Here is a 72,089-nt window from a genome sequence, read left to right on the forward strand (position 1 = left end):
ACGGTTGTATGGCGTGATACTCGCACGCCGATTGTTTTGTTGCTAGCTGTTTACACCAAAATTGGAATAACATGTTTTGAATTTGGTGTAAAAGCATGCGGGTTTTCATTTTTGAGAGTAGGTAGCAAGTTTTGATTTGATGTTCAACGCGAGCAGACGATTCGTTTGTGAACTGCCTGAATTAGATAAATTATAAAAATTCACATTTGGACCTTCCAATAAAAGAAACGATTTGATTTTCCATATTAAAATATGTGTATATATATATATATTCATTTATTAAAAATTAATTAAGATTAGTAAAATTTCGGCGAATAATTAAGAACACAACATGAAAAGTTTGTTAATAAATAAGTTGAAAAAATTAACATAAAATAACTTATAATATTCTATATAGAATAAAGTAATTTGTGATTTGATATAGAGTTAAATATAGAGTTAATTAAATGAAATTTTATTTTAAAAATATGTGAACAAAAGGATTATTATGAACAGGTTTTTCTGTAAATAATTAATAAGATTTAAGACACAACATTTGGCGCAGCCGGTACACGTTTTTGTACTAAAAAGTTACAAAACGTAATATATATGAACTGTAAATAATTTAATGTACTGCAAAAGTTATAAGAACTCATAAAAACATATTTGTTGTTTTTGGACTAAAAAGTTACAAAACGTGGTATATATAAACTGTAAATAATTTAATATACTGCAAAAGTTATAAGAACTCATAAAAACATATTTATTGTTTATAATACTAAATATTAATAGTGACCTAAAAACATTTAAATTGAATATTAATCGTAAACAATTTTTCAAGTACGAAGTACGGATTTATTATTGTACCAAGTACGAACACAATTTATACGTTTAGTGTTGTCACATTAAAGAAAAACGACTGCGCATTTATTTAATAAATAATAAATTGTAATATACAAAATAATCTCCTACCTGAGGAAATGTGTTTTCGTTTATCGGATGGGTGGAAGTAGGAGTGAAGCTAATGACGATGTTATTGCAATAGTAACAACTGCAACGAAACAAATACCAACGACAACAACAGCAAATTTCACCAAATCAACAACAGCCGCGTTGTCGAATAAGCAGAACCAACAACAATGACAGGACGACAATAAAAAGGAAATACTCTTGAATGTGTATGATTTTGTATGAATTTATATTGGAATTTATATTTATATTGAATTTATATTTATTATCAATAGCTTATTATATTTACGAAATATACATATATATATGTATGAAATGTGTGAGGAGTAATAATTATATTCAAACGAGAAATATAAAAGTAACGATATAGATTTACTATTACATTAGTTTAATAATTTATTATTTTATAAAATATATATATATATGGAATATGTGATAAGTAATGATCGGATAGACTACTACAATAATTTAATAGTTAATTGATGCATGAAATTTAAATAATTTTTCTGCTCTTTTTTCTCAATCACTTGTTGGCTGCGAGTGTAACGCCGTATATCATATACAATTTCTTTTTCCTTCCTTCTTTTTTCCTTAACGAATTGTGTAAAGAATATTTTAAATTTACAAATCCGTAAATTCATAGTTCAGAAGAACTCTTGGTTAGGCAAGCTGTATGGAGAATGGGGTGGAACAGGTTAAACAGGAGCTAACCACAGTGAATAGTTTTATAGAAAAGATATTGATGAGAGAGTGGGAGCAATTACGGGGGATAAATAAGGATAAAGAGTTTTTACAATTGACTAGGGATCACGTGCGGGGTTGTAGATTATCAAGAATTGAAGAGGTCGAATTTTTATGGGACCAGATAGAAAGGGTTGGTAGTATCAAGTTCGAGAAGAAGGATAAAATAATAAGCGATCTGCTAGAGTCAAACGGGGGTTGGCATCACAAATGTAATAACTTATCTAGAAGAGTAGAAGACTTAACAGAGTTATTATATGATTCAGAGACGCAAACTGCGTTGCTGGAGGGGGCACTAAAGGACGTAGGGAAAAACGAAGAGGATATTTCAAAAATACTTGCAAGCGATATCGCAGGGGGTGACTCGCCAATCGTGGAACGCGCGTTGAAAAAAAGGGGCTATTCAGAGAAGGAGATACAGAGCTTATATGAGGCAAACGGGAAGGAGAATTGTTTCAGCCGTTGGCGCGAGCAAGTCAAGAAATTGCAACGAAAACTAGAAGTTGATAGTCGTGATAATATTGGGGCTCCATCAATGCAGATGGAGGAAGAGTCAAGGCAAAGTGAGAGTCAAGGCAAAGTCAGAGGTCTACAAGTTCGTGGCGGGTTGCGAGTTGGCTCAGCAGGCACTGCCACACGCAGACTCTCTTAGTCTTATAACCTGCATTAAGCAAAGACTGGTAAGGTCAGCTTACGAAAGTATAGGAGGAAAGAGTTCCATGTCAGTAAATGATTTGTGTATGGCCGTTAAGAAAGCGTACCTAAAGAGACGATGCTTAGAGCAGATTCGTAATGATTTTAATCGATGCGCTCAGCGCGATACAGAATCTGTAACGTCTTTCGGGTCACGGATAGAGTCGTTACTGATCGAAGCAGAAGATATAATAAACGCACAATGGTCCGCGGATAAAACAGTGTCACAGGTGGTCGAATATCGGCGTTTAGCTAACAGATGTTTCATTAAAAGGTTCGTCGGTGCGGAGGATGGCGAGTTATGTCAACTTATAGAGATTGGGGAGTCAGCGGAAGATTTGTTTGGTGATAACGTGGTGATGTAAATGTATCCAGTGAGGACCATAAAGTGGTATTACAGTGTAGTTTTTGCGGAGTAGGAGGGCATAGATGGGCAGATTGCTCCATAGGCGAACACACCGTACTGCACGCTATGTGGGGAGTATGGACATGAACAAGGTCCTAAGTGCAGAGAGAGTGGTGAGAGTAAGTCTAATGGTACAGTTGGGTGAAGCAAGGGTTGTAGTTATTGCAAGAAGTCAGGACACGTTGCAGACGATTGTTTTAATAGGCTCGAAACCTTGTTTTGTCAGGTGTGTAGAGTTAGGGAACACAACATGAATAGGTTTTGTCGCGATAACTCGGATAGGTTCGCAACCCAGACAGGGAGAGACAGTGGAGGCCAAGGCAGATATGTGGCAATGTGTCAGTTTAAGTGTTTTAAATGCAGCCAGGTAGGGCATATGGCTAGAGACTGTGGAGGGGAACCCCAGTTCGGGAAACGCAAACCGGCCCAGTCTAGGCCGATAGACTGGGATACCGGATGCGACCCCTGTAAAATTCGGCCAGACATCGTTTGTGGAAAGGAGAATTTTTTCAAGGAACCAGGAAATAAAGTATGGAGGCACAAAACTAAAGGAGAGACAGCGGTTATAATAGATAAAATAAATTTACACGGGATATCGAGGAGAACATATACGTTACCACTAAAAATTAGAAAGGTCTTCAAATATGTTTGGACGGAAGGTAAACACATGTTAGGGATTTTACTATGTATGACATTTTATACAATTGCTCGGGCTGTAAGGGATATATGGGCAAAGACGTACACATATACAAGAGACGGTGACGAAGCTAATTCACGGAGTAAGAGTGATAAGGGAATTAACTTTAACGCTTACTCAAGGTCTTCGCAGCACTGCGGCGATGCTTATATAGAATTTCCATGTGATGTAGCGAGAGGGAAGAGATTACTCCTATTGGTGGATTCGGGATCGGATACCAGTTTGGTTAAATCCGAAGCTTTGGCGGTAGAGGTAGGAATAGATAGAACACAGCAAAAAGAGCTCGTAGGAGCATTTGGAGGAAGAGTTATGACAGAGGGGACGGTGATCGCTACGAATAATAACGAACCAGGTCTACAGTTAAATCTACATGTCGTACCGGAGGGAAGTGAGATACCGGCAGACGGGTTGCTGGGTAGAGATGAATTGTGGAATCGGTCAATGATTGATGCGCGAGCTAAATCGTTAAGTTTTTTTCATAATCAGACCAGAATAACGACTTTACCGCTTATAAAGAATGGAGCTGAGAGTGGGATTTCTATTGCAGAGGCAGTGACAATCCCTCCCAGGTCCACAATGATAGCGCGAGTCAAAGCAGATATTCCGGACGGAGATATGGTGGTTGACAAAGCGGAAATTCTTCCTCAAGTCTACATTGGAGGTACGTTAACCACCTTCAAGGAGGGGGTTGGTGTGGTACACGTCCTGAACGGGAACGAATACCAGGTGCGATTGGGGTTGGAACATGGTTCGAGGGCCTGGAGACTGGAGGATTGGAGCCTGGTAGATAATGAAGCTACCCTGGTAGGAGAAATACATACTAGTAAGGCTAACCTACGACCCCATCATGGTGAATCAGGGCGACTTCAGCAGATATTTGATGAAATTGGCTTTAGTAGCTATTTTAATCCAGAAGAAAGGGAGTCACTAGAGAGTATAGTCAGGGAATTTCCGGAAGTATTTCAACTGGAGGGCGAAGACCTATCTTATACTACGGTATTGAACCACAAAATACCGATGGGTACTGTAACAATTCCAGTAAATACTAGGCAATACAGGCTTCTCGAGGCCCACAAAAATGAAATAAAGAGACAAGTAGACGAGATGTTGGAAAAGGGAATTGTAGCTCCAAGTATATCACCATGGAACTCGCCCATCCTACTGGTGCCTAAGAAAGGCGACAAGGACGGCAACCAGAAGTGGAGACTGGTCGTTAATTTCCGGAGGATAAATGAGAGAGCCCAAAAGCAGGTGTTCCCTATTCCCAGGATAGACGAAATATTGGATCAGCTTGGAAGTTGCAGGTACTTCAGCACTTTAGACCTGGCTAGCGGATACCATCAAGTATTAGTGGACTCCAGGGACCGGGAGAAAACGGCTTTCAGTACACAGACAGGTCACTATGAATTTGTTCGTATGCCGTTTGGTCTATCGGGGGCCCCGCGACTTTTCAGCGGATAATGAACAGCATCTTGAGAGGCCTCCAAGGTATGGACTGTTTTGTGTATCTAGACGATATCGTTATTCACGGACGGAATTTGGTAGAGCACGAAGAGCGGTTACGGAGGGTATTCGGTGTACTTAAGAAACATAGATTAAAGCTACAAACTGGGAAGTGCCAATTCTTGAGACGGTTTACTTGGTTTACTTGAGTGGTTTACTTGGGACATAAGTGTTCAGAAAAGGGGGTTGAACCTGACCCAGAAAAGGTGAAATGCGTCCAAGATATACCCGCACCAAGAAACGTAAAGGAGTTACAAGCATTCCTTGGTCTAATTAATTATTATAGGAAATTTATACCAAGAGCATCTGAAATATCTCTTCCATTAAATCATTTATTGCGGAAGAATGTCAAATTCCAGTGGTCCGAACAATGTGAAGCCGCGATGAGACAACTTAAGGCTGCGGTAACTAGTCCCCCCGTACTTCGGTTTCCGGATTTCTCCCAACCTTTTAATCTTACAACAGACGCGAGTAACGCTGCGCTAGGTGCGGTATTATCACAAGGGGAATTAGGTAAGGATTTACCGGTGTACTACGCAAGTCGTGCATTGAATCCGGCCGAGAGGAGGTATTCTACCATCGAAAAAGAATACCTAGCGATAGTATGGGCGGCTAGAAATTTTCGCTCGTACCTCTTGGGTAAACATTTTAAGGTTTACACTGATCATAAACCTTTGAGAAGCATGGCTAATTTAAAGGATCAAGGTTCGATATTAGGGAGATTTAGTTTAAAGTTGCTAGAATACGATTTCGAGATTTTTTATAAGCCCGGAAAGACTAATAAAAATGCGGATGCTTTGAGTAGACTTTTAACAGCGGTTATAACAAGGAGTAAAACAAGAGGTGGAACTCGCAAAAAACTCAAATACCATTTCAGTAAAAACCCAAGAGGAAATAGATAATTCGATAACACATACCCATGAAGATTTTGCAGTGTACTTAACAAATAAAAAAGACATTCAAGAAGTTTTGAAAAAATTTCATGATTCACCAATAGGAGGTCATAAAGGGGTAACTAAAACTTATTTCCGAATAAGAAAGCAGTTCAAGTGGGCAGGCATGCAAAAGCAAATAAGAGAATACATATCAGCTTGTCATAAATGTCAAAAGAACAAAAGCTCAAAAGTGGGGAGATTACCACTGATTCTAACTGACACGCCCCACAGACCGTTTGATAAAGTATTCATGGATATAGTAGGTCCATTACCAACTACGGAAAGTGGGAATAAACTCATCTTAACTTCTCAAGATGATTTCTCAAAATATCTAATATGTACTGCATTACCAGATGCAGAAGCCCCAACAGTGGCGAGAAAGTTTTTTAATGAAATTATCGCAAAGTTTAATATTCCAAAAGTTTTAATTACGGATAATGGAACCAATTTTACATCAAAGCTTTTCAAAGAAACATGTAAAATTCTAGGTATTAAAAACTTCAAACTACACCCTACCATCCACAGGCAAACGGAGCTCTAGAACGTAGTCATAGACCTTTAGCAGAGTTCCTGAGGAATTTTGTGAAAGAAGATGGGTCAAATTGGGATGAGTGGTTACATAATGCAATGCATGTACATAATAATACAAGGCATACAACCACTAAGCAAACACCTACTAAAACGCTATTTGGTTTTGAATTCGAGATACCAATAAGTTTAAAGCGAAAGCCAACTCCAGTTTATAATTATGACGATTATTCCAAATTATTAAAATACCAAATACAACGGTCATATGAATTAGTAGGGAAGAACCATAAAATAGCTAAAGAAAAAGCAAAAGAGTACTATGATAAAGGAACTAAAAATAGAATGTTCAAAATAGGGGAAAAGGTGTGGTTGAAAAACCCAAGTAGAAAAAATAAATTTTCACCTATATGGGAAGGTCCTTTCCAAGTTACAGAAATACCTACTCCCGTAAACACGAAAATAATTATAAAGGGTAGAGAAAAGATTTTTCACAATAATCTTTTAAAACTACATAAGACATAGTTAGAACTAGCCCTAAGAATTATAGTATTCGACAATTTTAAAGATATTTTATTTACAGTTATTTTCTTTTTTTTTCACATTTCCACAGAAAAACGTTAAACGCAGTTGGAGGTTTATTAGTAGGGTAATTAATAACTCTTCGGGCCGAAGAGTTTTCCTGGAAAAAGGGAGGGATGTTGTAAATCGTAATTTAAATGTAAATTAAATTCACATTGGTATATTAATATATTATTAATATATTAATGTTATTTTGCAAATTGCAAACCGCCCCTGGGCTGGACGCAACGGTTGTATGGCGTGATACTCGCACGCCGATTGTTTTGTTGCTAGCTGTTTACACCAAAATTGGAATAACATGTTTTGAATTTGGTGTAAAGGCATGCGGGTTTTCATTTTTGAGAGTAGGTAGCAAGTTTTGATTTGATGTTCAACGCGAGCAGTCGATTCGTTTGTGAACTGCCTGAATTAGATAAATTATAAAAATTCACATTTGGACCTTCCAATCAAAGAAACGATTTGATTTTCCATATTGAAATATGTGTATATATATATATATTCATTTATTAAAAATTAATTAAGATTAGTAAAATTTCGGCGAATAATTAAGAACACAACATGAGAAGTTTGTTAATAAATAAGTTTAAAAAATTAACATAAAATAACTTATAATATTCTATATAGAATAAAGTAATTTGTGATTTGATATAGGATTAATAACGTTAAATTTTATTTTAAATAAATGGTTCTACTTTAAATAAATTTATTAAATGAAATTTTATTTTAAAAATATGTAAACAAAAGGATTATTATGAACAGGTTTTTCTGTAAATAATTAATAAGATTTAAGGCACAACAATACGTTTAGGTGGACACCACAGATATATTAAATTAATTACGTTGTAAAATTACAATTCCATTGCATCTTAAACACAAATTGTAATTATTCTTCAGAAAATTAAAAAAAAATGTATTTAAAATCAAAATCAAAAGCAATAACTTTGGAAATGTAATTATTTGTTTATTGATTGTAATATCTACGATCTCAACCTTTTAAATATTCTGACTTGAGTTATTTTATTTTTATACTAATGGCATAATCACAAATTATCCCAAAATTATTACAAAAATCTAATATAAATAATGTTAAAAAATATATAAAAATATTCAGTTTGACAAAGATCATAAAAAAAAAATCTTAATAAATAATTTAAGTATTTCTAACATTCATTCAAAAGTAAATCTTTCTAAAAATGATGAATTTCTCATTTTATACATACAATATAACTCGTGTATGTCATATATTTCACAAGTTAAAAAAAAAAATTATTCTTTGTACGTGTAACATATATAAATACACGTACCAATGTTTAATTTAATTAGATTATGAAAAAATACAACCAACTACAAAAATATTTTTTTTTTTAAAAAAATTTTAGTAAAAAAAAAATTTATTTTATTTCATTCAATCTGCATTTACTTGAAAAAATATATTTCCTTTGTGAATACTTTTCGCTTCGCTATAAACTTAGAGTTGCAAAACTCAGTCACTCACATTTACAATAAAAATAAAAACAAAACAAACTGTTTTTAACGTCAACTGATACAATATACTGACGAGTATGAAAACTCTATATGTTTACATTTACATACCGTCACTGTTCATTGTTGACGTTCACAGCAAAAACTAAATATTCGTAAAAAATCGCAAACTCAGCGAAGAAATAAACAACCATAAACTTTCGTGTGGCTACTGCTACACATTTAGCCCACACAAGAAAAAAAATACAACGAGATAATTCATGTCAATTGACACGAACACCCGCAAACAATATTTCCCTAAATAGAAACACATTTATTTAGCAATATTTTTTTTTTATATTGTGTTTCTATACAATCAAATTATCTTCAAAAAAAATGTATTACTACCAAGAATGTTTTCTAATAAGAATGCAGGAAGAACACAACTCTTTAATTTATACTAATCATAAATTAATAAATAAATTATGAATGAATTTTAAATTAAAAATTTTTAAATGATGCTTACCTGCATCCTACCGGTTGCGCCAATTTGTCGTGGTCGTAAGTGTGTTAAAAGACAACGCATGAAGTTGAGGTTCGGTTATTTTATTTAAATTCAGTTTTATTTCCTAAACCCTAGATGGTGTCGCTGCTTCGCTATGTTAGCTTTTGTTGCATACGTTCCGGTACTTCTGCTGTCGACACCGTTGCTGCTGATGTTGTTGATGTTGCTTCAAACTTAGTAGTTGCTGTTGTTGCAGTTTCAGTCGCAGCTGCGAAAAAATGTACGTTCGAAACTGTTGTTATCTATTAAAGTTGTAATCAAAGTTGTCGCGTGTAATAATTGTTGCTCTCGTGCACAATTAAGTTTTGTTTTGGAGTTGAGATCATCACTTGATTTGTTATTTCTTTGTTTAACCGCCCTCGCAGGAGCTTTTATAAAACTCGTGCACAATTAAGTTTCGGTTTAGGAGTTAAGATCATCACTTGATTGGTTACTTTTTGTTTTCACCGCACTCGCAGGAGCTTTTACTGAACTCATGCACAATTAAGTTTTTGTTTTGGAGTTGAGATCATCACTTAATTTGTTACTTCTAGTTTTCACCGCACTCGCAGGAGCTTTTACTAAACTCATGCACAATTAAGTTTTTGTTTTGGAGTGGAGATCATCACTTGATTTGTTACTTGTCACATACCGTTTTTATGTTACGAAATATGCGAGGGTTACTCACACGCGATGTTCTATTAGACCAACCGACACCAACTAAATCAGGTTCTTTTAAAAAGGTTACATTGAACTTCATCAATTTTTATTATTCGACAGCAATTACCAACATCCTCAACCGCTCGAGCTTTAACAGCAACTGCTAGTCAAAAGTTTCTGTACTTTTGCGTTAGCTTCAAAAGTAGCGTGTTTGCTGGTCACGTTTTGTAGTGTCAGCATATTCCACGCACGCGTTGTGGGATCATTGCCTTCTGCATAGTCCCATGCTACCGCACCGTAACATGAGACTGAAAACAAGGCTGTTCTTATATTTTTATTTAATGACGGTCAAACCATTTCACGCACACCCTATTATATGAGCCCACAGCAATACATACATGCACAGGACTACACGACATTGGTAGTTATTTGTCACTGAGTGGTCAGCGGGCAAGAAACCCGTAGTTAGCAAGCTTGCCTGTAACTAATCCCCTACACCATTTCAAGGTGCCTACCACGTAGGGGTACTGATCCAAGATTTTTTCCATGGCTTTAAGCAGGAAGGACGTTTGGCTAATTGATCTGAAAACCGTAAGTGTATTATCTGCCTTTTTGCCAACTTTTGATATAAAAGCTACCCGTGCCTTTCTCTAACTAAAAGAAATAAAGCCTAATTCAAGGCTTATCGTGAAAATGTTAGTTAAAATCGGTGCTAGTACATCTACCCCTTGCTGTATTGAACATGGTTGAATGTTATCAATCCCAGGGGATTTAAATGAGCTACAGATGGATATTGCCCATTTGGTCTTAGTTGTGAAGATTTTATGAGCCAGAGAAACGTCCTTGATAGTCTGATTATCCCTTTCACGTGTATTTAAACATAATAGTAAATGTGATGTGTTTAAAAAAACCTGAGTTGTGATGTTGTTTTAGTTCGTGTTATTCATTAATGTTGTTTTTAGTGTATATTTATGTAGGCGGAAATTTGGTGTGGATTTCTGTAATTAGTTTCCCTCCTTCTTCGGGAAGTGCATTAGATATGAGCTACTATTTGTCACTATGTTTCTATTTTGTTTCCTTGGGGTCGTGAGATGTGATGTCAATACTTTCTGCCACATTATTCGCTCTTATGATATCATTTAACTTCGTTGACGTGTGATATTTTAATGGCCTATGTTGCTTAAAGACTTAAAGTATTTCACTATATATGGGTCATCAAACTTCCCGTCTAATTTGACGGCGATGTGATCAATGGCCTTGGATAATGCGTGTGTTTCTATTAGGACTTATTCACCCACCTGCGGATTCCAATATCGTCGTCGCAAATTATAGTGTCTAGCTAGTTCAGCCAAAGCACGACACATATTTTGCTTTACCACGTTCAGGATCTTTTGTAATTTTATCGTTTTTTTTTTAGGAATACGTGCTCTAACTCTTGTTCCAGAAGTGACCTTGTCATACTGGTTATTTGGTAATCATGGTTTCCGACCGTAACTTAAAAATGCTGCTGAAAACCTTCTTGATTCTGATATACTTGTATTTACTGCCAGGCTGATTTCTGGTATATACGTATCTCAGTTTCTTTGACCTCTTTCCGTGAGTTGGCTGATCAGTGTTTTTTAAGTAAGCAATCTCGCAATGCTCAGCTTGTGAACAGGGTTTCATTATCGGAAATAAACACCTTTGGGATACCGAAACGTGCCAGAATACGTTTCCGGAATGCTTGTTGGATAGTTATTCCTGTCGCCTTACGTAATGGTATTAGTTCTACCCAGTTCGTGAATTTGTCAACGAATACTAATAATGTGTTACTCCCTTGCTTTAATCTTGCTAATTCATTTCTAATATTTATTTCATTAGCGCTGTCGGACTACAAAGCTTCAGCAAATTCGATTATGTGATCGAACACCGTACGGGTAGTAAAATGAGACACGTGGATGCGCTAAGTCGTGTGGCCTGCTTATTGATGGAAGATGCGTTGCAGCATAGAATCAAAGAGGCGCAACTGTTGGACGAGTGGATCCGTGCAGTTAGAAAAATTATAGAGAAGAGTAATTACGATGACTACTATATTAAATGTGACATATTGTATAAAGATCCGAACAAGATCCGAGCTCATGGTGATCCCAGCTGCTATGGAGCAAGAAATAATAAAAATCGCACATCGCCAGGGACATTTCGCTGCGAAGAAAACGCAAGATGTCATTGAGAAGAGTTTCTATATCAAAAATCTAGGCGCAAAAGTGATGACTGTGGTAAAAAGTTGTGTAGAGTGCATCTTAGCGGAAGCAAAACTGGGTAAAAAGGAAGGATTCTTGAATCCAATTGATAAGTCTGATAGACCGCTAAACACTTTTCATATGGATCATGTCGGACCGATGGAGAGCACCCAAAAGCAGTACAACTACATCCTGGTGATCGTTGATGCATTTTATATGGCTGTACCCGACAAAAAGCACAAGCGCTGATGAGGTCGTTGATAAACTGCGTAAACAAGCAGCAACGTTTGGTAATTATCACTGAATTATCACTGATCGCGTGGCAGCTTTCGTGTCTAAGAAGTTTGAGGAGTATTGTAGAGAAGAACTAATTCAACATTTATTAATTGCAACAGGTGTACCGCGGGGAAATGGGCAAGTTGAGAGAATACATAGAATTGTGGTATCAATGCTGACTAAATACTGCATGGAGAATCCAATGAACTGGATTATGATGGAACATGAGGTTATAGAATTACAAAACGAACGAGATACGGTACGGGAAGAGGCTCGAGAAAATATAAGGAAAATTCAGGTCGAAAATCGCAAAACTTACGACACTAAACGAACGACCGAAACGCAACATTCAGAAAGTGATGTTGTGGCTATTAGGCGTACTCAGTTTGGAGCGGGGCTTAAGTTGAAACCAAAATTCCTCGGGCCGTATAAAATCGTCGAAAGGCTTAATCATGGACGGTATTCAGTGGAAAAAATCGGGGATACTGCTGGGCCACGAAGAACGTATGCAGTAGCCAAGGATATGAAAAAATGACACTCTGCATTCGAGGCGAATACTTCATCAGAATGGCCGAATGTGGCAATTGGCGGCGGGCAGTAAAACGAAAACGAAAAACTGGCAACGCTGCTAGTTTTTTGATTGTAATCAGTTGGAAAGAGCGAGTGATGTTGACGGGCGTAAAATACATTGAAATAATTTTGTTTTGTAGTAAAATATTATTGTAAAAATATTAATAAAATTTGTTTATCATTAAATTAAATAAAGTTTTTCCTACATATATACATATTTTTTTTCCCTAATTCAATACCTACACTTATAAACTATTACCTATTTAATTTTTTTTCCTCTTAATAACTATTTATCTCCATAACTAATTTAATACCTACACTTATAAAACTATTATCTATTTAATTCATATTTCATTGTCTGAACTTTCTTCAATATTTCAAAATAAAAAACAGGAAAGGAAAAAAAAACAAATTTCTATTCAAGCTTCAAAAAAAGTAAATAAAAAAATGAGCAAAACCAACTATTCTCTATTTGGTTTTTCTGAATTTAAAAAGACTCTCATCATATAAGATGGGGAGAGTTCTTTTCCCGATTCTTACAATTACTGCCGCAGCCGTGGAAGGTTCTGTGCAGATTTGGCTAGCACCTTAGCTGCAGATTCGACCCCTGGGCAACCCCTCGGCTTCCATTTCACCTAATATTGCACCTTCCACACCTCAGTCTGCGTCCTTAGCTGTACCAGCCTGGACGGCTATAATTTCATCTAACTCGGGAAACTTCGGTAAGATATCCGGTAATGCCTGGCTATTGCTATTATAGTGTTGGATTTTTCTTTTTTTTTTTTTTATTACCTTGATTTTAAACGATAATGTTAAAAAAATATATATATAAAAAACACAAAAAAAACTAAGCCAATAAAGAAAAAAATAAACTCTCAACAGAAGAATGAAGTACTTAAAATTCAGTTGACGCATAGCTCTGCCTTAGGAGGACAATGTGATCCCAAGACTAATACCACCCCTTTTGACCTTTAAAACGTCATAATGATTTCAGTGATACTAGGAAATTTAACTGCAACTTGAGTAAATACAGAAGAATTGCTCAACGACTTCGTAAAACAAAACCAAAAAAATAAAAAAAAATTAATTTTTATATAATTCAACTAGGTTAACATTTTTTTTTATTATTTTTTTCTTCTTATTATTGATAATAGTTATAGGAATAAAACAATATAAATAATTCCAATATATTTTTTTCTATAAATACAATTAAATATATACAATTAAATACAATTCAATACAATTAAAAAAATATAATAATAAAAAAAATAATAAAAGAAAATTGCAATGTAAATATATATAAGTATATAAATATTTCAACAATATCTTTATTCTATATTTGATGTATGATAATAAAAAAATTACAATATTTTTTTCCTTTTTGGTTTTTTTATATATTTTAACCAAAAGTCATATTTTTACATATTTTCATGACTATAATAATAATACTCAAGTAATGTATATAGGTCAATGTCTATAAGAAACTTTTTGAAATTAACAATAAAAAAATATGAAAGAAAAAAAACAATAAAAAAAAAATGAAAGAAAAAAAAGCAAAAAAAATAAAATTTAAGCAATTCGAACCCAAAGATTAATTAGATACATTGAACACGATTAGTCATCGCTTCTAATTTGACAGGCACGAGTTCTAAGCCTGGCACTTGCAGTCCAAACAAATTATATACGGACTATAAACTAATTAAATAAAATTCGATTATTTCCAAAGACCACTGATGAAGAGTACTTGGCAATACTCGAAACAGCGTTGTATGGTCAGCTAAATTTCAATAAAATTAAAAATAAATTTTTGTGTTTGTCCTTTATTTCTTTCTTTGTTATTCGAAAACCCTTCTAAATTTTAATAAAGCTTCTTTGTCACTATACAAAGTAAGTCTAGCTTTACAGCAACACTAATACTTTATTGTTTATAATTAAGTCAATATTTATTTTCCGTTCTTATAAATGCCTGCATTTATTAAATCTTTACTGACACAAAATAACGGAAAGTTCTTACTTTTTTTTCTTAATTTAAATTTTTGATTTTTTCTTTTTTTTGTATGCTCACTTTTTCTTTTTACATAATTTATTTTTGATTTATATATATATTTTCTTTTTGTTTAAGTGAATTTTTCTCTGATGGCTCATTTGAGCCATTTTTGTCTGTGGTACTTACATAATTTTTGATCTTTAATTTACTTTTGTTTTATTATTATAATTTTTTTTCTTTAACGATTTGGGCTTTCTTCACAAATTTATTTAAAAAAATTTTAAAAGATTTCTTTTATTTTTACTTTCAGTGAATAACTGAATAAGTCACTGAATAAGTCACTTTGAATTAAGCAATTTAAAATCACCCGCCACGCACAACAACCTTTATGCACAAGAAAAAGAGACTGAACCAACCCTCTGCTAGGTCTTTTATAGCCAGTCCGCCTAACTGAAAATCCTTCTATAACGTTCATGGTCCTCTTAATTTTGTATTTACCGCCGAAGGTTCTTTAGAACTTTTCACCACTTTCCTGTTACTAAATTTTTTCTCGCGGATTGTTTTTGCTTGTTTTGGCTGGCGTTGTTTTAGTTTTGATTACCTATCTTGGGGTGAATGAACTATTAAAAAGCTCACTTTACTTTTATTTCCACAAAACTATGACTTGCCTTTTGTATTTATGTTGATTATTCCTATTTGGCAATACCATTTCCTCTCACTAAGTCAAATTTCAGTGAAGCTTTTAGTGGAATTCGCCTCAATTTGCACAGCTCAAAACAAAAAAAAAACAAAAGCTTTACATTTACATTCTTTATTTACTATTTCTTTATTTCCATTGATATGCATATTGAAAATTTAAATTGCAGTGATAAGCAACCAAAACAAAAAAACAAGAAATAAATCAGTAAGAAATAAGATAAATAATAACCAAAAGTGCATATGTTATTTTATATATAAATACCTCATTGCTAAAAGTAGGTATATTTAAAAAAACAAAACAATTCTAAAAGTGATCTGATCTGGTGGAGACTCTATGGACACATTCACATAGGAAAAGCAGAAAGAAAAAAAACACTGACTGTATAAACATATAATTAGGTGTTGCAAGATGTGACTTGGACAGCGTGGGACCTCGCAGGTATTATTTTTCCTTTATTTTTGAACACTTATGATAACAGTTAAATCCTTTTCTTAGGCCTACATAACACAATATTGAATATTTAAACTGTATTCCAGTCCAGCGTGCAATTCGCACCGAAGAACTGTCAGTCGAGTTCAAACATTTCAAAGACAGGTGATCTGTAATAACCGTGAAGCGACACCCCTTCAAGTACAGAAGCATCTTTCAAATGCCCTATATTATAGCTATGCCTTTTCTGTTGGTGAATAGTTACATTATCCGCTGCCGATAATCAACACACTGTCGCCACTTACCGTTTTTCTTCTTCACCAGTACGATAGGAGCACTATACGCGCTCCTCGAGGGTTCGATGTGGTCGTTTTGTAGCAGCTCCACCGGATTTCGTAAATAATATCTTTGTTTAATCGGCTGATTATCGGTCATGGTTATAGAATAGTAAGCTAATGTATTGACTCCCTTCACAATTTTGAACTTAGCTAATTCTTGCTCTGAAAAATCTATTATATCGGCCTCTATTGGAACTGCAGCCAAGTATTTTTTCTCCTCGTTCGTAAGTCCTTTGCTCTGGGTTTGATTCTACTAGGTTCGACACATTCCTCTTCCGGAGGTATACTATGGACAGCTTCGATGAACTTACAATGGTTGGTATCATACAAAGTTTTCCACCTGTACCTCCTGTGATTTGATTTCATGTAGAATGCTGATATTGGTTTACTTTGTCTCGTTGGTCTTAATTTTGGAAGGCGATAACTGAGTTTCCGCACCGTAAGGTAGCATCCGCTGCTTTTAAAAAGTCTACGCCTAGTATAACGACCCAACTGCGACAGTTTTAAAAGAAGTTTTTTCTCGAGAAGTTTAGAGATGCGAGAGAATCTATATGATAAAACTTATAGAATTTTTACGTAATTTATGAATCAATATGTACAATGTTTTCTTTTACTCGGAAAATGTCCATATTTAATGATGACATTAAAAATATTAGTAATAAATTATTATAATTGAAATTTTTTTTATAATTTTTTTGATTGATGTCAAGAAAAAAACAGTGTCTACAGTAAACCACAGTGGGGCTTCAGTGATGGTGTGAGCGTGTATGGCGGCAAGTGGAGTGGGTAAATTGGTGTTTATTGACAATACAACTTGCAAAATGGATTAGCTTAATATTTTAAAAGGAAATTCACCAGGCTAGCGTCGAAGTGTCGGAAAACTGGATCGCTGCTGTGTCTATTTATTTTATGCTGGATTTTCCAGCATAAGGAACTCCTGCTGTACCATACACTAAAACAATTGGACCATCCCCACAATCACCGGATCTTAATCGCATTGAACATTTATGGGAACATCTGGACAGGCAAATTCGCAAAAAAAAAAGCATAACTATCAGACTCTCAGAAATCTGTATTGTAGGATGAATTGCAGAACATTTGACTGAAAGTGACACCAAAATTAGCTGAATGAAAGTGTGAAGTTTTTAGCTTATTATTTATTAAATTCATTACTGTTCACTTTATTTTGACGCAATAAATCTGGAGTTTTTGTTGTATTGCTTTTTTTGAGGTAAATCAAATTAACATTTCTTTCAAGTTTAAAGGTTTAAAAAGGTTTTAAGGTTTAAAAAAAAATTAAAATATTATTGGCAACCACTATTTAAACTATTGGAAGAAAGCAAAAAAAAATTTTGTAAAATACTGTACACTTTATTTTGATGTTGACTGTATGTTTTTCAGGACGTGGAGGCTCTCTAGAGTCAATCTTTTGTTGTGGGTTTTTCCATTTCCATCTCTTATTGTTGTTATCTAGGTCGACTTTATATTTGGTCTGTACTATGTTGTACCAACGCAGTTGTTTCTTTACCTGTCATTATGTCATTCTGATGTTCCTTCGGCGGGCACCAGTTATCCGAAAGGCTCCATTTAAAGACTATTACTGCGTCTTTAAACGGTCGAGTTTTATCACTAGATTAAAAACAGGTTTACCTCGAGGAACATGTGATATAACATGATAGACCATGGTCTTAATGTGGCACAGGTTAAAGGCACTTTATTACTCCCTTTATTAAGAGGTTGAAGTTGTAAATAGAATAAGATTAATTTTTTTTGGTAGTGCCCGATAACATTATTAAATATCATAATGTTGTATGGATACCTTTTTCTATTTTGGACAATATCTGGCCTTAGTGTACTATTTCCAGGTACATTTTAAATATTCTGCGTAAATTTCGTTTTAGACTACTTCATTATCAAAATATCATTCAGACTTATAAATAATTTATTTCATTTAAATCGAAAAAATTATTGGGGAATCTGCTTTCTTACTTTAGAGGTCTTAAGTTAACACCTTTAGTAATTATTGTAAGATCAGCTGATATCAAGATATACCTAGTTTCTGTAAGTATTTTTGGAAACATTATACTGACACATCGGTAGAAAGTACAACACAACCATAGATCATTTATATATCTCGATTTCTTGACATTTTATTACTAATCTCGACTGGCATTAAAGCCAACGTACATACTTTTTCTGAAAGCCACCGACGTCTTTATATTTCTCGAGGTGTAAACGCTTTGTTTTTAGTCTTGATTCCCAATGTTTATTTTTAGCATTGCAATCACCGTTTATAATATCTGACTGAAAGCCATTACTAACTGTTTAGAAACTAATAAATACATAATTTAAATGGAAAATAAGTAAGACCCCTAAAAATATGGTAATTATTTGATTTAATTAAATGGAAATTAATATCAATTGTATTTTAAAAGACACATTCATTAATACATAATATAAATACTTTATTAAATGCCATTGACAAGTATATTTTTAACAAAACAAATTAGTCTGTCCTATGTAGTTTATTATTGAATTTATACTTGTTCAATCAGGTTAGTTTTAATCTTTTCTTTGCAATCGCATCTTCAACAGCTCGTAGTTGTTTCAGGAGTTCTTCACGACGTGATTTTTTCAGTCCCTTCTCTGATGATATTGAATTTGTTGGCGATATTAAAGCTGAAGTTCCAACAGCATTCTGCTTTTTTATTTCAATGGAAATTGGAGACCTTTTTTTTGTGAGAACTGATGTAAAAAAAATTATTTTAATTGTAAATTCAAATTTTTGATGGAAAAGTTTACCTTTTTTAATAGATTTTCTATTTTTAGTTAATTTTTGTTTTATAACTAATCTTTGATCTACTGAGCATGAAGAGCTATCTGAAGATGATGACCCAGATTCTGAATCTGAATCAGAACCACTAGAGTCAGAAGAACCTGTACAAAATTCAAATAAATTATTATAAAGAAATGTTACTGAAGAATAATAAAAACAAACTTACCTGTTCCAGAAGATGTACCAGTATTTTTTCGTTTAGTTTTTGATTTGATATTAACGTATTTTTTTGCAATAGGTGATGATTTTTTTCGCTTGTGTGAGGGACTATGTGCATTTGTTTTTATTAGAGCTGGAGATAATGATATATGATGACCTCGCCTGGCAGTTGGAGAATGTTGTAAGCCTAATATAAAATTCCGATATTAAAAAATATGTACAGTTATATACAATATTTAAAATAAATTTAACCACAGTCAATACACATAAAAATCTTGAATTCACACAACTTTAATTCAGAAGAAATAAATTATTCAGATATTAAAAACAATAATTATGATCAAAAAAAGAAAACAAAATGATCGAAAAGCTACTAAAAGAAATAAAAGTATTAATTATATTGACATTTTTTAAAGTTGTCTTTCAATATTAGAGCAGATACAATGAATTCACACGAGAATTTTGATTGTATTTTTAGCTGTTTAAAATTTTAAACTGATATCTGAAACCAAAAAACACAAATCGATTCACACGACGTACACTGTAATTTAATAATTTGTCAGATTTTTCATATGTCCACACTTTTTAACCAATTTCAAAAAAAAAATGTGATAAATAACAGTTTTTTTCATTTTGTATTCATTTGCTAAAACTATTCACAACAGCATAAGCTAATAACAATACTGTACTAATATGAACAGTCCAACAAGTTAAAATCAACTTGATTTTGTACAAATCACGATTTAATTATATTTAGTTGTTAAAATTGCCATACAAATCTTCTTGATTTCAACTTGTTTTGCTATCGAAATCAATAATAATTTGAAATGACTGGTAAAATTAAAATTAAAACTCTCATGGGAATTCCGTATCATATATATTTTAAGTTGGTGTTAATACAATTTACAAGATCAACTTTAATCTCACTAAATATGATAGTGATGCTTTAGGAATATATCCTTTAGAAAAGTTCGCAATTTATATCACCTTCGCCAGCAATATAATATCCTGTCATATTGCCAGTGCTTACACGGCTAGAAGAACTTGACTACACCGAAACACACTTATACACGACATATGTCAAACGAACACACACCTGTTCCATTGAGGGATATTCAACGACATTTGGCCGCTTGTAACGACGTGTTACAAGCTCTCGCAGGTAGCTCATGGGGCAAACACAAAAAAACTTTGCTGAGCACTTCCAAAGCAATAGGTCGTTCTATTGCGGCCTATGCAGGTCCTTGAGACGCAATGGTTTATTAGTTAGAGAACCGAAAGGAGTAATGTGAGCTTGCTCTGCCGAAGTACATGTTATGTCAGACAATACAAACCAGCCGCTTCGGACCTAGGTAAGGAAGTGTGAATTAGATACACGAGTAAAAGACTGCATTGCTATGGGCGAGCGCTGGTCTGTGCAAATTCTGAGATCATCAAACTGTACGTCCGGCCTCAGGGAGTTACAGTAGGGGTATTATCCCCGAGGGTACACCTGTTCCTGAATATATTCGTCAAACAATAAACACACACAATACAGCAGTAACAAAAACCAAAGCACAAATGTAGATATCAGTGAGGTAGTAAGTCCATTTCAAAAGAGAAGTATGATAAATCCATCACAGCCAATTCAACTACGCAATAGTCGAGCAGAGAGAGAGAGAGATTTAAAAAAAGAACAAATAGGTTCTACAGCGAAAAATCAGACATTGGTTGACATGCTTAAAGAAAATGGTGGAAAGGGGCACTCTATCCATTAACCAAGGAGAGATGCAATTGAAAACATTAAAGTTCTCTACGAACTTTATGCAATCTAAAACGTCAATAAGAAATCACGCATCGTCTCAAACGTCACCATGGCTTAAAGTGACGGAGCAACAAAATAGAAGGCGTAAAATTATAAAGGATGTAACACCAGCTAAAAGGATAAGGGTAAGACTTGATATGGCACCAATAATTAAACGTTGACAAATTAAATTGCCACCAGTGGTCATTACTGTAGCAAAACGAAAAGAGAAAACTTATACTAATACAAAAGAAGAACAATCAACATGGTCAAAAGTGAAACCAAAGGAAAAAAAAATTGAGGCAGACCCACAAAACTCGACCCAAACCAGATGCGCTGATCATACTGCAGCAACAAATATTTTATATGCAGATATACTAAAGAAAATAAAAGCTGACAAAGCAATTAAACCACTTGGTGAAAGCGTTAAGGCGAACGGCAAAAAATTAGTTAATGCTGGAAGTCAAACGTACACCTGAGAATGCTGTCCAGTTTCAATCCGTAACAGAAGGTGTGCTACAGTAAACAGCTAAACTGGCAACGAAAACACATACGATCACAATACAAATTCTCATCGAAGATCTCATCGAGGCGATAAAAAAAAAGATAAATAAAATACGTTCAGCTAAACCTCAATCACTGCAGCACTGCACAGGACATATTACAACAAACGGTTGGTGGAACAGAACTTCGAACTTACAATAATAAGTGAGCAATATCGCAATCTAATTGGAAGAGAAAGAATTTCTGACCCAACTGGCAAAGCTGCTATCTGGAACATAAAGGGTAGTAGAAAGAACACTAAATACAAGAGGATTTCTCAACTGAGCTTATGAAAAAATTTTTTCCAAAAACATTAGGTCCATCAAGAGGAACGCTTTGTGTTTGTTCTCTATTTTTGCTTTTGCTTGTAAATTTCATATAAAATGTATGCATATTTAGTTGAAGAGAAAGAGTTTAATATTTGTTTACCTTTGTTTTTGTGTTTTGCTATATTTTCTTTTGGAAATATTTTAGCACCGTGCGTAGTCAGAATTCAGTTAAACATTTACATTGTTTTAAAATATATATCTTACATCAATACAAAAACCTTTTCTTCGTTTGAATTAATCAAATTACTGATTAAAATATATATATGTTTTAATATTGTAATTGCTTTTTGTGATAAGGTATAATTGTTTAAACATGAAATTTGCAAATGTATATAAGAGGAGGTAGGAACCGTTTAATCATAAGCTACGCTCGTATCATATCTTACATTCATAGGAGTAAAAGAATTTAAAAGTATTCAGAATGAAAAGGTAAACGTAAACATAACAATAAATATATATGCGTGTTAAGCTGAAAAAACGAAGCAAATTTCGTTGCTTGAAATTCATGAACTCACATCATACTCTCTTCCTCCTCTCATCTATCGGTAACCGGTTTGAAGTTCATGTTAATGTTACGTTCATGATAATATAAATTCAGGTGTATATAAAATTTTTAAACGGCATGCAAGCCGTGCCTTTAGTGATAAGTTAATAATAATTATTGGAAATAGGTCGTAAATTGTATAAGTTATCATGTAAGATTAGATTTAAGAATAAATGCAATGCTTTTAACTTGATGTTTTGAACTTTTATAATAAAATATTTTAAAAAACAATATGATGTTTATATTAATATACATCACATCATTGCTACTATAGGGCATAGTACTGTACTACTGCCGGTGCTAACTAACCTCATAATATGCAAACCTCATATATTTGTATGAGATCAGAATAAAATTTCATCAAAAATCAAATTTTTAATAATTTGAAACTACTTGTGCATTGCATGCACACAAAGCCAGTCATACTATATATTTTAGGAAAAATATACAAACACAAAGACTATGCATAAACTTCAGAAATATTTCTTCACCTACTATTGCGTACGAAATCATACAGTAAGTGTGCAATAACAATGAAGAATAGATGTGGTGGTGCCTCTTGTCTATTGTGTTGGTTAACTAAGGCAAATTGTTGTTGGAAACTCCGAGCATTGATTAATGCTACCTTCGCACATGTAGCATTACGTAAATAAGAAATGTGAACTATAGAGAGAAATCAAAAACAATTTCTTCTTGAGAAGTCATCTTGTATTTAGTGTTCTTGGTAGTAATCTACGAGGGAGACTCATGAAGACAAAATACGGTCTCATGAAGACAAAATACGGACAAAAAAAGATGCAGTATACTACTTTTCTTGGAAGATGAAATATACTACTTTTCTTGCTATACACCCCTAGATTGGAGCTAAGAGAATTCGAAGTCTTGACGTCAGAAATTGTAAAAGAAGTATGTGTCGCAGAGCTATGCCCCGCAATTGTTTGCGGACACTTTAACGCATGGAACGCTGCATGGGATAGTAAAACAACAAATCAAAAAATGCTTTACTACGATTGATCTCGTATTGTTGAACAATGGACAACATACCTTTGAAAAAGATTAGCAGTAGACCTGACATTCGTACATAACTCAATAGTCTGTGATATCACATGGAAGGTAGGTGATTTTTGCACGAATAGCGCCCATCTGTCTATTGTTATAGAGATGCGGAACAGGAGCAAAAAGCAAAATAAAAAAGCAATTAAAAACAGCGCAAACTAGGAGCTGGAAATGGCGCAAGTTTGACAGTGAAATGATCCTTCAAATATGGAAAGATAGCAAAACCTCAGAAAACACCGCTACAGATATGACAACTGGCATTACAAGGTGTTTAAAAGCAGCATACGACACGCATCGATGAGAAAAACAAGCCGCAAACCAGTATGAACACCTAGTGAACGGAAGAAATCGCTGATCTACGACAGTAGTGCAACAGAGCACGAAGAGCGCTGCAGAGATTGAGGCATAATCAACCGTATAAAGTGTGGCAAGAGAATTCCAAAAAGCATAGGCGACGGCTTAAGAAAGCCATACAAACAAGGAAAAGACGCGCTTTTGAGACACTTCAAGAACATGCAGGTATTGACCCATTGGGAAAACCGTACAAAGTGGTAATGGCTTTTCTAAAAGGCCCGACAGCAACGCAGCCGTTGGAACCGTGTTTCATTGACCTAATAGTTAAAACACTATTTCTTCAGGCGCAACCAAATATAGACCTCAGTTATCCGGCAGTTGAAAACGACGAAGTTCCTGATGCGTTTGCTGGCTTATTACTAAGTCTTTTAATAAAGGAATATTTTCCACAAAATGAAAACATCAGTGTTTAGTTGTTACTTAAACCAGGTAGAAATCAGATTGCCCCTCGGCATACCGACCTCTGTATCTATATTTATATATCTATATAACATCATGACCCTATATTAAGTACCTTCTCCTTAGTTTTTTTAGTTTGACACTCGTTGAAAAGTATGAATAGAAAAAACAACAACATTACGAAATTGCGTTCCTGCGTTTAAAATTTTAAAAATACAAAGTTTTGTACCGAAAATACATTTATTTACCATAGGAGATAACAATAAATGCAGAAATAAATTTAAAGAAAGCTTTTGTCAAAATAGTATTTAACCAAAATTGCTATAAAATATAGTTTTGAGAACAGAATTTTGTTCTATTTCTTTAGTATAATTTCAATTTACCTCCGAAAACATCAAAAACATGTTTTAATGGGGCAAATTTTTTTTTTAATTATATTAATCGGAAATAATATATAAGATTTATATATAAATCTGGATAAATTAAGTACTTACTCATAGAACGCCTAGATCTTCTTACGGAATTAGGTGAATGTATATTTCGTACACCATATCTTCGATTCAAAGATGGTGATTTTTGAAAACTATTATATCTTCTTTCCTTTAAAGGACTTGTTGATCGACTGGAATCGGAGCTACTTTCTGATTGAGAACTAGTTGAACTTGAATAAGACGAGTTGGTACTATAGCTACGTTCTCTGCGTCTTTTGTCATTTCGATCTCGTGATGTGCCTCCTGGAGATTTTTTTCGCATCCATGGATCATTCCATTCATCTGCACGAGTAACAGATTCCACACGCTGAACTATTACTTCGCGGGTAGGACGAACACGTCTTTCGTCTTCATAGTGCGGCATACGATGTGGAGGCAATTCTCTATAACGTGATGTACGACCGTAAGTATCAATATCATCTAATGATGATATTGGTGGTCGACTAAAACGTTCTAATGAATTGTATACACTAACTTCATTATAGATACCATGACGATTATAAGTTTTCATAACCTGCAATAAAAATAATAAGGCATTTGACTTATTGGTTAAATACAAAACTTTCCTCTACAGGAGACCCCCTTTCTTTAGCATAATAAGGGTCCTTTTCTAAGTCATCTGGTGAGAGTGTTAAATTCATTTTTTTATCTTCAAAATCCGTATCTTGTTCTTTACGTTTACTAGCTTTACGCATCATCTCCTTAGCTGTTCTAAGTCCACGTTCCCATGCACTTTCTACAACAACTGGTCCATCAGAAGCAAGCGCTCTTGGATCATGGGGAGAAGAGTACAATGCAGATATATTATGCAAATTAGCACGTGTGAGCGTTGAAACACGTTCTGATCGATAGTCAGTATAATCATTTGTATGTGTATAATTATTGCGGACCGCAGCAACATTTGCTTGTGGTAAAGAAATTGGACGAACTAAATCAAACATTGTATAATTGCCTTTATCTGTTACGCCAGGATGAAGAAATCTACAACTCATTCCCCATGTACATTGACCTCGTGTGTAAAACCGGCAAACCGGTTTTGGTTCAACTTCTTCGGGCCGTTTTTCTTCATCATCCGATACTTCACCTTCTTCTAATTCATCTTGGTTCACAATTTTCTCGGTCAATTTTTTATGAGTTTTATTCGGTTTTAAAGAGTCCAAATTCTCTGTTATATCTACAAACGTTCCATCTTTATGTTCTTGACACTCGCCCTCTTCTGCTTCAAAATCTAAAGTATCTTCATCATGAGATTTTACAAAATCTTCTAAGGATTCATTTATGCCCGTTTTCCCATTCAAGTTTTCGACGTCTCGATGATTCATTATATTGTTTATATAAGAATTCTAAAATCATTAATATTAAAAACTTTAAAAATAATTATATATTGTTTACTACATACTTGAATTTGATTTTGCTTTTTATCTTTGCTGAGTTTTTCACGTAAGTCCACCATAATTCCATCAGTGGGGTCAGTAGTCATTTTAGATGGAGAATTGTCTACATGAGTTAAGTCTTCATCAGTATTAAACACCGAGTCTTTTTTATCGTTTTCCGTATCGCTCACATCACTTAGGTCCTCATGATTTATATATACATCACCTTTAATATCTTGATTTTCAAGTTTGCGACCCCGTTTTAAAAACGCAAATGTATTTATAGAACTATGTAAGTAAGCAGTTGATGACTTTGTTTGGTTTTGTGGTAAACAAAGTTCATTGTTACAAGTGTTTAATTGGTTGTCATTTTCGGACGATAAAGCATTTTCAAAATTTTTTATTGAGTCGGCTACTGGTGAATTTAGATAATTTGGTGATAAGAGCCTATGCATATTTACTTGATCTTCAATTTCTGTAATATTGCAGCCTTTCTGATTTTCTTTGACAGAATTTATGTCATCATTTAAATTTAATTGCATGGTCACTGGTATTTGAGAATTATACGAATTCGTAGAGGAATTGCTTTCCGAACAACCTGGTCTTGACTCTTCTGACTCCATATTGCATTTACTGAGCAAGGTGAAAATTTTAACCACCTTCAATTACCTGAAATAATTAAAAATATGTGATATATTAAAAATAATTAAAAATATGTGATATATTTAATTATTTATGTTCTATGTAAAGTAAAAATACTGTGCATTCCAAGTCATTATCGCCAATTTTCTAAGTAAAAATATTTTAACTCCATTAACGATGCCTTCGTGATGTATTTCACAGCATAATTTTATCTTTTATGGATCGCAACAATATCCAACAAAGTCTTCATGTCATAATAACTTCGGACACATCACTCCCGTTTACACGCTTTTCAAATTATAGGTCAAAACAAACGTAATAGACTTTAACACGATGTAAAATTGCCAGAACTAATGTTAAAATTCACCATGAATGTACCTCTAAAGTAAATGTGATTGTAGAAATGGACTCAAATAAGTACAATACATCGAAAGTTATCTTATAGTGGTATATTATGGGTTATTTACCAAGATTACTTTTTCTTAATGATTATTCTGTCAGGATGGTAATTGTATTATAATAGAAGAGCAGAACAAAATTTCGAAGTTAAGCCAAATATAGAAGAACAAATTGATTGACTTACCAAAAATAAATATTTTACTATGCTAGATTTCCGTATGGAATAATATCAAATACAAATTGTAGAATACTCTAAACAGTACACCGTCTTCGGAACTATTGGTGGCCACTACGAATATAATCGAATATTATTTGGATAAGTAGCTGTTTTTCAAAGATAGACTTAAGAATACTATTTTCTGAATATGTAACTATAATAAAATAGAGATTGTTTCGAAACGTAGAACGAGAACGATGTTTTATATAGTTCGGATATATATAAGAAAACTAAGCATCAAAAAGCATTCGTGAAATTGATTGAAATACTTGGCACAAGTCCGTTGCTTGGATTATGTGATAACATAGTGCAGCAATCGATAAATAGAAAACTTTGACAATAATTGTTTCATTACAGTCACGACTGTGTAAAAACTAAATGTAGGTATTATAGTTATAATCTCACGGCTCTTGGTAAAACATCAAGATTATTTACATGTTACAAACATAGAAGCCATACGCTCAGTCAATGCAATTAAAAAAATCATCGAATACAACTTTAGAATCATCGAATTTATCGCCGTACCCTCAATAGTCTGAAATCCGTCGTACTGTAACATTACGATGGAGAGTGATGGAGACTTAATCATGCCAAGATAATATGGGACATTTCGCAACTGATAAGGCTATTGAACGCATCAAATCAAATGTCGGGTTCACCGAAATGTGCTGTTACGATAACTTTCAAGGATGAAAAGCTTGGACAATTTATCATGAGTAGTAACTGAGAAGCTTTAGTCACTTTTGATACTTTGACAAAATTTCTAATAGTTAAAGCTGTATGCATTATTAAGACTGCAACTATTTTCCAAAATTTCTACGACTAATCCAATGCTTTTGTTTACGTATGATAATCGTAATTGTAGAACAATATTTACTGCGATCCAATTTAAAGCATATTCAAGAACAACGGTACACTGACGTACGTACATCTTATTCAAATGGTCAGGTTGAGCGTGCGAACCAAACAATTCTATCGTTCTTGTGCACTTCAGAAGACTCAAAAGACTGAGGTTACGCACTGCAATCCAAAATCGACTAGTTGCCGCCATTTATAACGACAATAAAACAGAAGTTATTTTTTAACACTACTATATGATTTTATTGCCAATAAAAACGATCACGCAAGTACTATGTTCCAAAAACTTGAACCAAAATATCGAAGAACAATTCGCAAGCTCAATTTTCGACTCCGGTAGTGCCGTTCATCTCTTTAACTCGAATAACAAAATGGGTATAAAATCGTTAACAATTTAGGTTACCAAGAGCCTAGCTCTCAACCCGTGATATACGCAGTTGGAATTTGAACAAATTAATAATTATAGTACTAGTGTGCTTTTAATTACACGGAAATTAAAATGTGGAAAAAAATAATAATTTTGTGTATATATGTATGTATGTATTAATTAATAAGATGCTACTAACAAGAGTATAAGAATATGAAGCTTTATTTATATGTTAATGTATATTAAGGGACTTATTCTGTGAACTTGACACATTTGTCAAGTATGAACAATTATTTACCATCTTACTTATTTTGTCAAGGTTTTGGTATTTTGTGTTGTAAATAAAAAACTCTTTTGTTGATAAATTGTCAAGATGACAAATGCTCTTGACAAATAAAATATATACTATTTACGAACATTTTTTATTGTTATTTGCATGCATAATAAAATTCAGTACAGTATAATTACTGTTGCGTTTAAGATTTTATATAAATAGAATAAGCTTTGTATAAGAGTAGAAAATAAGAGAGCATAATTTGAATAATAGTTAAGTCAGCTTGTAAATTACAATTAAATAAATAAAAACCAATCTCAATCTAAACCTTAACGTGAACACTAATATTGGCGACGAGGATTTAAAAATCAACTAAATTATTATTATTGAATTAAATTATTAATTAAAAATCATTAATTTGTTCAATAATTATGGCGCAAAATGAAAATGTTTGTATTACTACTACGACTACTTCAGGTTCGCGGGAGTTCAGGCCGCAGATGGACAGTTGGCGTGACTGAGTGGAGATTTCAGACTCCCATTTTATTGAAATGGCATGTCAGGACGACAAAATTAAACGATCGGTCCTATTAAAAAACAGAAATGGAGGCTACGGGACATCTGTAATCCGGTTCTGCCTTCAGCCAAAACGAATGCTCTATTGTGCATACTTTTGAAAAGTCATTTTTCTAAACCTGTGATTATTTTTCGTGAGCGACAAAAACTTTTTGATACTGCTCGCAATAAAGGCTGAGTTAGACGGTAAGTAATGCAAGAAATTAAGCAGAAATGAAAATTTCACTTTAAATTAAAACTTTGTTAATCGATTAAGTAAGCAGCTGATTTTATTTACATTTGAACATGTAAACAAAACATTTTCAAAATGTGCACGTAAAACAATCCCGAAACTATATTATTTAAAATTGAAGACAAATATTGTTAGTGACATCACATATGCTTAAATTGAAAAGAAAAAAAAACTATTTACCATTTATGTGTTGTTTTATCAACAATTGTAAACTTTAAAAGTTTCAACCGGTAGTTGTTTGTCCGCAAGTGCAGTGAATTTATATATTATTTTTGCACAAAAAAATTTTTTTAATGAAATAATTAAAAATATTTTTATATATGACTAATATCTATTATATTGCATATCTGAACATTTTTGTATTATTGTATTATATATTTTAAAATTGTATTTTTAATATTTTTTATTAATAATAAATAAGTATTTCTCATATTTTTATTGCTTATTGATCAATATATAAGATATTATAAAATAATTAATTATAATTAACTATTGTGAAAATATTATTAATAAAATAAATTCATTGAAATATTTTCTGCTGATTATTTCCGCTATGAGGAAATACAATCAATATTCAGCAATATCAATAAAGTAATGTAAAAAATATATTTTAGAAAAAAAAAATCATCAACATTTTACCTCAAACAAACAACAGTTCATATTTTTTTCATCAACTCATTATAATAAACAATCCGCATCTTATTGCAGCGCATCCACCCTCAGCAAGGTTTCGCGAGCAACTAAGCACAATTTTTAAATTTGCTTAATTTCAAAACCTAATTGAATTTGATTTTTCTATTTTGTTTCTAAGTTTGCCGCTTTTGTTTATTTCGTTCCTATCAAATACACAGGTTTGGTTGGTTGTGTATTTTGCGTTGAGTTAATTTCTTACGCTACCTACCTCTAACTCAGCTCCTTAAAGGGCAAACAAATTCTGAGTGGTTTGCATATTTAAAGAAAATTGCAAGAAATTGCAAATTCGGAGCACAATTGGATTCTTTTGTTCTAAACAAGATCGTAACAGCTTCAGATGTTAGAACTTTTGAAATATTGTGCAAAAAAAAGGAGAGTTTAACCATTGAACGTGCTTTAAGAATTGCAATAGTTACAGAAGCAAAAAACAAGACGTTCCAACAACAAATGATGCTTTCACATCAATGCTCTTTTCAAACGAAATTTGCATATCAAGGGTACTAACGGTGCGTATAAGAATAGAACTTGCTTGCATAGCAAGAATGCAAACAGCGGCAATAAAAAACAACGGCAGAACTGTAAGCATTGTGGGTGAAGGAGCCTCACTAGTAGCTGCAAATTTAAAAATTGCAAACGCAAAAGTTGTGGCTAGCGTTTGTTAAAAAAAAAAAAACCATAAGTATTGTAAATAATAATGAATTAAGATATAAAATTGTTTATCGGCTAGCAGACAAACCAAATGAAAAAGCTTTTATTTAAAAATCTTCAGCATATATTTCGTTCTGTTTTTTTAGAACTTCATCAGTGCTTAATTTCTGTAAAAAAGCAAAAAAATTAAAATTTTTTAAAACAAATTCTTACAAAAATCAACATGTGTATAAAAATGAGTGAATCAAAGAAACTTTATTTAAAATTTAGAGGGTTTTTCGAATAGCAAAGAAAGAAACAAAGGACAAACACAAAAATTTATTTTAATTTTTATTGAAATTTGGCTGACCATACAACGCTGTTTCGAGTATTACCAAGTACCCTTCATCAGTGTTCTTAGGAAATAATCGAATTTTATTTAATTAGTTTATAGTCCGTATATAATTTGGTTGGACTGCAAGTGGCAGACGTAGAACTCGTGCCTGTCAAATAAGAAGCGATGACTAATCGTGTTTATCCACAAGTAGCCAAGGCTGCACACACTTTCAGTGCTCTAGTTCTGATTTAATAAATAATTCAGATACTAGTAATTTTTTAATTTTTAGTGTAGATGATAAGTATCATCCAAACTCACCACCTCCTTTCGTCATCGATGCAGAGTATTCTAGAACAGCTTGTTCATTACTGTCAAAAGGGAATTTCAATAAACATTAATACTTCTAATTAAGTTCGCCCTGTTTTTGGTAGTAATTTTGTCACTTTTTGAAATGCAAATAAGCACATTGAGTCTATTAAAGGGTTAGGGACGCACAATGTGCATAAGTTAAGCTGGGTCTTAAAAACGATGCAAAACCTGTTTTTTGTAAACCTAGGCTAGTACCATTGGCTTGGCGTAAAGAAATCGAAAGGCAGATTCAGGATTTTGTAAAGTAGGGTGTTCTAAAATTAATAGAAGATTCAGATTGGAGTACGCCACTAGTACCAGTGTTCAAGGCTAACAGTGAATTACGCATTTATGGCGACTATAAGTCGACCATTAATAAGCACTTGTTGCATGTGTAATATCCGTTACCTAAGGTCGAAGAACTATTTGCTTCACTTAAAGAACAGTTCTACATCAAGCTTAATTTGTCAAATGCGTGCATTAATAGAAGAGTCCCAACGTTTATGCGCATGTAGTACACATTTAGGCATTTTTAAGATTACCAATTAGTGTCGCCGTGATTTTTCAAAAAACTATAGAAAACGCATTGCGTGGTGTACCTAATGTTGTTACCTGGATGGATATTACCTGGATGATATTCTTATATCAGGAGATACTATTGCAGAACATAGTGACTGCATCGAAAAAGTTTTAAAAAGATTAGAGAGTGCGTTTAAACGCTAATAAGTGTGTTTTCTTTCAGAAAACAATGTCCTATTTAGGTTTTGATATTAATAAAAAATGGTATGTCCAAAAACCAAGATAGGATTTTAGCAGTCGTTAATGTCCAATACCCAGTAATTTTTCTGAAGTTCGCATATTAATTGGATTAGTTAATTACAACTCCAAATTTATTGCTAAGTTTGCTGAAATTATAGAGGCGTTATATGCAATGCATTGTTAAAAAAGGGACAAAATAAGTGGACAAAATCGTGTTATTATGTCTATGAAAATCTTAAAAAAGAAATTACATCAGATAGATTCCTACCTTCTTTAGACCACAGTAATCCTATTATTTTACAAACGGATACGTCAAATGTCCCTATAGCCGTATAAATGTCCCTTTCGTATCTTAAACGCTTTCGACAGCTGAGCGAAATTATAATGCTATTCAAAAGGAGGCACTAGCCATAGTGTTAAATTGCGACTCTATCTGCTTGGAAATAAGTTTGTTTTGCAAACTCATTATATGCCACTTTTATCAATTTTTGATAAAAACAAGGGACTGTCAGTAATGTCAGCGGCTCTTATTTAGCAATGGGCTTTGATATTATCTGGGTTTGACTATACCATCGAATATTTCAAGGAGTTAGAAAGTTTCACAGATAACATTTCTCGTCTACCCCAAGCTACACCTTCTTCTGTAGATAGGGATAAAAAAAAGTCACACAAATTTTGCAACCAAAAACAATGAACTAAGACCATGTGCGAGGAATTAATTTTTAATTGTGTCGATAATGTAATGAAATGTTGGTATTTAAAATACATATTTTCAACGTGACTAAATCGAGCCTAAATAGAAAAATCTATAATGTAATGAAATGTTGGTATTTAAAATATTTTCAACGTGACTAAATCGAGCCTAAATAGAAAAATTGCCAGGGTTGCCAGCTATTTCAATATTTCCATAAGATGTTTAATAAAAAAAAAATTGAATTTAAGTGAATCAAAATATAGAAACTGACAATAAAAAAATAATTCTATTAAAAACTTTTAACCGAAATTTCCATGTATTTTTCATCATTTAATGATATTTGCAATTAATTTTGTATATACTTTCTAAAAATTTTATTACTTTTATTTAATATTATAAACATTTATTTGATAAAATTTTATTATAGTGGCTGCTTCCAAAAAACTAAGGGAATTGCTTTTTCATTGACTTGTCAATATTGTTATTGAAGTTTTTGACGTTTGCATAATTCTGAAAATTCATTGATATAAATATTAGCTGTCAAAATCAACTCGAACACTTTTTTCAATTTTTTGCTAAATGTGTGCAGTACAAAAAATTGCAAGGAAAATCCCATTTAGTTTTGCATGAAATTAGAACAATTCGCACACGTCTTAAGTTTAGATTTCAGAGTAATTGCGAAAGAAACTGCTCACAACCCTTGTTTAGCGAAAGTAAAAACCGCTATTGAAACTAGGAAGTCACATTTATTGAAAAACAAAATGTTTTTGCCTTTACAAACTAAATATGTAGAGCTTTCAATCGAGTGCGGATGCATATTATGGGGTTTTAGAAGCGTAATACCTCAAACATTAAAAAACCATATTTTAAAAGAATTACATGCATCTCATTTAGCCATTGTAAAGGCAAAGGATTTGGCAAGGTCCTATGTTTGTTGGCATAATATAGATAAAGATTCAATAGCTGTATTCCATGTAAAAATATACAGCCTAGTCTAAAGAAAAGTCCATTAATTCCGTGGCAAATGTCTAGTTCAGTATGGTCGTGTATTCAGATTGATTTCGCCGGACCAGTGAGGAATGTTTACTTTTTAGTTGTAGTCGATGCATACTTCAAATGGGCAAAAATTTCAGATTTCTGTTTAACAGATTATCGTACTGTGAAACATTGTACAACAGGAAAGTCTCCAGCTAAACTTATGTTAGGTAGGGAAATGAAAACACGATTCGATTTACTAAAACCACCTTTAGTGAGTTTTTACTCAAGTTAGTCACTTTCAAAACTACAGGGGTTATAGAGAGATTGTTTTTACAGAAATCACACCAAGATTATTTAGATCCAAATAAAGTAGGATGACAGGAAGCGATAATTAAAGAACGTTTACGCCAACGAACTAATATTGTGATTAAGCGCCACGTCGACCATATGATGAGTTATAGTGGTAGTGCTATGCAAAATAACTCAACTACAAATAAATTTAACAGTGATTGGCTGTTGACCAATCAAGCCCAAATCTAGAGTCAGCCGTCACTACTATGGGGGAGGGTGCGACTAAGTATGTGAATTTAGATAGTGGTTGCTTATGTCTGTAAGAACATAGCATTAAGATTAATTATTAGAAATAAACATATAGTATTTTGTATTTTTATATTTTAATAATAATTTTTTAATAAATATTTCATAATTATTATTATATAATTTATAATATATAATAATATAATTTTAAAATGAATTACAATTATATTGTATATTTTACTTATGTGTATCATCTTAGTTATCATCTTAGGAGGCATGCTGTAAAGTTTATGCTTTCATATAAATAGAATAAGCTTTGTATAGTAGTAGAAAATAAGAGACTATAATTTGAATAAAAGTTAAGTTAGCTTGTAAATTATAATTAAATAAATAAAAACCAGTCTTAATCCAAACCTTAACGAGAACACTATAATTACTGAATTGATAGTTATTTATTAAAGTACTGCAAGAATATAACAGTAGTATAATAAAATTAATAATTACAATAAAATTCTAAATGGAATTATTAATGACTTCATTATTATTAATTAAAGTATTGTAAAAATATAACACTAGTCTTAAGATGTCTATATGCATGGTAAAATTCTAAATAGCAAATAACGAATTAGAAAAATTAAAGTAATGAGGCTTGATATGAATATAATACCTAGGCGATACAGTACTTTTGATTTTTATATGTAAAACACTTCATAATATTGTGGTGAAAAGCACTAGTTACCAGAGCTTTGAAATTAGTCAAGATTTGCCCAGAATAGCAGAAAGCTTTTTGCTTAAAAAAAATTTTAACTAATTGTCAATACTTGATGAATTTGTCAAGTTTATAGTTGTCAAGTTGCATATATTAAGTTTTGTGCAGTAGTAAAACATATTGATATCAAGGTCACACTTAAATTGCGTATTTAAATTAGTGATAAAAACTCAATTATTATATAAGGCAATAAAATGCCTTATAATTTACACCGTAGTACTAATTTAAGTAATTTATTAGAAGATATAAAAAGTCCATATTTTAATTCACACGCACATTTAAATGCAATATATTTTTTTTCGATTTAAGGCAACAATTTGTATTCGATTACATTTATTTTTATATTTTAACTTAGTGTGCTAAACTTTGTCTAAAATGCTAAAGTGTTAAATTTTCAAATAGATATTGTGATTCCATTAATTTGAGCAGAACAGAATACGTAAATAAACAGGCAACAGCTGATTCGACAATTAAGTGTTAACAATTTGGAAGTTAGAATGTCCTGTAATTACTTAAATTGTGGATATTCGCAAAATATATTAATATTGCTACCTTTCAAATATACAGTGTTGTGCATAACTTAAGCAACCAAAATTTGCACATCAAATAAATAAGTTTTTTGTCTACTTTTTACTTTTCATTCAAAAACTTGAATATAGAGTTTTATTTGTTATTTATATTAGCTATTATAAAAAAACAACAAAATCTACAATTCTTCATAATGGATTAAATAATTCACAAAAATAATGAGATATTTCGAAATGCGACTGTGCAGAACAATAGCAACTTTATTTATTATATTAAATTTTTGTATTATTTTTCTAAATTTTGTATAAAGCCCTTTGCTTTTTATTACTTGGGCACATCTAGGGGTCATAGGTGATATTAAATTGTTAATAAAACTATTTGGAATTTTATACCATTCCTCTTTCATGGCCTCAAACATTTGGGAACTTTACGATCCCCAAAGCGACGTTTGAGAATACCAAAATGTTCTCAATTGAATTCAAATCAAGCATTTGGGCCGGGTAATCTAAAATTGGAATTCCATTTTTCCAAATCCATTCTTTTATCAGCTTTAAGGTGTGTTTTGGGTCGTTATCGTACTGATATAACCGTCGGAGTGGCATTTCTCATCCGCCATGGGGTACCAAATAGCTTTCTAATATTCTTCTGTACACATTTTGGGCTATTATTTGATGAATTTCATGAAAAGGTCCAAATCTAAATCCTGAGAAGCACGCCCAAATCAGAATTATCAGAATTAGAGATATTTAATTTCGATTTATTGCTGAGAAAAACTGTTTTCCTTTTAACAAGTATTCAATTTAAGTGATATCGTTCAAAATTAATATTAAAATTAATTCATATTAATATTAATTAAAACAAAACAAAAAATCTAGTTCTTTTGCAAATGCTTTTAAGTTAACATTGGTTTTTTGACTGGTCTGTAACTTTTGAAACCTGCTTCGAGAGTACGCCTGCGTACAATACTAGAGTCCACATATAGTTTAAGCTCATCTACGATCTTTTTCGACTAAATGAATGGTTTTTTTTTGCAATTCATATGATGTTTCGATCAATTCTATGAGTAATCTTACAAGGGGGTTCACCCAAATAAACCGTTTTAACGGTATTTTGTCAAATTATATTTTTTTGTAAGCTACGAAACAATAAACATATTAATTTTAAATATTTTGGCTATTTTATTTCAGCACTGCCTTTTAAACATTTTTCAATTCTTGCTTCTTTAAACTTCAAAGTATACGTGTCACGAGCCATGATAAAAACGTGCTTCCATTACCTGATTTAATATTGAACTATTCTGTTTTTATGTTCTAATTTGCTTAAAACAATAAATCACAGCATAAAATAGCAAAAAATCAAAAAAATATCTTGTTAGAATGCACTTTGGTCATAGATCCAGCATTGATCTTGTCTCAGTTGCTATTGTTGTCAATTATTTAACCCGTTATGAAGAATTGTAGATTTTGTTGTTTTTTTATAATACCTAATACAATAACAAATAAAACTCTGTATTTAAGTTTTTGAATGAAAAGTAAAAAGTAGACAAAAAACTTATTTATTTCATGCGCTGATTTTGGTTGCTTTTGTTATGCACAACACTGTATGTATGCTCTTATTTCCAACACATTTTTGCAATTAAATCTGATTTATTAATTTGATTTAATTAAATTTTAAATTTTAACTAATAAGATTCATTATAATCTTTCCTTCTTATATTTTTCTTAATTTCATTTAATACATGAAATTCCTTTATAAAAAATCAAGAACAATCCATAAATTTTACTTTGTTTACTAGACAATATCAAAATAACCAAAAAAAAAAATACCAAAACCAAACAAAAAAAAAATTCCAGAACCACACAAAAAAAAAATACCCAAATCAAACAAAAAAAAAATACCAAAACCAAACAAAAAAAAAATACCAAACAAAAAAAAATACCAAAACAAAAAAAAATACCAAAACAAAAAAAAAAATACCAAAACAAAAAAAAAATACCAAAACAAAAAACAATAAATGTATAAATAAATAAAAATTTCATGCAGATTATTTGTTTGTTAAAGCTTATTACTCTTTACATAGATTTTGAATTTATATTGACGTCTTAATAACACATACAGTGGACGAACATAATTATTGGCACAGCAAACATATTGAACTTTAGCACTGTTTTTACCCCGTTATGCACCGATTTCTAATTAATAAAAAATTTTTTAGATAAAATACTTAATTTGCAATTAAATTCATTGCATTTCATTATATTATATATACTGTATTCAATTTATTAAAATTAAAACACCAAAAAAAATACTAAATTGCGCTGAACAAAATTATTGGCACGCTTAGGTTCTAACACAACATATTTTAACATAACATTTATCACAGCATTTGTCAGATCCTATTTTAACATAATTTTATCGGTCTGAATATTTTTTGCTGTACAGACCAGTTATTTCTACATTATAAATAACATGGTGGTTGAGTTTCTAGTAAAAAACGTTACAACGCCTAATAACATTAAAAAACTTGATCCGTTTTAAACCAAATGAGCAGTAAAATATAAAGAAACTACCGAATATCAGCGAAAAATAATTCTATATTTGCACAATCAAGGCAAATCTTATGCCGATATTGGAGAAAATGATGGATAGGTTCTTCCTACATCAATTGTCGATATTGTGCAGCGCTCCAAGGGGCCGACATCATTGCGAAATGCAAAGCACTTAGGAGACAGCAACCGTGAACGCAATAAAATAAGGAAGTTGAATGTCAACCCAAAAATATCTTCAACAGAGATCGCAGCTGAGGTTAAGCGAGTGTTTGGCAATTATATGCATGAAAAAATTACAACCATTTTGCTAGACAAAAACCGTTTATCTCAAAATCTTTAACCTATGTAAATGAGTACTTAAACAAGCTAATCGACTTTTGGAATAATGTAATCTTATCGGATGAAAAAAATTTCATATTTCTCGATCCAACAGCCGCCAAACGAGTTGGAGGAAACTAAACACCGAACTAAAAAAAAAAATAATTCTGCTGTTTGTCGAACATGGTGTTTGTTTAGGGGTACATGTCTGCTGCAGATATCTGCGAATTGAAATCAATTGTTGCCTTAAATAATTTTTTTTAAATTGGTTTTTACATAAGGTGTCCCAACAATTTTGTTTAGTCCAATTTAGTACTTCTTTGTCTTTTAATTTCAAGAAACTAAAAATAAGTATGACCTCGATTAATGCAACCCTCGAATATCGCAACTCCTCGCTTATTGCAATCTCTTAAATTTTCCCTGTATTATGTTTGATATTGCAAATTTGAAAATTGACTACCGCGCAGAATACAACTTTTGCTAATTATTTTCCGCTCTTGAACTCTAAATATTTTATTTGTCAGTTATTTGTCAGGCATAAGAATTTGCAAATACACTCTTAGTGTATAAGAATATTATGAAATCATAAAATTATTCCAGATAATGTTATTTCTCAACAAGAAATAGATGAGTGGGTGACCAAATTTTCTATGGAAAATGTGTCTCTTGCTATACAACTTGACATCGATTCAGACTTGGGAACTGAGGACAGTGTCATTACATTTTTAATTAAAAATAACGTGGCAATAAATGCACTTAAGACATACATTCAATGGGCTGAGAAAATTCCATACCTCTTACAAAAGTAATAATAAAAGTCTAAAAAATCATTAACACAGCCTTTTAATCTTTAACACAGCAGTTACAATGAATCTTAATTGCAATAAAAAGCAAGCTGAAATAACAAGTTATTATTATAGAGTATGATTGCAATTATGTTGTTATAAATAAAAATAAGTATTCATATTAACTTAATGTTAATGCCTCTTAAATTTAAATTAAATTTTAAATGTATTAAACAAACTAAACTCGATTATTGCAACCACCTCAATTATTGTAACCACCTCGATTATTGCAACACCCTTGAATTCTATCACTTGCATTAATCGAGGTCATACTGTATAATGAAATAAAATGAATTAACGGGGCAATAGTTGTCATGTCAGAATATCACTAAATTGAGAGATTAAGTTGCATTCTATATTATGACTCTCACTCGTATCTAATAGCGACTAAAATGTTAGTAATACCATATGTTAGCTTAAAAATTCTTAGTTCGCAATTAAGATTTTTATGCTAACCATTAGAGTATAGAATCAAAGCTTTAATGAAACTGTTGCTATATATTAACGTGGAAGAAAATGTGTATTTTTTTTTGACGTCTGTTCTTTGTATTGAAAATGTAATCGCCACTTTATAGTAACTTAAGATACATATTTTATACACCAAGCGTACAAGAGCTATTAAGTTTCTATCTATTCGTTTTAAGAAATAAAACACATCAATCTGAACTATGTTTTTGAATGTTTTTTAAGATGTTTCCATTCTTTGACGTAAAAGATCCTTTTATACCTATAATTCACTACGAATCAGAAGAAACCTTACCCATATCATTCATCATAGAATTTCAGCTCACCTACACGTTTCAAACAAATATATATATATATATATATATATATATATATATATATACACATACATATCTAGTGCAAAGCAAAATTTATTACATCTTTTGAATTTCTTGTTAGCAGAGCAAATATATTATTAAAGCAGCTTCTTCCACGAGTTTTTGAAGTTATTAGAATTGCGTTCTTAGATTAGAGCTTGGGTAACTACGATTAAAGTGTGTTAATGTTCCAAAACTCACTTGACACGATAACGAATTCACGCTACTCTTGCAGTTTATATGACTACACATTACATTTTAAAAATCATATGTAAATAAAAAAGTTTAAAAACTTTTTATTAATTGTAAACAACAGGTACTTGTCAAGCAATCATTGACATGTGCAACTGGTTCTTTTCATTTTTTCGCAATAAAATATTTTTTTGACTCCATTTTATTATGTTCATTAACAAAATTTGGTGACAAAGTTATCTAGTTTTGGAAAATGAAAAATTATTTTTAACAAGGTATTCATAGCGTTTGAAGGCTGTACCAAACTAGCAATGTACACTAAAATTTCATTTTTTTTTATTTCATTCACATAATGCTCATAATATAGAGCTGTAAGTAAATCCCACACATATAATTCCTGACATCATAAATTATGTTAACAAATCTTTAATATATTTATTAATATTATCTCATTTCCATATTAAATTTTTAAAGACGTTTTATAATCCGTTTTTCAATTCTTACCTTAATTTTTTTAGATATCATTCCATTGTATTTCTTCACAACACATTTTTTAAAACTGAGTATATATTTGCATACTATTCCGATTTCATTATTCGAACAAAATTATCACATAATTAACTTGAAGTATAACAATAAAAAATTTAAACACAGTCCTGCTTAAAGTCAAAAGATGTTATGTTTTCGAAACGCACTTAGTATATTTTCAAAAATCCTTACCTGAATAATTTAATCCACCAACTTTCAATTTATATTTAAATGACTAACAATCGAAACCAACTGCAAAATATAATGAACATCGACCCTTAAAATTCAAGAAATTGTAATCACATCTAAATGAGATCAAAAAAGGCTGCCATCGCTATTCATTTATTTAAATCGATAACTAAACACCAAAAATAATCAATTCTTCAAACATTATTTTTCATTCACACAAAACGATTTTTATCGACTCGGACTTTGTTAGCACCACACGGTACTAATTCCACTCTTATACCATGTTTATATTATATTGCATTTACAGTATGAGATTAACAATATATTAAAACAATCGTCAAGATTACAGTACTAATCTAGTTGTTTAATCACAGATTTCGTATACAAAACAAACCTCGTTTTGGGCAAGATTAATTTTAAATTTCCTTAAAAATTGTGATTATTTTTGTGTGCAACTATGCAAATGTTTTAATATCATAAATTTAAAAATGCCGAGCTGAGTAAAATTCTTATTTAATTTGTTTCATAATAGTTTAGTACATAATTATTACTAAAATTTGTTAAAATTTTGTTATAAAACTATTTATTAAATTTACATTATAAATTTTTTTTAAAAAAGTTGTAATTAAATGCTTTATTTACAATAATTTATCAAACACACAAAATTAAACATAACTAGAAAAACGTGAATATTAATCACCAATGTATAATAGAGGTATTCAGGCAACAGATTAGTTCCTTAGTTGATTAAAAAACTTCATATAAAAAAAAAATTAGCATTTTGATGTTAATCTGTGGCTTGAACGACCCAAAATGCGTAATGTGATTAGTATGTTGTGTGCAAATGCCTTGGCAGCACTCGTAGCAACAGCAAAAGCGAAACATATGTTAACATTGAAATACTCAAATATTTTAATATCATTTCAATGTATCATATAATTTATCTTATCATATCATATAATTTATCATATAACTAAAATTGCAAACGTGTCATATATCAAGAAGTAGAATATTAAATTTTATACTTTTTAATTATATTTTATCCCTTTAAAAATTATAATTTTACTGAATTCTATTTATTAATTTATGGTTTTATTTTTGAATTTTCTTTTTGAGACACCCTATGCCCATAGCGTCGACACTTGCTACTGGCAGCACTATTAATCAAATTTTCATTAATCTGAGAATCTCCCAAATAGTATATGCTCTGCTTAATTTCTTTTTTGTATGCACATTTTTGTTGAAATCATCTACTAAGCAACTATCCAGTTGCCTGAATACCCCTAATGTTTTGATACTTTTTGGTTGTGCCTAAATTTAAAAGGAAATTTAAATATGCTCACTTTCAATTTGCCACCAAAAATAACTAGCAAGAAAAAACTCATAGAGGCTGTAATAATGTTAATTTATTATTACATTATCTTACAATAAATGTTACAAATACTCAACAGTATTTACGCCTTTCTTTAAAAGTGGAAAGTTTAATAATTATATTATTAGCGATTTATAAAAAAAGGCTGTGTTGCTTACTGCCATTTTTTCTCCAAAACGTATTAAAATTGTAGTAATTTGCTCCTAAAAGGCAAATTAAGCAAGAAATTTATGACTAAACAACACTGTTTTGCTTTAGTGCCGGGCCACAAATACGCCGGCTTTCATGCCGGAGTTTGAACGGTCATATTGTATTTTTTCTCATTCTAAAATTTAAAATTTGCATTGAAAACAACAACAATTGTACTCATGCCGTGCTCAAGAAACATGGCCCTTAATCTCACAATGTACACTTAGTATTACGAACTTCAGTGAACGATCTTTGCTAAAGTTGATTCCCAAACTTCAAAGGCTAACATTATCGTTTCAGGTTTTCATTGTGATAGTTGTTAATTTTTTTTTTTGTATTTGTTTACATTTTGATACTCTTCAATCTACATATCGTTTCAAAAATCTGCCTTTTCTGTTTACTAAATTATTGTTTAAAATTATGAATCAAAATGTTATTGCATTGCTCTGCAGCGAAACTGCACAGCAATATAAAATACTTAATAAATTAAAATATATACGAATGAAGCGACATAAAATAATTGCAAAAATATTACAACTAATAACAGCAAGCAAATGTGGAAGGCACAGAAGATATTTTATGAATATTTTAATATAACTACCAAAATAATATTTTTACAGAAGATTTCGGCAAGTTTTGCGAATAATTGCATTTCGTTTCTGACTCTGAATTTTAATGCTATATAAACAGAAAAATGCAAGCAAGATAATCATTTTGAATAATTACGTCAAAGTGATACGTAACACAGTTGCTAGCTGTGTCAGGTATAAATATATAATTTATTAAAATATTGTAAAATATATTTAATACTTTATGCTGCAGATAAATTGCAACTTGGCAAGACATTCTTCAAATAGAAATATTGACAATGATTGTACAATCCAGTCCTCCAAAAAAAAAACTCATGGAAAAACAATCGGAATATGCAGAACATGTTTGCAGCTATTAGAATTTCAAATCATGAAAGTTATTTTGAATTAATCTCGTGGCATATGACTAAAATACAATTTTTTACAGCAATTGCGTTTCAAATAAAAATAACCGAACCGTTAAACAGTTCAGGCCCATTGGCTGACAAACCACATATTAAACAACCTATTACTCGAATGACTAATAGATGCGTGCAAGACAACAAGTGGTAATACACTTGATAGAACTTGTGTTGGCAGACATTTGGGTCAAATGATGCAAATGATAACTGTGTAGCAGCAGGTTACATAAAATTTTCAAACGCAACCAGGAAATTAACGAACTCGCACTTGAAACTCTCGTTTGAAAAGAAAACTTAAGGAGCGCATATAATGCAGGTAAAATCAGTATTCATTGCGGCCGGCAACGTCAACACATCGTTTAGTAATTAAATAATTTAGTAAATAAAATAGTGAAAATTTTGTAAATAGTAAAACTTTGTATAATATTAATAAATACCTTTCCAACTAAAGCCGTAATAAAAAATTCTAGTTGATATTATCCAACACAAATTTAGATAAATTTAAGACGTGTATTTAAATTGAAATTGAAAAATATTTAATAATATTGCAGTTCATGTTTATTATTTTAACAAAATATGTGAGAATAAAATTTAATTTATAAACTGAATAGATAACAATATATTCAAAGTAATTATTTTTCTCATATTATGGGATAAGACTTATCTTTTTTGACATATTTGCTTTTGTTATGTAGTATATTCTAAAAACGTTCCTTGCGTTTTGCTTATATTCCGCTATGCCAGAAGAAATCTCTCTTATACTCTAACGATGTCGTAACGTCTTGACAATCTTTTAATGGAAAAAATAATCTCCAGCCACCAAATATTGTGTTTAACGCCATCAAAAGGACGACAAAAACATTGGAAATGATAAAGTCAATAAAAATAAAATACTAGAATTGATTCTGTTATATTTAGTAAGATCACTAGTATATTTAGACTAGTATATTTATGACTAACTTTATTTTATAATTATCAATTCTTAAAACTAATACAATATAAATATCTAAAGCTTTTAAAGAGAATAAGTAATAAAAAAGAATAAAAAATAATTAAGAGTTGCTAATAATAATTATAACATATCTCCTCCCTATGTTTAGAATTACTAAAATTTATTAATTACATACAATATATTATTAATTCACTTAAGTAAATTAACTTAAATTTTCAATTCAATTTTTAATTCAATTCATAATTCAATTTTTAATTAAAATAAAAAAAATTCATTTATTTTTCTGTAAAAAGTTATCAGTTTGATACCGCTGTATAGGTGTTCGAGAATGCATACTTCGACATAGTTCTTCGAATGCATTTGAAGGATTAATAACTGACTTTTCAGACTCTGGAATAAGACCTTTTGTTGACATTGTTTGCCATGTCAATTCTTCAGGTTGAATATTATTTTCTTGGTTATTGGGTTCACAATGTTTTAACTGGTTTTGATGGCGTTTATAACAACCAGTTGCTGTTTGAACGATATACTATATTCAATATTCTTCCTAGTTATATATACGATGATATATACGATATTCTCCCTAGTTGTTTCTTTATAACACATTTATATATTTCGGTCCATTTGAGAAATTTCGTATAAACACAGTACTGAAGAGATCGTATTTATTTTTTCCCAAGCTATGGTTTTCAGCATAATTTCCAAAATGCTTACAAGTGTGCGAACAGCACAACCATGTAAAATTTCAGCTGGTGACTTTCCTTCTGAGTTAGGTAAAAACCGATAAGATGAGAGAAATTTTATCACATTAATTGATAGTTTGTCATCGATATTCTTCTTTACCGATTCCTTGAATGTGCGTACGAAACTTTCTGCGAGTCCGTTTGAGGCTGGATGGAAAGAAGCTGTCGTAATGTGTTTCACATCATTTTGATAGCAAAACGTTCTAAACATTTCTGACGTTAATTACGGCCCATTATCGCTGACAATGCATTTGGGAAGTTGTACCAGATAACCGAAAAATATATGGAAATTTCGAAAAAACATCTACACAAATAAGCCACATTGCATTGAAAACAGGTCCAACGAAGTTTATATGGATGCGATCCAATGGTGCTTCAGGTGTTGACCAGGATGCATATGTTCACAGATAACAAGTAGTCGACTTTGCTGCTTCTCGTTCGATATTTTTATCTATGCTGATCATTTAACCTTTGGCAAAGCTTATGAAGCTATTTAAAGGGACGTCGTGAATTCGCCAAGATCCACAAAAAAGCCCTTAAAATGTAAAAGCGGCCGTGCATGTGCCGGACAGAAGCAAAGCATGAGGTAGGCGCTTTCATTTGCATGATGTCAAGGGTATGTCCAGATTGCTTAGGTGTTCCGAGTGGTTTCTTGAAGAACCCCGTCTGGCTAGCACATCTGCTTTGCAATTGCTGAATATGTCCTTATGACCGATAACCCAGATTAGAGAAATATTGAACTGCGTCGACATCTCATTTAGATATGTGTAGCAGTCAAAGACTGTCCTAGATGTTGACTGAAGTCAAGGACCTAAAACGAGCTTGACTATCCCATAGTATATATTGTAACGACCGGTTGTCCAGGTTCGTTGCAATAAAATTTATACTTGCGGGACTGAATTCTGTTCCATAAATAAAAGTGTACTTTTATACAATAATTTAATTTTACTTTATTTATTTCAATATAAAACAATAGTTACAGGTATTCAAAATATTATTTTGTTAAATAAATTCTCTATAATTTTGACGCTCTTCGTTGTGGCGTCCGGGTGAATTAAGGTATACAATAGTATACAGTCGTGAATTTGTTGAATCGTTGTTCAGGTTTATGTGGTTGACTCTGATGTTGAGAAGGTTCCTGACAGGACCGCGTTCTCTCCTGGGTTCCTTCTCTCCTTACGGATGCTCTGTGTTACGAAAACCTATAGGTTGGCTGAATAAGCCAGATAAAAAAAGAATAATTAACAAACAAAAGAAAAGAAAATGAACGAATGGACCAGTGTAGGCTGATTAAGCCTGTAAACTAGGATTTGATCGAAGTGACCAGTTGCCTGCTTTGATTGAACTGACCAGTGTAGACTGAATTAGCCTGTAAACTAGGATTTGATCGAAGTGACCAGTTGCCTGCTTTGATCGAACTGACCAGTGTAGACTGAAATAGCCTGTAAACTAGGATTTGATCGAATTGACCAATTGCCTGCTTTGATCGAACTGACCAGTATAGACTGAATTAGCCTGTAAACTAATATTGATCGAATTGACCAGTTGAACTTGTTTATCGTTTGATATCCAAGAGACAAGTTGCCGTGCTTGTACAATGCTCGTTTATTTACATATACTCAAACGACCGAAGCTTTTCTTGTAGTGCATCGGTACATTTGCCGTTGGTATTTTTGATACTTGTTGTCTTTTGTTGCTATTGTTCGCTTGGGTGTAATTTCTGTGCTTTGTGTTTTCGTGCGTTCTTGAATTCGCCGTGCTTTGTATTTAGTTCAACCAAAGCTTTCAAGATTGTCTTGTTTACAAACGTGTTTTGTTCAAATAGTGCTGGTGTTTGTGCTTTTAATAATTATATTTATTTATTAATAAATAAATAAAAAAAAAGATAAAACAAAAATTAATAAAACAAACAAAAATAAAATATATATATAAATAGTGAATAAATAAGGTGCGTATATTCTTCACTTATTTAATTACATTTCTTTATATTTCAAATTGTGTTTTAGTTTTGTTGTTTTATTATTTTTTTATTTTCTTCACGTTTGTTTACCAGTTATGCCCGCGGCTCATTGACGCATGGAATGCAAGTAATGTTGTTGTATTATGATCTTGATAAATATTTAAATAAATTTTATCCTTTCTAGGTTGTACGCTGAACTTTGTTGAGAATGAGTTGGTTTCTGGTGTTGTCCGCAACGGTGTTGGTGTTGCGTTTTCTGCTGACGGACTGACGTCAGAATTGTACAAAAGTATATGTATGGTTGAAATTAGTTTGTAGCAATTTCAACCCTTATAATATATATTTCAAGTATATTATCTACTTCTAGGCAAACTAAAATTTCATTTATGACAGTCACTTCCTCCTGAAAACACTACAGTGATACGGAAGCCTATTGTGGGGTTTTAATGGTCCATAAATTTATAAATTCAAACACATTTTTTTTATTAGTATAAAATTCAGTTATTTATTTTATTTATCATTTAGGATAAGTATATTGATAACTTAGTGTACACTCTTCAAGATTACGTTCAGAACCAGACTGTCGTACAATTATATTTTTCATACCGATCATAGTTCGGTTTTACAATAATCTATTTTACATTTTATTATTTACTTAAATTCTATTGGTTAATATAATTCTTAGTTTCTATATACTTACGTCATTGGTCAACAATATCATTTCTTAATAGTTGACACACATATGGTGACCAACTGTAAAAAAGGGCAAATCATATTGCATGCACAATTGCTTGCAATATGATCCGCACAACACTTGACATATTTTAATATGTTCTAGATTCCGAAATCCAAATTGCCAAGCACATGCTGAAGTAATTATACTTCGCTATGCACTAAAACGTTTGTCATAAAGAAATGACAAAACAAAGGAGTCGAATTACCAACTCATAAATTATTGTGCTATACAATTTGGGTTTCTGGGTTATAAATAATGATTTGAAGTGTTTTGGGTTAAAGTGTCAGATCATCATATCGCACACATTGAATTGCGTGTGGTCATGGTCTGATATGACACTACACTATAATAAGAGGATATATTCAACCTTTCTGAGAAAACTTCACTTCCCAGGCCACCCCCAATTTTTAAACAATTGATAAAAATTTCCAGATCCTCATCCAGGGAGGGGCGCCTGACAACCAAACCTTTTTGGATGGGATTTTAACAATGAATTTATTATCAAAATCGAAAATTGGAGCGGAATAGTCGATGTTATTTGGAGTAGAACTGCAAATTTTTAGTATGGTCACTAGCCATCCATTGTGATGTTGCTTTGAGTCTTAGGGCAGATGATGCTGTGAAATGTTTACTAATGATGTCAAGTGGCATTAAGTGAAGCATTTAATCTAATGCCATAGATGATGTTGTACACAGAGCATCACTAATGCAGAGGTTAGCCCTGCGCTGGACCCTGTTAAATACAGCATACCTTGTGATCAAAAAAGAACTTATTCGTTCTTTTTTTGAATTCCCGCGCTTATCCAATAGATAAATTTTTTTTATTTTCACACTTGCAACACTATTATATACATTCTGTCAAAGTTTAACGCATATCGTACGATTAGTTTTTGTTTGGCGTCTATACAAAGAAGTTGAAAAATTTTCGTGTGGCAATTTTTAGCTGAATTGCATTCAAAACAAGCATCGTTGTAATGTCCCCAAAGAGATGATTTTCAACGCAGATAGTGACCCCACATTCATCGAACACATCATAACTGGTGATGAGACATGGGTCTATGAATTTGACATGCCCTCCAAACAACAATCGACCGAATGGTGCTTCGAAGGTGAGCCGAAACCGAAAAGAGAACTCCAAAGTCGGTCCAAAATCAAGGTTGTGCTGTTTTGTGACTGTTTTCTTCGATATTCGTGGTGTGGTGCACTATGAATTCCTTCCGGACGGTCAAACTGTCAATAAGGAGTATTATTTGGCCGTTATGCGTTGTTTGCGTGAGGCCATTCGTAAAAAGAGGCCAGATTTATGGAAGGCAAACTCATGGATTTTACACCACGATAACGCACCGGCTCACACAGCGTTTGTTGTGTCGCAGTTTTTGGCCAAAAACTCTACCAATATTATCAACCAAGCACCGTACTCTCCAGATATGGCCCCGTGTGACTTTTTCCTCATCCCCTGACTCAAATTGCCATTGCGAGGAACGCGTTATGAGACCATAGATGCCATAAAAGAGAATTCGCTGCGTAAACTAAAGGTCATACGTTCGGCGGCTTATAAAACTTGTATGGAAAAGTGGATCAAGCGTTGGCATTCATGTATTGCCGTAGGAGGAGAATACGTTGAAGGTGATAATAAAGAAAATTATTGAAAATTAAAATTTTGCTTTTTTTTTAAACTTTTCGTTCTTTTTTGATCAAATGGTGGTCCGAAGATTTATCAAGGGCCGTCCACCATACGGCTATGTCATACAAAAGTATTAGTCTAATTACAGCCGTATATAGCCATTTAGCTATACGTGGTTGTAATCTATATTTTTTACCAATAGCTTTCTGACATTAGAGCATAGCGTGATTTATTTTATAGCTCGTAGAATCTGCTATACCAGACGATCTTTGAGAAAAGTATTTACTTGACAATACTGTGTGAGCAGCTTCAAAACTTGGTAACAGTTTCGTGGAACAGGGAAAACAGCATTGTGATTGATCAACGACAAGACCTTCCAATCCACCATCGCGTTCTCTTGCGAGTATTTCATAAAGGCTAAAGCAGGAGTGTTTGTCTTCTGCTATTACGCATTTAATAGCTGGAACATGAACGGGTTTGAAAGGCTATTCGCTAACATCGCAGACATCGCGAGATCGGAATTACTAATCATCCTTACAGGCGACTTCAATGCGTGGGGAAATAGAGCAGATAACGTGAGAGGAATATTGCTGCTAGAGTGGTTCACGTCGCTAAATATAGTGCTTCTTAATAACGAAGAACATACGTTCGAAATGGCACGGAACGATCGGCAAACGCCCTAATCTGGGTTCAGGACTCATTGGCATGCCGTGCCACTTAGTCGTAAGGCAATATCTACTCAAACAGTTATCATCGGACGATCCAGTTCAAAATAGACTCACAGCTCACGAGGACTCGGTAATCCCCTAGACGAAAGGGATGGAAACGCCGACTGCTAGACGCCACAGTGTTTCATATGATTTGAAGCGATCTCACAGTATTTCCTGATAACGCACAAGATCTCGTTAAGACGGTCACGTTGAAATTGGTGAATTGATATGTTGTAGTTTATTGTGACTGTAAAGAATGCCAAATAACATACTATGTATCCTATCAGCCTGCAAAGCAGAAACGATAAACAGTCTAGCAGCAATCGCTGACCGTATTCAGGACAACACGAACCGCATTCATGGGGCACGAACAACATGAACAAGCTACTTCAATTTCTAACCGAAACAGCATATCTATGAAGAAGGCATTCAAGATGCAGTAAGTCCAAAGTGTATCACTGCCATATAAAGTTTGGTGCAGCAGCGCGAACCACCATATGAACTTCGCAGTACAACACAACAGAAAAACTAATATCGCCACTGTGGCACTGGAAATCAATGCATCAAAGAACAAAGACTTCACGTTCGTGATAGCAGTACAAATCTCAACTTCTTAATTGACTCTGGATCCATAATATCAGTATTACCTGTCACAGTCGTACACTCATCACGTAATATAATTCCTAATGAATTAAAACTTTTTGCAGCTAACGATGTAACGAACCTTTCTGACAGGGGTTTTGCTCGCCGGATTCCAGGTCCAGTTCTACAATAAATTTATTTGTTAAGAACAGTGGAACGTGTGAATACACGGTGGACGGTGACGTTGGTGCGGTGATGTGGTTTGAAGAAATGTGAATTTCTTCTTTATACAATGGATTTGGCGTAGAAATGTAAATTTCAACGCCCCTGACAAAAGGTTTGAAGAAATGTGAATTTCTCCTTTACACAATGGATCTGGCGTAGAAATGTTACTTTCGACGCCCCTGACAAAAGGTTTGAAGAAATGTAAATTTCTTCTTTAAACAGTGGGTTTGGTACTGGTGATAATATTCATGTGTTATTATCACCTTACCGAGTAATTTATTAACGAAAATATGGTTTCGTTATGAGTAAATGAGTAATAGAAATTTATATATCTATATTAATAGAAATTTATATTTCTATTACTAACGAAATGTTAATTTCGTTTTTAATAATAATTTTTAATAGAAATGTGTATTAAAAGTTATAATTTATTAACGAAAATATGATTTCGTTATGAGTAAAATAGAAATATATATTTCTATTACTAACGAAATGTTAATTTCGTTTTTAATAATAATTTTTAATAGAAATGTGTATTTCTATTAAATTTAAAAAAAATAGAAATCGAGATGTAAATTTCGATTTTTGATGTTTTCAGCACGTGTAATATGGAGCAACCTGTTCTTAGCTCGATGTCTACTGCTTTTGCTTCGCCTTTTATATCTGCGAGGTGCGAAGCAAACAGTATATTTGTTCTTGTAATTGCAACGGTGCGTTGTTTACAAGTTTTATTATTGTTTTTGATGTGTTTTTATTTTTTTATTTTATTATTATATATTTTGTTTTGTAATATATAATATATTGTGTAGTGAAATTTACGAGTGTAAATTTTATGTTACACTTCCTCGGTTTTCCCATTGAGTTGACGAACTCGTACCACTCCTACTCGACTGATCTTAACTTGGTATCTCCGTTGGTCGATTACCCGAAGAAACATGATTTGTCGACCTGGTTTTCGGTTCGCTAGCGCTTCGTGGATTTCTTTGTTCAACCCCTCTGGCCATTCAATTTCGGTGGGTGGCGGTGTAATCTCGCTGAAAACAGATACTGCGATCTCGCTAGCTTCTCTGTATCTCGACCGGTTTTGCGAAATTGATGTAGGTGGTCGTCTTGGACAGGTGGGTTTTCGGACACACGCTAACACATCAGAGTGAACAGGAGTAGCCGGTGCGTACTGGTTGCCTTTCAATTTTTTCCCTGCAGCTACTATTTTAATTTCACTCTGCTGCGCCTTGAGCTTAGCCGAGTGTTCTCTGAATTTCTGAACGCTTTGCTCCCACTTTGACATGTTGTCGTTTCAAGGTTCTGTGATCGATTGTCTTGTTTGTTGAATGGTATCGTCTTTTATACTTGATTTTTATATGGGAACCGTTATTCTTTTGTTGTTTTTTTTTAGGTGGTTTATTTTTATTAATTTTTATTTTTCGTTCTCATGTGGTTTACTTTATGTATTACTTTAGTTCATTGAATTGGCAGATTTCAAGTCCTTGACGTGTGCGGTGCGTGTCTGGTGAGTGGTTACATGCGTGGCCTTTACTATGACTGGCGATACCAAGGTGGTTATTCTATATGGACCCCCGTAGCGTGGAGCTAGTTTCGCGGCAAATTCCTGGGTTGCTTTTGAGACTGGATGTTCCTTGATCCACACCAGTTGGCCTATGTCTGGTCGCCACGGTCTTCTTCGCAAATTGTAATACTTTGCTTGCGTTCCGGAGGCTTCTACGATGTTTGTCCGGACCGCCGAAAACACCTGTTGTAGTTGTGATTGTTTTTGATCTTAGTTCTTGGTGACTGTTCCGCATCCTGGCGTATATTTGTCAAAGGTTGCGCCTGGTAGTCTGGCTTCTCTACCTTGAACTAAATAAATGGGGCTATAACCCGTAGTTTCAGATACCGCTGAATTGATTGCAAGCTTAACTTCAGGTATGAAGTGGTCCCATGTTCTATGCCGATTATTTGCATATTGAGCGATCATGGTTTTTATTGTCTTGTTTGCTCGCTCCGTGGGATTTTCTTGCGGTGAGTATGGTGCCGTTCTCTGATGTCTGACTCCAATTTCTTGTATGTAGCTTTCGAAGGATTTGTTGCGGAATTGTGGCTCATTATCTGTGATCAACACCTTAGGTACCCCAAAATTTGCGATGATTTTTTCTCGGAATGCGACGGTGGTGGCTTCGGTACTGTCCTTTCGCAGTGGAATCAGTTCCACCCATTTGCTGAAGCGGTCAAAAAAACAAGTAACATCGTATTCCCCTTGCTCGATCTTGGTAGCGGACCGACAAAATCTGCAAAAACAGTTGCCCATGGCTCCTCGGGTATTTGGGTGAGCATTTCGCCTGCCGGTTTTAATTGAATGGCTTTGTATTGTGCGCAGATACGGCAGTTCTTTACATATTACCCAATGTCTCTGAGCATACCAGGCCAGTAGTATCTGCTTGTTATACGCTGTATTGTCTTCCGTATGCCGAGATGTCCTGCTGTGGGGTTGTCATGATTTTCTTTAAAGATTTGTGGGCGTAAAGATGTTGGTGCGCATAACTTCCATGATGGCGTGTTTTCATCATCCGTGAAGTTAAGGATATTGCGATAGAGTTGACCATTGGCTATTGTGAAATCTGGAAACCTGTCTGGACTTGTCTGTACTTCCTCGAATTTCCTTGTGAACCACTTACAATTACTTTGTCTGGACTCTGGAATTATTTGCGCAACATTTTCAACCGGTTGTCTGGACAACGCATCCGCGATGACATTTAATTTACCTTTTCGATATTGAACTTCGAATTGATATTGTTGCAACTCTAACGCCCATCTGGCAATACGTCCGGTTGGGTTGTTAATTGAGTTTAACCATTTGAGTGCCAGGTGGTCAGTGATAATTGTAAATTGGTATCCTTCGAGGTATGGTCGCATTTTGCGAATTGCCCAAACTATTGCTAAGCATTCTTTTTCAGTGGCTGAGTACTTTTCCTCGGTTTGGTTTAAATGCCGGCTTGCATAGGCAATGACATGTTCGACGTTGTTGATGGATTGTGTTAATACTGCTCCCAGTCCATGGTTACTTGCGTCTGTCTGGAGAGTAAACGGGAGATTGAAATCTGGACAAGCGAGAACTGGTGCTTCTGTTAGTTTCCTTTTAAGCTCGTTGAAGGCATCTTGTTGTTCTGATCCCCACTTCCAATGTTTACCCTTTTTTAAAAGTGTTGTTAACGGGTGTATTATTCTGGAGAAATCTGGCACGAATCGCCTATACCATGAAGTGACTCCGATGTATTGTCGTAGTTGTTTTAGACTTGTCGGTGGGTTTAATTTTTGTATCGCTTCAACTTTTTCTGGATCAGTGTGTATACCTTGTTCGCTTATTACATGTCCTAGGTATTTTGTTGATGTCTTGAAGAACTCGCACTTTTCACTGTTAATTCTTAGGTTTGCTTCGCGAAGTCGTCTTAACACTGTACTTAGGTTTTCTTTGTGTTCCTCGTAGCTGCTGCCCGTGACGATTATATCATCCAAATATGCAAAAGCGTAAGGTTCTAGATCCACCCCTATTACTCGATCTAACGCCCGTTGAAAAGTGGCGGGCGCAGAATGTAGGCCAAAAGGCATCACTTTCCATTGAAATAATCCGCGACCGGGCACAGTGAAGGCTGTATATTGTTTACTACTCTGTTCCATTGGGATTTGCCAGTATTCATCGCGAAGATCCAGATTGCTGATATATTTGGCATTCCTTAACCTATCTAAAATGTGGTGAATGCGAGGTAGAGGGTAAGCATCGGGGATTGATTGTGTGTTTAGTTGACGATAGTCTATACAGAACCTCCACTTGCCATTTTTCTTCCGTACCAACACAGTTGGAGCACAGTATGCGCTTCTCGACGGTTCGATGTAATCGTTCTTTAATAGCTCGTTAACATGTTCATTGATGATTGCTTGCATCGCCGGGTTGCGTGGGTAATATTGTTGTTTGATGGGTTGCTCGTGACACATGATAATGCGATGTTCCGTAATATTACTGGGTCCGTTAATCTGTGAAAACTTGTCTAATTCCGGTTTCAAAAATTCCTTGAATTTTACCTCCATTGTTTTTTGTTTTGATGTTGATACTTGTATGATGTTTGCTACCGTAGTCCCGTGTTTGTGATATCTAAACTGCAAATTTTGACCTCTGCAAGTTAATGAGGCTCCCATAGCAGCCAAAAAGTCCAGTCCCAAAATTACCTCATCGATCAGGTTTGGTAGTAGAATTAATCTGAACTTTGTGGTTCTTGTCCCGAGCGTGATAGATGTTGCCATTTGTTGCTTGGTGGAGTGTTGTCCGCCATCCGCCATACGTACTTGTGTGGGTTCAGAGTTAAGAAAGATTTTTCCCTTAAGTTTTGCTGCCGTTTGCGAATTGATGAAACTTCGCGAGGATCCTGTATCGATCGTTGCTTTTATGACTTGTTGATTAATAGTTACTTGGGCCGACAGACGTGTTTCACTGAGCTTCATGCATCCTACTGGTGGGACGGGGTGTTGTCTTGTGGTCTCATCGCCCCGTTCTGTCGATGGACCCTGGTTTCGTTTTCCTGGTTCCTGCAGCAATCAATTGTACGTTTTCCTCTTTTCCCGCATTCCCAGCAAAATAAGATGCTTGTAAACCGACAATTCCACCTCAAGTGTCCTTGTTGCCCGCAACGACGACAAGCTGTCCTGACATGTTTGATCTTGTCTTCAGATGCATCAATCACTCGTGCTTTGATCTCCTTAGCCGGTAACGTATTTCTTACTTGACGGTCTGTAGCGGTCAGTGCCTCCAGGTCCCCAGCTAATGTCAACAGCTCTGATAATGACTGGAAGTCTTTCCTACGGATGTACCATTGATACTCGGTACGACTGTTCCGGTAGATCCTTTCTAATTTCAGTACAACAACAAAGTACTACGATCTCATATCGAGCTTTGTAAACCTTACCAAACCGATCACAGTTCAACCGCAACTCATTGGACCAATAAGCCATCCTATCATAACTTCCTGCCAACCGATTGCAGAGCGCCCACGCAGATATGCTGATGCGAACCTAAGTATCAACATATCTAAATGTGAATTTAGTGTAGCAGAAATAATTTTTCTTGGATACGATATAAATAGACATGGTATCAAACCGCCAGCAAATCGCATTGAAATCATAAAAAATTTTCGAAAACCTAATACAATAATGGAATAACGTCGCTTCCTTGGCATGGTCAAATTTTTTTCGAAAATGCTTACCCAATGCCGCACAAACACAAGCACCTCTTAAAGACATATGTAAGAAGTCCATAAAAAATGATAAAACTAAAATTTCTTGGACTTCACCTCTGTCTATTGCATTCCGACAATGCACTGAAGACTTCATGAATGCTTCGCAGCTGACGTTCTTGTCGTCTCTTATTACAGACGCTTCAGACATTGCAGTTGCAGCTCATCTCGATCAATTTCAAGACGGTTTATGGAAACCCGTTGCCTTCTTTTCCGCAAAACTTAACCCGACGCAGAAAAAGTACAGCACATATGATCGAGTACTCTTAGCAATTTGCCTTGCTATTAAACACTTCAGACATATACTTGCCATTTCGTTGTAAGGACCGATCACAAGCCAATTACATTTGCATTCCGTCAAAAATTAGACAAAGCCTCACCTAGCAGCTACGATATTTACATGCAGAATTTACTACATCTATAGTCCACCTTCCTGGTTCCGAAAATTTAGCAGCAGATGCATTATACCGAATCTGTGACATCATGATGCCTACAACTATAATACTAGAGGAAATACAGATGTACCAAGAAAACGGTGTAGAATTGCCTCAAGCAAAACAAAGCAATGTAATCCCATTAAAGAAAGCATATTTCAAGTCCGATGTAGAAATTTGATGTGATACGTCTACAACGACTTATTTAAAGCACTTGCCAACCTAACTGGAACTAATCACATCCACACAACACCGTATCATCATGCATCGAATGAAATGATTGAACGCTGGCGTCGTTCTTTGAAAGCAGCATTAATGTGTGGCAGTGGAACATTATGAATGAATCTTCTACCTACAGTACTCCTTGGTCTAAGAACTGCCTACAAAATTGATATCGGAGCTTCAGCAGCTGAAATGCTCTACTGTTGTACGCTTCGACCAGGAGAATTTTTCAACGATATTCACTACATTTTTTTACCAAATTTCGAGAACACATAAACACTCATGGCAACCGGTGTAAATTCTTACAAAAAAATATGAACACGTGCACACACGTATTCTTCAGAGCTGTCCACGTAAAAAAACGTTAGAGACAACTTACTCAGGACAATAATTGGTGAAAAAGCGAGTAATTGTTCGTGTTTATATGGTCGTGATAGACTGTAAAGAACTCAACGTCTCAGTTGAACGTCTAAATCCCTCATTTTTTACAAGAAATACGGACGATAAAGTGAAACCACTCAAGACGTACTCTAAAAAAATAGCATTTACTGAAGACACTCATTAAGCGGGGGAGTAACTGTGACATCACTTCACCAATGAACTGACAGAAAATGATAAAAAAGAAAAACAAATGTTCGGTAAAAATTGGCGCGAGTAAGAAGCGTCATCAGTCAACGATTAACTTTGTAAACGTATTCAATAAATATTAATAATAAATTGAGTTTTAATAAATAATGAAACTTACAACCCTTATGCCAAAGAATATCTGTATAAAAAAAAAACTCTTTGTTATCTAAGAATGACGTGCGAAATTTTTGCCGAAAATTCATTTTTTATAATATTTCGGTCACGCGTATTCAATGCATATTATTTCACAAAGTTTATGTCACATTTCGCTCTTTTAGGGCTGCAGTATTATTTTTTATTGCAAACCTTTTACAAAAGGATTATTACTATATTCCATTTTAGTATATTAAATATGTTTAGTAATATTAATGAAGAAAACTGGTTAAAATAAAAGTCTTGTTTATCTATAAATTAAATCTGTTCATAAAATTATATGTTTGATAGATTCGAGTACATTAAAAGCAGTTTGATCAGAAATAAAACTACTGAACGGGTTGAGCATATATAAGATACTACCTTTATTTCTTAAAATACTAGAGTTTAGATACAATTTTCTTATTCTACTTAATGTGCATAATTTGATAATCATGTGCCTAAACAATTATTGAACTTAACCTAAATAAATATGCGCCTAAAGCATGCACCTAAATAAATATGCGCACCTTTTGTGAGATAAACTTAAGATTAAGAGTTGTGTGCATGTGTACGAGATAAGCATACGCCTAAACAATTATTTGTATTTTACTTAAATATAACAAGTAAGTATAAGTTGCTAGAGTAATAGAATGTAATATAAAATAGACATATATAAATATATAAATGTTGAAAATTCTGCGGGCGTCTTTAATGCAGAAATAAATGTGTTCATGATTTAACAGTCTGCCATATAGTATCGCCTTCGGCTATATTATTTTTTTCTATTTGCCATTTGTTTCTTTTTTGTAATGTTGTCAAATATTCATGTTTCCATCTGTTCCAGAAATCTTTTTTCATTTTTTGCATGTGGTTCCAATGATCGAATTTGCTTGTTCTTTCGTCTGTAGTTGGTACTGGGTCGTCCAACTTTTGGAGTTAGTGCTTCTATACTTTCTACATCATTATTCGTGGTACAAAGTGGTCGAGAGTTTAGTACTGCTTCTATTTGATGCAGAAGTGTCGTCATTTCCTCATAGGTAAATTTTGATTCTCCAATTGTTCTTTTTAGATGATGTTTCATTGATTTGACACCAGCTTCCCATATACCTCCGAAATGAGGACTAGCTGGAGGAATGAAGTGCCATTCAATTTTGTCTGCTGCTAATATTGATGCTACTTCATTATTTTGTTTGATAGCTAATTCAAATTCTTTGTCTAGTTTGGTTGCTGCTCCAATAAATGTTGTACCATTGTCGGAGTACATATGTGCACTTTTTCCACGTCGTGCGAAAAATCTTTTTAATGCTGCTAAGAAGGCGTCAGATGTCAAGTTGGTGTCTGCTTCCAAATGAATTGCTTTTGTGGTCATGCATATAAATATTGCTATGTATGCTTTATATGATTTTTGCCCACGACCTCTATAACATCTCATTTGTATCGGTCCAGCATAGTCTATTCCTGTAAGTTTTAATGGGTAGTTTGGTGTTACTCTATATTTTGGTAGCTTTCCCATTATCTAATGTAATGTATTTCGTACAGTTACCGCATATTTTCTTGATTATTTTTTTAATACCTATTACCCAGTAGCGTCTTTTAATGTATGCTTCCATTACCGAGTTTCCGCCATGAAGTGTTTAATAGTGTGCTTATTCTGTTATAAATTCCATGTATTCTCTAACCAGAATAATTGGATGCTTCAGGTTTTCAGTTTGTTTGCTGTTAGTTAGTCTTGCTCCGACTCTTAATATACCTTCTTCATCTGTAAATGGTGTTAATTGAATAATTTTACTTCCTCTGCTGATTTTTTTTTTTTCTTTAAATAATTTCAGTTCTTCTGAAAAGTGTTTTTGTTGATGATATTTGATTAATATAGTTCTAGCCTCTTATAATTCTTTCTTTAATAAGTATTCTGCTTGATTTTTGTTTCTTCTGAGTCAGGTTATGAATGTTAGTATATATGCTATGATTTGTTCCAACCTAGTTAGACTGGGGTTTGTTTCTATAAGTTGTTCTATTATTTCGTTCTTTTGGCTTGTCAGTATTTTCGTTTCTTCCATATTTTCAGGTTTTGGCCAATCTTTTTCTTCTTTTGTTAGCCAAGAGGGTCCGTTCCACCATAAAAGATTATATTTCAATTTGGAAGGACATATTCCTCGGGAAGCTATATCTGCTGGATTTTCTTGTGACTTTACATGTTGCCATTTTGTTTCTGGTATCCATTTTTTTATATCTTCAACTCTTGTTCTTATAAATTTTTCTTTATTTTTAATATTTTTAATACAGCAATGGGTAATCATTGAGTCACTTCAACAGTATATTGTGGTGTTACTATTCAATATTTGTGATGCTTGTCTCATTAGTTTTGCAAATAAATGCGAAATCCACATCGCTCTAATTTTGGAATCGTTTTTTTTGTTTTTTATCGGCGATACTTTACTTTTAGCTGTTAGTAATTCTACAGATGAGCCAAGTTTTACGTATATGACAGCCGCGTATGCTGCTTTTGATGCATCGCAGAATCCGTGAAATTCCCAAGATTTTAAATTTGTAGTTCCTATCCATCTTGGTATTCTTATTTCATTATATATCATATTTACCATATTTTTTTTGTAAATCGTCATTGATCTCATCATTCCAGTCAAATTTATTTAGCCATATTTTTTGTATATATATTTTAGCTGTGACTGTTACTGGTGTCACCCAGTCTAATGGATCGAAAATATGCGCTGTGTTTGAAAGTATCATTCTTTTCGTCCATTTATTTATATCTTACATTTTTATAGTAAAATGGAAGTTATCTTTTATTGGATTCCATTTAAGTCTTAAAGTTTTTATTGATTCATTTTCATGTATATTAGGGGTATTCACTCTCTCTTGTAAACTCATTGCAAGGAGCACGAAATGCAAGAATGCTATACAAAAACTGCAAGACTGCGAGAACACCTCTGTTGCAGAATTGCATCATCAAAATGAATCAGCTGTTTTTGCAGCCGTATCACATTGAGCAAAGAAAAATAAAAGTATAACAATGCCGCGAACAAGTGAAATACAAAAATGTATAGATTTTTTTATTGAAAATAGTGCTTTTAATATTCTGATTGAAGCTATTAACATGTTGTTAATGTAGTTTTCACCTAATAAAATAAAGAAGCATTGTTAAGGTGTTCAGAGAACACTCTGAACCATTCGACGCCTCGCCTCTGATATAGACCAATAAGTCTATTTCCACAAATCTCAAAAATGTTCGAAAAAATTCTAATAAAAAATTCTGATATAATTCACGGATAGAAAACTTAATTCCGGACCATCACTTGGATTTCGCAAAGCGCATGGATTATTGAACAGGTCCTTAGAATATCTAACGAAATACACTTGGCTTTACACTAAAAACAAAATAGTACGGCAGTTTTTCTTGATACAGCTCAAGCATTTGGCAAAGTGTGGCTTGAAGGACTTTTACTTTATTTTATTTTTTTTTCTTTTTTCTTTTATTTATTCCATTGATATTACAACTATAATAGATATCTAGTAATACCTTTAACAAATGAAAATTTGGCAGTTTAAGTTATCTTGAATCATCATTTAAGATAAAATGTTAATGATAATGATATATTTTACACAAATTTTAATACATTTCATAAATAAATACATACATAAGTAAATAAAATAAATAAATAAATAATATAAAATAATAAAATAAAATACATAAGTAAATAAACAAATAAATAAATAAATAATTTAGATAAGTAGTTAGCACTGCTTTTATGAATTGTTTCATGTACAGTAGGGATATTCAGGTCGTTTCTGATATACCATCTAGCATCTACTATCGTTCGCAGGATATTTGATTGCAGCCTATGGATAGTACTTATATTAGGCTAAAAAGTGGTTCCTCATATTTCAATTCTATGTTTCCAAATCGGAACAATAATAGTTTCGTAAATTAATAGTTTGTTATCTATTGACAAACTGAAATTTTTACCAAGAAGTCAATATAGATCTGCAAATCTTCGATGAGCTTCCTTTTTTTCTGAATTATGTGCTCCTTCCAAGTCAGCTTTTGGTCTAATAGCATGCTCAAGTATTTGACTTTCTTGCAGATTGGTATATCAATGTTAACAATTTTCAATTTCTGTTCTTCAAATTTTCTGTTGATGAAAATAACTTGGACAGTTTTTGCGACGTTTATCTTTATCCCCCAGGTGTCAGACCAATGCATCACTTCGTTAAGATAATTTTGAAGGTTTACAGTTGCTTTTGTGATGTCATGGTTTGTTCATAAAAGTTCAGTGTCATCAGCAAACATTTCAGTTAGTATTTCTCGACTTTTTGGCTTAGGTATGTCTGCAGTGTATAATAAATATAGGATCGGGCCTAATACACTCCCTTGAGGGACACCGTCTTCTATTTTTATCATGTGGGATGTGTCGTTTTGATATTGCACAAAGAAGTATCTATCTTTAAATATTTATTTCAGTAGTAAATAAAAATCGGCCGCCAATATCCTTGATAGTTTGTAAAGCAATCCTTCGTAACAGTCACTGTCGAATGCTTTGAAATAAAAATTTAAAAAAAATGTAATTAATTAAATGAATCATACACTTACCTGATATATTTATGAATTATATTTCTATTTTCTTTGAAATTAATTTTATATTTATTAAATTAATATTTATTAAAAATTAAATTAAATAAATTTAAAAAAATCAAAAGAAGCACCGAATGCAATTTTAATCGCATTTTGCAATAATGAAAACAAAGCAGCAGAATAGAAAACAAGAACTGCCAAAAATATTCACCGCAAGAGAAGTTCAAAGAGACGTAAAGTGCACAAGCAGAACGGCAAAGTAAACAAGACTTGCGTGAGATCAGCTGTAAATAAAATGATACGCTACGAAAAAGCGCGGTTGGTTGAGTATTTAAGACCCGCATTTTTGTTCAGACGGAGACTTGTAAAATATTTACTAAGGCACATACACCTGGGGATTACAAATTCAAATTAGCACTAGTTGCACATAGAAAAATTTCGATATAAAGAAATTATTTACTCGAAGGAATATACTGTATTTAAAATTATTACATTGCGATCGGCTGTAGTACGCCTACTGCAAGTGAAATAATTTTTTAATCAAAACACAAATTAAATAATTTTTAATCAAAACACAAAGGAATATATCCATATCAGGATATATTCACACGAATGAATATATTGTATTTAAAATTATTACATTGCGATCGGCTGTAGTACGCCTACTGCAAGTGAAATAATTTTTAATCAAAACACAAAGGAATATATCCATATCAGGATATATTCACACGAAAGAATATCTTGCACAAAGGAATATATTCATATCGGGATATATTCACACGAAGGATTAGCTTGCATTCAGAAATTATATCATTACGATCGGCTGTAGTAAGCCTGCTGTAATAGCTATACTTCCAAGTTAAATACGAAAGAATATTTCCATATAAAGATTTATTCAACTGAAGGCATAATAAACAAAAGGGTACTTCGAAATAAAGAAGTATTCAAACTAAACCTCTCTCTATACGATCGGCTGTTACACACTTTACAATAACAGTTTCGAAGAAAACACCACCAACACAAGATATACACCAGGACATCCACGACTATTACTGTGCACTGGATCGATTGGTATTCATCACAATAATAACACAATTAAATATTTCATTATTGTCTAATTTTTCTTGAATTATAATTTTTTTATTATAATAAATTATAAACCTAATAAACAAAATAACGTCTTTGAGTATTTTGGTCACAACCAGAAATTTATTGTAACGATTCTGGATAGGCTGAGCATACCTCAGCAAATAAACAACGACCCCAATGAAGTGTCGTTACAAGTTATTACGGGTAATTCTTGAAGAAATTCACCAGATATCTCATCATAGCCTGGTGATTTTTTTGGTTGATATTAACGGCGATGATGGTTTTTATTTCAGCAATTGTTATCTTCTTAATTTTAACGTTCTTCTGGCGCATGATTTGTATCATTTTTAGGGTTTGTAAATGTGCTTTTAAAATACTCAGCGAGAACAGTTGCTTTTTTTTTTATTTGTGCGTGTTTTTTAAGCGGTGTGCAATGAAGTATGGCACGATTAATACTCTTTGTCGGTTTCCATAAGGAGTAATTTGTAACCTTTGTAGCACTCAATCTTAAGAGATACACTTTTTTGTCTTTCAGCCTCCAATTCTTTCAGCCTTTTTGTTAATTTGTTTAACTTTGTCTTTATGTATGGAACTCTAGATCCTTGCCAAATTTTTCTCAACTTTCTTTTTTGTTCTATTTTATGTTTGATGTGATTCGGGACAGATATTATTGGTGTAGATGCAGATGCTTCAGATAATAGTAGAGTATTGAAATGAATTATTGCATTATTTATTTCCTCTTTTGTTCTTAGAGCTACATTTATAACTAATTATTCTTCTATTAGCTAACGATATGTATCCCAACACGTTTTATAATTGTATGTATTATCGTTCGTATTATTCATATGAGGAGTTGTGCTGTAAACGATAGTACCGGTGAGTGGTCAGAGAATAACTTAAGGCTGGAATGAATGGAACGGTTATTTATAATTATGTTTTTGCTATAAAAAGATCAATCAAATCAGGTTGCTTTCTTGAGTCACTAGGCCAGTAGATTGGTTCACCAGTTCTTATACATTTTTTACAAGTACTCAGTGCATATATATTCATATAGTGCAGTGTACAGATTTTTACCCTTTGAGTTTGTTAAACGCAATCCCCATAGCGTATTTTTTGCGCTCAAATCTCTTCCGACTATAAATCTTTACCAAGAGATTTGAAGAAATTTAAATACGTGTCTTTGGTATTTGAGAACTGTAACAGTAAAAAAGCAACTCTTAGTAATATTGAGCTGAATGCAGCCCTGCGAGGCAGCATGAAAGGTGAATGACAGTTGATACGAAGTAAGAGAGACAGAAAGAACAAATGTGAAACACGCTAGTGGCGCGAAAATAATATAAATAAATGGATAATGAAGTAATTGAAACGTATAGAATAGAATTATTTGTCAATAAAATATTTTCGGTATTTAAATAACCGATTACATGTTTTAGCATTTCTTTCCTTTAAAATAACATTCATTTATGTATGACGCCGGGAAAAACGCGGGAAAAGACAAAGTGAGTAAATTAAAGATGAGTCGCAGAAATAATAAATCGCAATGTGAGACTCCAGTGTCGTCAAGATGTCAAGAGCACACATCAATGCAAAATGTGTTAAAAGCCATACAAGCTCTACAACAAACAGTAAATGAAGTTCGAGCTGAAACAGTTTCGAATCGGGAAGACATAAGTAATTTGCGTGGACAACTTGCCAACGATAAGTCGGCAGAAGTCGTATGTCCAGGAGGAGAAGGCATCCGACTTTATGACTTGCCAAAATTCAACGGTAACGCCGAACAGTGGCCACTTTTTCGTGCTAGTTTTGAGGACACCACCAAAACGTTTAAGTATACCAACAGACATAATTTAATGCGCCTGTTAATATACCCATCTAATGTGCCTGCAGTTATGGAAGAACTTGAATTTCGTTTTGGCCGCCCAAATTTACTAATTTTTGTCGAACTGGGGTCGTCAGTTCGACAAAATTCAACAGTTCGGGAGAGTGACGGAGAGGAACGTTGATAGTTTAATTGCCTTGTCCTCTCTTGTACGAAATGTTGTAGCCTTTTTGTCATCAGCCAAGTGTGAGCAACACTTTAATAACCCAACATTATTAGAATAGCTAGTGTATAAGTTGCCGCCTAGTAAACAATTAGAGTGGGCGCGTCACGCTGTAACTCTGAAGGAATATCCCACAATAAAATAATTTAGTGTTTGGTTGAGTGAAATCGCGAAAATAATTTGCTTTTTGCCACAGCCATTGTCTCAATCAAAAACCGAAAAGGGTAAAATTACAATGCCAGCTAATCAAAATTATACGCGCCGAGTTATGTAAACCATGAGATGGAGCAAGAAAATCACCTGGAAGTTAAGAGTTTTGAATGTGCAGGCCCACATCAGATAGTTACATGTGAATCGTTTTTGAGTAAAAATGTTCAGCAGCGTTGGGTAAAGGTGAAGCAGCTTTGTTTGTGTTTTTCATGTTTGCGGAAAAGACACAATCTTATACAGTGCCGAATAAAAAGATCCTGCGGTAAACGGTTGCCGTGAAAATCATAAAAAATTGCTACATGAGTCCTAACAAGTGCCGCCTGAATGAGTTCAACAGGTTTTGAGTTGTGCCAAGCCATATTCCGGTTTTCTCTTTAAATTGGTTCCGATAAAAATTATAGGTTCAAAGGGACAACTGAAGATTTTCGCACTTGTGGATGAAGGGTCGTCAATCACTATACTAGATGCCAAAATTGCAAGTCAGTTAGGCCTTAAAGGCAAGAAACAACACTTAACGATGCAGTGGTATGATGAAGAGATGGTGACTCAAAACTCAACAGTTGTACATGTCAACATAAAGGGTGAAGCAGGCGAACAGTATGAGATTAAAAACAATCGTTTAAAAAATCAGATTATGAGCATCTTGATTGTTTGCCAATTGAAGACTATGACGATGTTCGCCCTTTAATGCTGCTGGGACTAAATTGTGCCAACATAAATGCATATTCTGCATCAGTGACCGCCGGTGCATCTAATCCAGTGGCTATTCGAACTAAACTTGGATGGGTGGCATATAGTCCAACCGGTTCAAGTATCACCGTCCATTCGCCAATGTTATTTGCCCGAGCAGAACCATCATTTGAATGTCTAGATCGTACTGTTGCCGAATATATTAATTGAAAATCTCTGGAGTCTGCCGATGATTTGAGAGCACGTAAAATCTTGTCTGATACAACACGCCGTATCAATGAGTGTTATCAAGTTGGCCTTTTATGGAGAAAAAATTCACCAATATTGCCTGATAGTTACGCCATGGCTGTCAAATGTTTGCAGGGAATTGAAGCTAAAATGAGAAATAATGTCAAATTCTCAAAACGATTTAAGACCAAAATTAACAAATACATTGCCAAAGGTTACGCCAGGAAACTCACACAAGATGAAATTGAAGATATCACAAAGCCATTGTGGTATTTGCCGCATTTTTCTGTGCAGAACCCGCATAAGCCCGACAAACTGAGAATTGTTTTCGATGCCGCCGTCACTGTTGATAAACAAACTCTCAACTCAGCATTGTTGAAGGGAACAGAAAAGACTAACCCATTAATAGAAATAATTTTTTAACTACGTCAGGGTCGTATTGCTGTTGCTGCAAACATAAAAGAGATGTTTTCTCAGTTTAAAATACGACCAGCCGACCAGAATGCCCAAAGATTCTTATGGAGAAGCGGTTGCAAAATTTCACCGATCGAACAATGTGTCATGACGTTTTTGATCTTCGGAGCAGTATGTTCGCCCTGTTGCGCTGAATTTGTTAAGAACCATAATACCGAAAGTTATAGCAGCCAATATCCGGAAGCTGTATCTGCCATCAATGAGAATTTTTACGTAGACGATTTCGTTGCCAGTTTCGATACAGAACAGCACACTCTACAAATTTGTCAGCAAGTGGTGCAAATTAATGCAAACGCCGGCTTTGAACTTCGTAATTTTTCATCAAATTTGTTAAATTTACAGACCGTCATGAATGCATTTGAGAGTGCAGAAGCCGTCTGTTTGAATCGGTAGAGCCAAACTGAGAAATTTTTGGGAATGTATTGGAACGTAACAAATGATTCGTTTCAATTCTTAACAAAATTTCATAGCATAGCTAAAGAAGTTGTGGTGTCCACCCAAACATATTTACGATACGTAAGTGAAACGTAAGTAAGCAACAAGTACAACCAAACAACACATCTGGCATCCCTGAGAGATATGAAGGGGACGGATAAAAAGACACACAAAAGAGAGGTAGATAACTGGTGCGCAGTAGTAGAGAGATTTTTTAGTAGAACGTGTAAGCAAAAATTTTAAGCAAACAATTTTGTAACTTTATGTTGTAAAAATAGCGTAGTAAAAATTTTAAGTTAAATTCATTGTATTTTAAATTCTGTTACTTGTGGATTACAAAGTGTTAAGAACACATTGTCAATATTAACGACAATAATATACAAAGTAAAAATAATTGTCAATAGCAACGACAAATTGGTGACCCCGACGTGATTCCGGGAATTAAAACCACATTTGGTGACGCCGGAATTAAAACAACAATCTGTAAAAAGCTAAGTAGCAGCCACAGAGTCTCGCAACGCAAATTCTTTAACAAGGGGAAATATCATGAACGAAGGCGAAGCAGTCAGCGCAACAACCAGCACGACAGTACAGCATGGTACAACACCGGCAGAAATTTGCCGCATAGGTGTCCAGCCGCCGGTATTTTGCAAACGCGACCCCGACTTATACTTCCTGCAGATGGAGGCGCAATTTCGCAACGCACGCATTACACAAGACCAGACGAAATACGACTACGTGATTGGTTCGTTGGACGGGTCTACACTAAGAAACGTTGCAGATATTGTAAGATCACCTCCATCTCAAAACAAATTCGACGCAATAAGGAATCGCCTGATACAAGACTTTGCTGACTCTGAAAACAAAAAGCTACGCAGACTCATACTCGAGTGCGAACTTCATGACAACAAGCCATCGCAATTACTTCGCACTATGCGCGACCTAGCAGCTGAAGCCATGAATGACGGCGCACTGAAACAATTCTGGCTAGATCGTTTGCCCGTTGCAGTGCGAGCTGTTGTGTCCATCGCTGACGGTGATCTTGACAAATGCGCACTTCAAGCTGATAAAATGATGGAGATGGGGAGTTATGGTTCTGTAGCCACTGTAGATGGTGCAAAAAATTCTCAATCAGCACAGTCATCATCAATTGAAGAAATTCAAACCATAAAAAACGCCGTTTTACAACTGAGCAAAGATGTAGCTGAAATAAAGCAGCGACAATACTCAAATAGAAGACCTCGATTTCGAACAACAGATCGTGATCCAGTCCAGCACATCCGCACACGTTCTGAAAATCAGGTTAGTAAGCAACCTCTTTGTTTCTACCATTACAGGTTTGGTGCCAATGCAATCAAATGTACCAAACCTTGCAAATACAAGGCAACGGAAAACTAAAAACAGCTTTGCCAGAGACGGTAGATGACGCTAGTGGTTATAAGTCAAGCCGTCTGTTTATTGTTGACAAAAAGACTCAACACAAATTTTTGGTGGATACGGGCGCAGATTTCTCGGTTTTCCCGATAACCGCAATCGCTAACCCTAAATCCAAACCCACAACAAGTACACTGTTTGCAGCGAACGGATCACACATTAAAACATATGGTTCCAAACTTCTGACACTCAATCTGGGGCTGAGGAAAAGTTTCGCCTGGTATTTCACCATCGTTGACGTGTCAAAGCCAATACTAGGAGCCGACTTCCTCAAAAACTTCAACTTATTGGTCGACGTCGCTAACAAGCGAATTATCGACAATCAACCGAAGTTGCAGACGTTGTGCATAGCTGAAATTGCAGCCTACTCTCCAGTTTCTTCAGTCAACAGCGACAACAAGTACCAGAAACTCCTGGCCAAATTCAAGGACCTGACTTCACTACTAACATTTAATTCGTTGAACACAACAAAAACAACGGTTCAACATCACATTTACACTAGCGGACGTCCTGTTTTTTCACGCGCTCGGCGGCTGAACCCAAGTATATTACAGATAGCTCGTCAAGAATTCGAGTACATGTTAAGTCATGGAATTTGCACCCACTCGAAGAGCGATTGGGCTAGCCCGTTGAATATGGTTTCTAAAAGGAACGGCACGTGGCGACCATGTGGGGATTATCGACGACTCAACTCACAAACGTTACCAGACCGATATCCTATCCCACACATCCAAGACTTCGCACAAACATTCAACGGCAAGTCAATCTACACTACGATAGACATCGAAAAAGCGTATTTCAACATACCGATAGCTGCAGAAGACAAAAAAGACAGCGATCATCACGCCATTTGGTCTTTTTGAATTCAACGTGATGAAATTTGGATTATGCAATGCCGCGCAGACATTTCAACGCTATATGGACCAAGTTCTTTCAGGTCTAGACTTCGTCGTCTGCTACATTGACGATATTTGTATCGCGTCCAGCAGTGAAGAAGAGCACTACCAACATGTCACAACGGTATTCCAACGCCTCCAGCAGCACGGGTTAAAAATTAATGTAAGTAAATGTGTTTTTGCTAATAACGAAGTGACCTTCCTAGGACATCGTGTAAACAAACATGGTGTTAGTCCCCCAGTAGAGAAAATCAACCACATTACAAAATTCAAAAAGCCAGTACAAGCATACGAACTACGTAGATTCCTGGCCATGCTGAATTTTTATCGACGATTTCTTCCAAACGCAGCGGTGATGCAAGGTCAATTGCAAGCGGTTATCAAAGGCAACAAAAAGAAGGACAAAAGTCTTATTGTCTGGACACAAGAAGCTGAGACTGCATTTTAACAATGTAAGCAAGCAATAGCCGATGCAGTAACCCTAGCACATCCACTACCAGAAGCACATTTAGTTCTAAACGTAGACGCCAGTAACTTCGCCGTTGGTGCAGCAATTCATCACGTTTGCAACAAACAAATGAAACCATTAGGATTCTACTCCAAGCGGATGACAGACGCACAGAAGCGCTATAGTACTTATGATCGTGAACTGCTTGCAATATATCAGTCGGTAAAGCATTTCAAGCATATTATAGAAGGAAGACAATGTACTATTTTAACTGATCATAAACCGATTACATTCGCTTTTATGCAAAAACCTGAAAAAGCATCTCCACGTCAACTTCGACACCTCGACTTCATTGGTCAATTCACAACGGACATACGTCACATCTCAGGAAGGGATAACATAGTGGCAGATCTTCTATCTCGTATCGAAGTGATCAGCAAAGACGGAGATATAAATTTTGAATCATTGGCTCAAAGTCAAAAAAAAGATAATGAGACCAACGATTTCTTAACCAGCAACAATACCGCGCTCAAACTCAAGCTTATACCTATTCCAGGCGCAACAATATCCATCGCCTGTGATATGTCAACAGTGAATGCACGTCCATTCATTCCTAAATCATTTCGACAACACATTTTCAATGCCGTGCATTGCCTTTCACATCCAGGTAAAAAAGCCACTGTTAAACTCATCAGTAAGCAGTACGTGTGGCCGAATATGAAGCAGGACATCACTCGAATGGTACGAACATGCATTCCGTGCCAGCGTGCAAAGGTCATTAGGCACAACAAAACAGCAATTGGCAGCTTTACAACGCCAGAACAACGGTTCGCAGCAATACATATCGACCTAATTGGACCACTACCTACCAAAAATGGATATACATATTGCTTAACCTGTATCGACCGATTTAGTAGATGGCCGGCAGCAATCCCAATTGAAGACATTCATGCTTCAACAGTCGCTACTGCACTAATTAATGGTTGGATAACACATTTCGGAGTACCAACGCGAATCACCACTGATCAAGGTCGTCAGTTTGAATCCCAACTTTTTAACGAGCTGGCACGCACACTAGGCGTAAGACACTTGCGAACAAGTCCTCGGCGTCCACAAAGCAATGGCATGATCGAACGCTTCCACCGTACGTTAAAAACAGCCTTAAAGTGTAAAAATGACCAACACTGGACCAAAGTACTTCCACTTGTCATCCTTGCCCTAAGAAATACTCACAAGGAAGATCTGGACGCCACACCCGCAGAAATCGTATATGGTAGCGCACTAAAGCTGCCATGTGATTTTTTTGAGGAAATCAAAGACAACCAAGTATGTTCAGAATTCGTGAAACGCTTCAGACAAGCCATGAACAGCATTCGCCCCGTCCCAGTATCACAACATTCAAAGGACAAAGTTTTT

General features: G+C 33.8%; 3 protein-coding genes across 6 annotated transcripts; 1 reads left to right on the top strand and 2 right to left on the bottom strand.

Moving 5' to 3' along the window:
- Nucleotides 1–18,683: 18,683 nt before the first annotated feature.
- On the bottom strand, nucleotides 18,684–41,497 carry LOC119667047 (zinc finger CCCH domain-containing protein 18-like). 4 transcript variants are annotated; one of them, XM_038076344.1, is made up of 8 exons: nucleotides 41,362–41,497; nucleotides 41,146–41,262; nucleotides 26,108–26,750; nucleotides 25,275–26,051; nucleotides 24,712–25,222; nucleotides 19,217–19,396; nucleotides 19,017–19,151; nucleotides 18,684–18,962 (listed from the first exon to the last, which is right to left on the bottom strand). In XM_038076344.1, the coding sequence occupies exons 3-8, from the start codon at nucleotides 26,702–26,704 to the stop codon at nucleotides 18,766–18,768; spliced, it is 2,397 nt and encodes a 798-aa protein (XP_037932272.1). In that variant the 5' UTR covers nucleotides 26,705–26,750; nucleotides 41,146–41,262; nucleotides 41,362–41,497; the 3' UTR covers nucleotides 18,684–18,765. The 4 variants fall into 4 exon arrangements, with proteins under 4 accessions (XP_037932272.1, XP_037932280.1, XP_037932260.1 ...); XM_038076352.1 differs by lacking the exon at nucleotides 41,146–41,262 and having other exon boundaries at nucleotides 18,684–18,959; XM_038076332.1 differs by lacking the exon at nucleotides 41,146–41,262.
- Nucleotides 41,498–58,962: 17,465 nt separating this feature from the next.
- On the bottom strand, nucleotides 58,963–59,652 carry LOC119663738. The gene has a single exon (XM_038073345.1). The coding sequence runs from the start codon at nucleotides 59,650–59,652 to the stop codon at nucleotides 58,963–58,965; it is 690 nt and encodes a 229-aa protein (XP_037929273.1).
- An 8,789-nt stretch (nucleotides 59,653–68,441) lies between these two features.
- Nucleotides 68,442–70,192, top strand: LOC119663750. The gene is made up of 2 exons (XM_038073353.1): nucleotides 68,442–69,197; nucleotides 69,233–70,192. The coding sequence occupies exons 1-2, from the start codon at nucleotides 68,442–68,444 to the stop codon at nucleotides 70,190–70,192; spliced, it is 1,716 nt and encodes a 571-aa protein (XP_037929281.1).
- Nucleotides 70,193–72,089: the final 1,897 nt, after the last annotated feature.

Source organism: Teleopsis dalmanni, chromosome 1 (genome assembly GCF_002237135.1).
Source record: "Teleopsis dalmanni isolate 2A chromosome 1, ASM223713v2, whole genome shotgun sequence".
In the NCBI taxonomy this organism is placed as follows: Eukaryota; Metazoa; Arthropoda; class Insecta; order Diptera; family Diopsidae; genus Teleopsis; species Teleopsis dalmanni.

Bases quoted from the DNA above. Each gene is read 5' to 3' on its own strand.
- LOC119667047 (XM_038076332.1), bottom strand. From the start codon at position 26,704: ATGGAGTCAGAAGAGTCAAGACCAGGTTGTTCGGAAAGCAATTCCTCT. The intron at 25,223-25,274 runs GAAAGTTTTGTA...TTTTTATTGCAG, and splicing joins AAAGGGGGTCTCCTGTAGAG to GTTATGAAAACTTATAATCG. The intron at 19,152-19,216 runs GTAAGTTTGTTT...AATTTTGTACAG, and splicing joins TGGTACATCTTCTGGAACAG to GTTCTTCTGACTCTAGTGGT.
- LOC119663738 (XM_038073345.1), bottom strand. From the start codon at position 59,652: ATGGGAAAGCTACCAAAATATAGAGTAACACCAAACTACCCATTAAAA.
- LOC119663750 (XM_038073353.1), top strand. From the start codon at position 68,442: ATGAACGAAGGCGAAGCAGTCAGCGCAACAACCAGCACGACAGTACAG. The intron at 69,198-69,232 runs GTTAGTAAGCAA...CTACCATTACAG, and splicing joins GCACACGTTCTGAAAATCAG to GTTTGGTGCCAATGCAATCA.